We start from the raw sequence: 72,089 nt of genomic DNA, 5'->3' as shown, positions 1-72,089 counted from the left end.
TTATAAAATAAACTGTATATATATAATATAATAAATAATAATTAATTAGTATACGGTTCCGAGTCAATAACTTCTGAATTCGACAATAAATTGATTTCATGTCATTTAAATATGATGTTGTGGCTTGGCGTGGCACGTTGACTGCTACCAGTCGCAGAATGCGACTAGTAGCAAGTAACAATCACAGCTACTAACTCCCAGATGGGTGACCACCCGGGTTCATTGTGGTTAAAAACCTTGCCACATATACACGTGTTTGCTATCAACCGTAACAATCGTAAAAAACAACCTACCGTAACAAACTTACCCCTACCACAGTTCATAACCCCTACAACAACTAAAAAAAAAATATAATGTTAGATGCATTAAACGGAAACCAAAGTTCGCTTTTCATTCCGCTTTTAACTAAGCTATTTTATTTAAATGTGTAATACAAAAAAATTACGCATAAGGTATACACAAAAGGATTATATGCAGACCGCGGATTTGTCTAAAATACGATTGAACACGATTTCCTCTCAAAAAACACGTATACAGGCTTATACATACTTTTATACGTGTATTTATTTATATCCCGTCAAAAAATAATTCATAATTAATAATTGGTCACGTATAAGTGTACAACATGTCTTGTCGTATTTATACGTAGGTAGTTAATTGTATATTAAAACGAAATTAGATATTTTTTATAAATTAAAAATCGTACGTTTTGTACACCTGCTGATCGCAGCGTCAACTTTTTTTATTTGTATATCGTTATGTTGTTAATGGAATATTATAATATGACATTGGTTTTAAATTCAAAAGGTAAATAAACATAAGACATAGGTTTATAAAAAAGTTCTATTGGGAATTGTGTCGAAACTAAAACTCGATGGTATAAAACATACATATATTATATTTAATAAAAAATTGAATTATACTAGCAACTAGCTGTATTACCTGAATCTTTGCACCTGTAAAACAATAAAACATTTAAAATACGATGCTCAGTATATTTCGGTTTGAAAGTAGGTACTCGGTTCATATATTTTACAGGCAAGTTGACATCGGTGTACTTTGGCCTTGCTATCAAATCCGATCAAGATGGGCAATCCACTTACGTATAAATGATAATAAATTTAATATTCTTAAAGTTTTATACGTTATTATACTGTAATATTTAACAACACAACTGCCAAAAATATAATACATAAAAACTTTAAAAAAATGTTGATATTGTAGATTAAATAAATGATTTGGTTTTGACGTTTTGTATATATTACATTATTATAAGCAATTTTAAAAGTATGTGACTATAATAAGTATTATACAACTTTGTCTAAAATTTCAAAAATTTTCATGTTGAGTGGGTTAATTTTTGTATTTCTAGCATATTTAAAAGTTTGTGAATAAAATAATAAATTCTAAAAATTGTTTAGTTTTACGTTTAACAGAATATTAAATTTCAAATAAAATTGAGACGTCAAATCTACTTCTCTTTCTTTACCAAGAAAAGAAAAGAAAAACTCGCAGAGTCAACAATCATTATTCCTGCAGAGACAGATTTGTCTTTTTATAATTTGATTCATTTTCTAAAAATATTTAAAAAGGCAAAAAAAATATACAAGAAATAAAATTTCTTTAAGTTTAATATTATAATTTTTTTTTTTTTAATAATAATAATAATTATAAATTTATCTAAAGATAATAATACTAAGCTATGTATGAAACGGCTGTACATCATTTGCGCATCAGTGTTAATTACCGTTTGCGTATCGTCCGTTTTACCTGTACCAAATTATCACACATCAAGTGCACATCAACATACTGAACAATAAAATTGCATAAACAATAATTTTTGATAGAACATTAATTATTGATTTTCATAAATAATATGTAATTAGTAGATATAAATAATTAAAAATAAATTTAATTTTAGTCGTAATTATGTAAATAATGCACATATATTTAAACTAACATTTTTGTTAGTGCATTACAGTCATAGTTAAAATACAAATATACATCTTTTTTTCGGACACATAAATATGATCTCACAAGTTTTCAGTGTTTTTATTTCTGTATAAAATACTCTTGGAAAATTATTCCAGCTTTTCCACAATTTAAATTTTTGAATTGACTCATTCTTACATGTACTCAAAGTTAAAATTACAGTATAATAATAATATATAATGTCAACGTCTCGTATGTCTCGTAAAATCGTACGTCTCGACAGTGTCTCACGCGTTTCACTATCCAGTAATCTACTATCTCGTTTGATAGGTATACTTACTTCAGCGATAAAAATCGATTAGTCAACCGTACATCTTGTGTTATTGCCAACTGATTACCTACACAATGTTATCACCATCACTAAAAAAAATCTATGATGCCGATGGGTAGATTGATTGCCATACTCGCGCGCCCTTATACACCAACTCGATCGAAATGTAAAATAAAAATAAATTATTTTTTATTTGTTATTTACTAATAAATATGTTATTTCTAAAATCTAAATTAATTATTTCATGAGTAATTATAAAATAGTTGGATAAAGTAGTTATTATAGCTTATTACAGTAAAAAAAATTAAGTACCTACTATAATATAGTTTACTTAAATCTAAAATCTTAAAAATAACGATTTCAGTTATTTTGTTATCTTTTGAAAATGTTGTACGATGGAACTTCAATGAATATTATATAATTATATTTTGCTATACACAATTACATTTAAAAAAAAAAATTAGATTTTAGCGTAATTTTAAACTATTGCCTGTTTATACCACGAATCCGTCCTATACGGTAAGTCAATATTAACTCAAAAATTAATGACAGTATAATGCTATTATATCATGATGAATAATAAAATAAATTCAATACATCATATAACTAATAACAGTTAAATTAATTAATATAATAGTAATATAAATATATCATAAAATTTAATAAATTAGTAATATTGGCTGACCATTGACAGATGGGCTATGTGCTCAAAATTTATTTTCGCATGCAATTATTTATCATTAAATTCAAATTTAACATATATTATCCATTTTAATGATATACTGACTACTCAATGAATATGTGCATTTGACACCCAATACATAGTAAATCGTTATCTGTAATTTTCCTGCTTTTTTATTTTTTTCATGAAATTTTTTTTGAATGAATGTATTAAAAATATTTTGTAGTAATAGTGGCTAGGCTCCTGGGGGCTAACAGGGTTTATATAATATATATTGTTGTCGTTAATGATTTTTAGTTCATATTTTTCCATGACTTTTGTTTATTTATTTGTTTTAATTTGTTTTAATTTGTACTAGTTGTATTGTTTATTTAGAATTTTTTAATTAAAATTTAAAGGTGATTAAAAATTACATTTCTCGTACAGGTAAAAAAATAATACATAATCTAAATAATTTTGAATAAATTATTTATTGATAATATAAAGTTATAATTTACGACATGAAATGGAATTCATATAGTTCACAATAAAATAGTTATTTACGAACAAACTCAGTACAGCGAACGGTCTTGGTATAGATTTAAATATTGTGTATAAAATCATAGCATTCCTTTTAATTGTATCAAATTTTATGTTAAATATTCAAGTCAGTTTGAAAATTTGACATATCTTATTTGGCAATTAAACAATATTGATTAACCACATTTGTATCCTCTGTCAAGTCTAAAAGATTTTGAAAGAAAAATGTTTTTATTTAATTTGAAATATTTTTAAAATGTATAGGCAACACGAGTTTAATATTGTTTCATATCATAAAATATAGTTCGAAGTATCTGTCATAGTATTCCAAATGATTTTTTTAAGCATTTAAAGCTGACATAATCGTTTGGCCTTTAATAGTAAAAATTAGTATGTATATTAATATATATATATAATATATATATTATATTTAGATAAGTATAAAAATATAAATTCAATATATAAATATAAATGTAAGTATACGAATTCTCATTGGTCCGATTTTTGTTATCGTATTATCAAAACGTCAAATACTATTGAGTACGTCAATATTTGTCATAGGTAGTAGTAGCCAAAGACAGACAAAGTACCCGTGAATCATAAAGGCTACATATTTTCAAATATAAATTGAATAAATAATAATATGATGAATTATTATTTATTAGTTTCAGTTCTAAATTAACATAATAATAAAATCATGTATAATATGAAAATTTTCTTGGGTTAATCATCATATTTATTAATATTAAAACTGGATTTATAAAAGTGAATATATTTTTACTTACTGTTAGTATTCAATTATATTAAATTTTGAGTGGAGCGATGAATGTATTGGTTTTATATAGATGTTTTTGTTCTGTAGTTAGTACACAATAAGTTGTTGATAAAAAACTTTCATTTTCAAAAATGAGAATGGTTTAAGATACCAAATTTGATCTAGTTTCTACTATTAAAAAGGTCAAACTTAAAGATTCCTAGTACTTATTTTTATAATTGGGAAAAATAAATAAAAAATTAAGGGAAACGGACATTTTTAATTAAATCTAATTTTTAACAAAATCGATTTTGTTTTTTTTATGTAACTTAAAAACAAATAATTGTAGATACTTGGAATTTTCACCAAATTTTAATACAGTAGAATCTTGGTAATCCGGCCGTTCGATAATCTGATCCGTCCAGTAATCCGGCTGTATTAGCTTATATGTACTAGTATGTATTTATATATAAATTTACTATCGTAAACGATAAACCGTTAGATAAAACTAAGTAATAACAGATCTAATCCTAATAAACAAAAAGAAAACTGCTCTCAACCTAAAAGATTTTTAAATCATTTTTTAATATGAGTAAAAATGTAAAATTCAATAAGTAAAAATGCGTTTTTTTGTGAACTCCCCACTAATCCGGCGTTTTCGTTAATCTGACAGTAGCGTGATCTGATAGGTGCCCGGATTACCGAGATTCTACTGTATTATCTTTTATTATCTATTTTATGATAAAATGTTTTTTTTAAATTTTTTTTTACAATAAGGTACTTCTAGCTTTTGCTATCTATATTTAGAGATGAAGGATAAAGTACATTTTGACGTATTAAGTGCGATAATTAAATTACAATTTTATGTTAGATTGTAGTTGGAGATTTAAGTTAAATTGTAAATGATAAAATGTTTAAAATGGTTCGAATATTTAAAGGCAATTTTTTGTTACAAAAATTTTAAGTTCAAGTTTGGATGAAATTACTTATTAAACAATAAATAATGATGTTAATTATTTAATATTTTGTCATAATTTAATTATATTATTCGAGAGAATTTATAACTTTTAGGTACATTATATTTTTATACATTTTATCATACTCAATAATATTTTTCATTTCTATTGATATATTATTATCTATTTTTTATATAAATCTATTTTTACTGTTTTACGTTATTTATAGAAAGATTTTATTAAATTTTAAATTCTATAAATTGATATAATATCATAGGCGTGTATACGTAGACCTGAATTTCGGGATTATTAGGTCTATATACAATATTTTTGGGTTCTCTCAACAAGACATGCACATTTAATAAATTATAATGTACGAATAAAAATTGCTTACAATTTTCCTTTTTGTCGTTAATCAAAGCTAGAATATAATATATACAAATATTAATAATAATAATAATAATAATAATGTTAATTTGAAATTATGATTTATTTTTTATAATAGAAAATGATTAATTATAGACTTAGTACTTAGTAATGTTAAAAGTAAATTGCAATTACTAATTTCTCCTTGATCAGTTATTGTTTTAATAATTAAAATTTATATTTTTCATTTTAATTATCATTATGTTTATGTTTTTAATGTAAATTTTAAATTATATATTATTTTTATAGTTCAAATTATTTAGATTGTTTAACTCAATTTTCATTTCAATAATAATAAATAATGTATTGTAGTATTGAAAAATAATAATAAACATATTTTGGTTATTTTACATTTAGTATCTTTATGACTATATGTATACTTGAACATTACTATTACTATAATAGACTCATGATTTTTTTTCTGGGTAGAATACATTTTTAATAGAACCTCTGACTTTTTTCAATTCCAAATCGTTTTAACCTTACCTTTCCGTTTTTGAGAATTTCTTTTATGTGGTATGATTTTAATTTTAAAATAAGGTACTTAACATAACAACGTTGGCTCAGTGGACAATGGTCGTTGTAAAATGATTCGTGGTTAATATTTAGTAAAATTATAAACAGTCGCACCTTGGTACTATTTTTATAATTATAGAAAATAACAGATTTCATTTTGATGTTTTATTTTCCACTTCACAAAATATTAAATAATTCTATAACTCGTATAATGATGGTCTCTATTCGTATCACGGTATAATATCACATATTAATCAGTGGTATATAATTTATAGTATCAAGTTACATATTACCTTGGATCTAATATTTATTTCTAAAATAATGATTGCAATGTTTATTTATTGTTTGTACTTTCGTAGTCAATAACAACTAGCTGTTTTAATCATAAAAAGTTGTTTCTACGCAAATTTAAAGTATTTTACATATTATTATTTTTTTTATCCCGGAGCATAATTTATATTTTACCATATACTTTAGAAAAAGTTACATTTTTATTCTAGTGATTTCATTTAAAATATGGGCCCATATATATGCTATAGGGCTTAAATTTTAGGTTTCCGATTACATGTTAGGGGTGCAAATGTACACCCGGCACACTCCGTGCGCACTCCTATGTATAATATGGTATAAATATATATTACGTATATTATAATAATAAAATACTAATAATATAATAAATGTAATATTTTCGGAAAAAATGTTGTCGACTCACTATAATAATAAAAGTAAAATTAATTATTTAAATAGCTACATCAAAAAGCACATCACGAAATACACCCCCACTTGCTTACTTTTAAATTTATAAATATGCCTATAAATGTATACATACATATTATTTCATCAAATTTTTAGTATTATTTAATTGTATTATTTTATTTGTAATACTTATTAAAAGTGAGTTGGTTTAATGGCAAAAAATGCATAAGTGACAAAATCGTGCGAACATTTTTATTTTATTAATACCAATAATTATTAATAATTAATAACACATAATTTGATTTCATGTTCTCAGTCGGAGACTTCTAAAAATAAGTATAAGTACAGAATTCACAGTTCACACAATTTTCCGTATAAATATTTTTGCTATCATAAAAAACTACCTATTAGTTTTCAAAATTAAAACCTTGTTGTTCGTTCCATTAGTCCAATCGTCCACGGCGTCAATTCATGGCAGTTCTATAGGCAATAGCTTACAAGTTATAACTTATAAGTGTTATAAAACGCGCGTCATTATCTCGTGACTTACAGTATTTTATAATAATATAATACAATATTGGCACGCATATCGCGTACGTGGTCGATCGCACGCACGCATCGCACGCGTACAATATTTGTTGGGTTATTATGACTTTTGTACGTTTTTTTTTTTTTTTTGCCTCCGTTTACTCGCCCCACCGCCTCGGTAGCTATCGCGCGTATTCATAACACTAATTATGTACAGGTACACATCATTATGGTCTATTATTATTGAAATATCAGCACGCGTATCGCATTGAAGCATGGGCTAAATGGAATAAATTCGTTTACCAATGTGTCAAATAGTGTTTACTGCACAGGTCACACAATATCCTCGTGTACCTGTTTATTATGTTTATTTTAAAATCTATTTACAACGCTTTGACCTGTGGAATTCATGTTTAATATTTGTCTTGTACGCTAAATATTGTATGGCACAAACCCATCATAATATTGTTATCATCATTATTAGTGATAACACTGATAACAAACCTCCGAATAATAATAAAGTGTAGGTACGTTCAGCATCTTCACGAAAGTCGTTAAATACTTACGTCGATTGTTAAACTTATTGTAATTATTATTGAGTTTTGATAACTAGAATATACATCAAAACTTTGTTCGATATAACCACATACATTAGTACGATTATATTATTTTTTTTTTTTTTTTATACGTAGAAACTACCGACAGTTTCTAGTTTTTAAAAGAAAAATTTGTCTTAATATACATAAAAACTGATAATTCATAATTATGGGTAGGTTTTGTCGTACCGACAAATGCCGATCATGTCGATATAAATGTTATACCGCATAAACCACACGAAAAAGCACATAGCCATTTAAATAGCCTTCCAATAATTCTAAACACTAAACAGCTATCATTTATTCGAAATGTCTTCTAAACGAAATAGTTGACTCGCTTGACTCTCAGTATCCGTATTTATTTTGATAAATATCTAATACCATGGGTAGTTTGTGTATTATTTCAAATAAAATATTGATTTCATAATTGAAGATTAATTTGAACAAATGATTGTGAATATATAAACATGGAAACTATAAAGTAATACATTATAATTATTACTAAGATTTTAATGTACACATTTTATTAATTAGTATAACTATAGTATGAGCTGTTATTTATTTTAATGTAAATTACATTCTTTTTGTATGTATTAGAAATTAAATGAATAATTAGAATTTAGAACTCTCATTTTCGTACAGCCATTGGCTTAAAGGTGACCAACTCTCTATAATTATTGTAACAATGATTTTGTTTTATATAATATTATTGTAGTTAGAATTTTATTTAATAAATAAATAATATTATATTTTTTAACTACAATGAAAGCTAGATTATTAATTAGGCCAAACTAGTATCTTGGGCATGTCTATCATTGTGTTGATTTTAAAAATAATTAAAAATAATTAAATAATTAATAATATTTTAAAAATGTTTTTAAAAACCAAACATTAATCCGTTTTAAATTAAGTAAAATGTTTTCCTCAAAAATGTTGATTTTATATTTTTACAATAAGAAAATATCTTAATAATAACGATGCACAACTGTAACAAATTCTACTGTACTAATCTATTGTTCAATCAATGATAAATGATATTTATTTGTACAAAAATAAAATAACATTTTTCTAACGTATTATAAGAATTAATACAATTCTATTATATGATAAAATAAATCAATATATTAAATTATAATATCTGTATGATATTAGAGGAAATAATTCTAGACTCTATCCATACAGCATACTACTCAAATTGCTTCCAAAAATACCCAGAGACAATTGGAGTCAAAGAAAAAGGTCAAAAATTTAGATTTGGGAGGTAACTAGTGTGCGGTGTCCACTGATATTTATGGGTATCAGTTGTAGAATTAATGCAAATATTTATAATAAAGTGTGATGACTATGTTGTCAATAATACTGTACTGCAACATTTTATCTTAGTGAAGAATAATTACTTATTAAACATGTTATACAGGCTGTAAATTGTAATAAAGAATATGATTTTTAAAAGGGCTTTAATAAATACATAAAAAATGTTTTTTTTTTTTAGTATTTTAAATTTTATATAAGCAGTATAAATTTTAGCAGTTACAATTCAGTTTACAATTGAAAACATTTTTAAAAACAACAGTGATGTAATTTATAGTACTTAATACGTGTTATCAACGTTATCTATACAATTCTGTTTATTATATTAAACTATAATAATAGTTATTATTATCAGTATTGGTTATTTAACATTTAAATAATTTATTGTTTCTTGTAAATTGCAATAACTTAACCTCGGATAATTTATTTTAGCATTTTAAAATCATAATTATGAATTATAGATCATTTAGATTGATTTAAACTATTTTTTTTTTTTTTATGATCATTCAAAAAATATTATACTGAATATCAAAATTTTTGATATATAAAAAATCCAAATATTTAATAAATTTAAATTGTTTAACACACACAATATTCAAATGTAAATATTAAAATACTAATAACTGATAACTAAAAAGATCAGCACAATGAATGATGTATATAGCAGTAATAAACTATACTACCTATAATATAATTATGTAGCTAATTAATATTGTAATAATATATATATATTGCGTCGTAACAATATAAAAGTATGATGTTTATCGTTAAAAAAAAAAAAAAATAATAAGCTTAAACCACTGTCTAAAAACTGTGTCCTTATTAAAGTCTTCTCATTTCATTGTCAGGGATAAACTAAAAAAAATATTAAAAACCAAAATTCATAAATAAGCATAACTTTAAAAGAGAGGCATTTACAAAATGTTCGTACACAATACAGTTAATGAAACTCATTTTCAAAGTATACATTTGAAAATAGGTACCTCCAATAAAAAATCATTGAAAGTATGAAAAAATAATATTTACTTCAAAATATTTCCCTTTATGGCAAAATCATGTACTCTATGGTACATATATTTGGCTATAAGGCAAATTTATACATTCTATGGCAAATTTGTACTCTATGGCTAAATTGTACATTCTATGGCACGTATATCTGCATCTATGGCAAATATATCTGCATCTATGGCAAATGTATACACTCTATGGTAAATATATTTGCATCTATGGCAAAATTATATACTCTTTGGCTAATATATTTGCCATAGATGAAATAATTTAGCCATAGAGACAATTATATTAGCCATAGATGCAAATGTATTTACCATAGAGTGTATTACATTGCCATAGAGGCAAATATACGTGCCATAGAATGTACATATTAGCCATAGATGCAAATATATATGTCATAGATCAAAATATATTAGCCTTAGAGTGTATAATTTAGCCATAGATTAAAACATACATTATTAATTTTAGTAAATTGCTTCTATGGCTAATATTTGACTCAATGACAAATTTATAGACTTCACGGCAAATATATTTGGCTCTATGACAATTTTATACAATCTATGTCTAATATATAATTTATTACTCATAGAGGTTAATTTATTAGTCATGGATTCTATAAATTAGCTATAGTAGGAAATACATTAGTAGTAGAGTGTATAATAATTTAGACATAGATTGGAATATATTTGCCTAAAAAGTATTAATTATAGTTATTGTGTTTATATTATGTTTAGATTGGATTGAAATATTTATACTATAGTTTTTTAATGTTATTCATATGTTTTCATTGTTATAATTTTTTTTTATACCTAAATTCATTTATATAGGTATTAGAAGTACTTATTAACAACTAATTACCTAGAATTATAATCTATTTTGTAGATTTTATCAAGATTTCAATTTGATTGATAGCGATTTTTAATTAGAAGTAAATTCGTTGTTTTTACTATAACTAAAATCTAATTTTTTATCAAATATGTATTGATGCCTGATGGTATGACAGTCATTGATTAATTAATGTACTTTTTAGTTTTATAAATTTGAAAACAGTTTTTTACTCATAACTAATCTTAGAAACTGGATTGATTTTACTAAAAGTTTTTTAAGTAATTCTTCTTCAAAGAAGAAAAAAAAAATCTGACTCTCAAATCAGAGGTTATTTTAATTTTTTTTCTACTTTCATACGTCCTCATGACTTTTGAATTTTATGAATAGTTAGTTTTTCTTTATAAACCTTGAAATATATTACTTATTTTTTATTATTAATAAGAGAACGTGACTTATCTCTGTGTATAAATAGCTATTAAAAAGACTAATAATTTCATACTATATTTTTTAAACAGGTTTTTGTTGTTAAAGTGTATGCTTTGTAGGTAAAAATCTATATTACAAGAGGAGTAGTTGGACAGGCATTTATTAATTTTTTTTATTTTTAAATACCATGTATTTTGTGTATAATATTTAAGTATATTTTAAGTAAAATAATAAGTATGTTTTTTTTAAACCGAAATATGACATTATTATTTTACATAAATATATTTTAAATTTATATTATAGGTTAGGAAGATCCCGTGGTGTACGGGTCTGCGGTCTATGGATATTTATTTTCTATATAGACTTGTCTAAACAAATAACACTAATTACACGGATTTCGATTCACCATTACCTATATGTTATTTTTAGTTAGGTAAGTATAATTGACCTCGTTGCAGCAACAACCGTTACAAAAAAAAAAAAAAAACTATTTTACCTTTACCTATACACTTTTAAGTATTGTGTACTTACGTAGAGTACCTATATACCTACTTTATGTTTATTTACATACTGCTTAATTTTTCGGGGGTACGTTTACCATATTTCAACTTTTTTATTATGCAATTGTAACAGCGGACGTGTTTTTGTATGAATGTTTCGTTGTATTTAATTATGATGTGGTTATTCGCCATCAACCTGCACAAAGTTACAATATATCGTGTAAGCATTCTATGATTTTATTTATTTTTTTCAAATTCATTACAAAACATATTAAGACCAATATTTTGACTTTGTACAATGATATTTTTGACTTTTTCTTGAACACTCTAGTGTGGAAGGAAAACTCAAAAAATTACGTATAATAGCTTTCAAGTAAATTACGTAAGCACAAGTGGTCAAGGGGATTTCGTTTGTTAACAATTTCGTGTATGACGGTTGGGGAGTTAGTATCTTACTGTCATCAATAATTCTGATTTGCGACTGTTTTATATCTTCATTGGTAATTGTTTTTTTTAATTATCTTCAACTTGTTCGTTTGTTTCTGTTTATATAAATTACCTAGAGTACCTACAAGACATCTATAGTTCACGCCGTAAGTATGAATGGCCGTTTTGAGGTCTTCAATCACTAAAAAGTAAAAAGTACTGTTATGTTGTCTCCATGTTTTTATTATTAGAATATTTAACATACTTATTTAAACTTATTAAGATTTTTTTGATAAAATATATACATTATGTATAATAAATCTATAGACCGGCCACACACAAAAATAACAAAACTGCTTAAAGCTGACCAAGGCAGATTTATTATGACTAATTAAAAATAGAACACTTATAATTTAAGAAAAAACTGCACACTGATAAATCATACTAAAAATAAAAAATGTTTGCTCTTTAGTCAACTCTACTACTCTTGAGTCTAGGGACTTGACATAACTAATCGTGTCTCATTGAAATAGAACATGTTCTATTCCATCAGTCAATACAAAATTATTTTCAACAGTCCAAACTATTTGGAAAAGGAAGCATTTTTTTATTTTTAATATTTTTTATAATTTATATTTGTTTTATACATAGTTTGTAAACGTAAAAATGCAATACAAAAAATATGAATTATTTTTAATTTTTTTACACAGGCTAAATAAAATAATATGACCACCGAAAAATTTGATTTGAAAACTCTTATAACCCTCGTCCAACAAAAATCATCTATTTATGATTACAAAGATAAAAATCATAGTAATCGAGGTATTCGAGAAAAATTATGAATAGAATTCTCCAGTATACTGTAAACTCCAGGTATATTTTATTATAAAACTATTTATTTATTAACCTAATATTAAAAAAAAATAAAAATAATTTTTACTAAATTTATACACATGATCATTATTACATTTTATTTTTAAAGTTAAAACTAAAATCATTTTTTTTTTTAACACTAAATAATATATACCTTACCAAAAAACTGAGCCATTTTCTGGATTGAAAAAAATCAATAAACTTATATCGTTGTTCTATAGCTGCTATAGAAAATCTGTTATGATGAACAATGTTTGTTTCATTTATGCTTATTATTTGATCATGATTGCGTATTTTCTATTTCATTATGAATTTCTGCAAGGTTTACTTCCCTTGTCATAATTAAATTATGTAGAACAAAAATCGCCTAAGTTATTTTAGAAGCTTTTCGAGGTCAACTAACATCTTATTTTCTAATTCTAATACATTAAATCTCTTTACCATAATTCCAAATGCGTACTCTACTATTCATTTTGCACGGGATAATCGATAATTATAAATATTTTTTTAATTTATTAACTGTCTGCGAGGGAATGGTCTCATTAAGTTTGGTAAACGTGGGTAAGCCTTATCCCCGAAAAATACATAGGGAAGACTTTGTTAATGTTCTGGTTAATTTTTTTTTTTTTTTTTTTAGTACAGGCGTATCTAATTTACTGTAAATTAATTTCTTACCAAATAACAATTCTTTAAAAACCCCACTGTCATTAGAGCGACCATAATCACCAACATTTATTACAACAAACTTTGCATGAGCATCAACTACTGTTTGCATTACAATTAAATGAAAGTATTTTTAATTATGATATTCCAATCCAGCATTTGAAGGACAAACAATAGAAATAAGTTTACCATCTAAAGTACCAATGCAATTTGGAAAATTTCATATTTCATTAAAATCGTTAGCTATTTTCATCAAATCTTTTTTTCTTTTTTTTTATGGCAAATAAATAGGTGATAGCAATTTCCATATCACTGAGTATACGGACTCCATAATTATTCTAATAGTTATAGCTCCCAAATGAAAGTGGTAATGTAGTAAAGTAGTAATGTCACAGTAGGTACGCTAAATAACTGTAAAATATTAAATATTAATTAACTATAAAGTAAAAATAAAAATAAAAAATAAAGTGATTAATAATAAAAATTTTAAGAATCGTTAGTAAAGATTTTTTTTATACACGTTTTAAGTTTCAGAATATAAAACAAAATGACAACTTTAAATAATTCGTTTTCTAGACAACTTTACGTGAGCAAAAAAAATTTACGTCTGGACCAGGTGCGACGAAAAAAAGGAAATGGTACTTATACGACAACATGGCATTTTTAAAAGACTATATAATGTGATATAAAAATATGACAAGTAATCTTATTAAAAATTATTTAGATAACACAATCGTTACAAATGTAAAAAAATCTGATTCAAATATTTTAAACGTTAAGGAAGAATGTGATATAAAACATGAGTCGAACTCAGATGTAAATATGGGTGAAGTATTAGATAAAGAACACAGTTTAAGATTATTTAAGTTTAAAAAACCAAAAAAAAAAAAAAAAAATTAAAAAATCCTGATAAGTGAAATGATAGCAGAACCAATCATCAGTTATTTAAAATCAAAAACTACTCTAAAAGTTTATCCAGTAGAAGACTTGCCAGAGATTTTATTTTTAAAATGTTTAATACCAGATTTTATAAAACAAACAAATTGTGTTTTTTTATAAAAAAAAACACAATAATAAAAACCAGTGTAGATTTAAGAACGCAAATTTAAGTATACTAGATCAATTACTCGATGAAGAAAAAACCACATTTTCAACGTTATCAATATGCACAAATAACTTTACGCCATTAACTTCAAATAATGTTTTTTTGAAAATCCGGAAACATTATCTTCTTCAGAAAGTTTAAATTCATATCTAGAATACTTATAAATAATTTTAAAATATTAATAATATGAACAATTTTTCACTGCTTATATAAGCTTACAATTTATTTTTAAGTGACGTATAAAATAATTTAAAAATTTTAAAGTTGAAAGTATTTAATTTTAATTTTTATATTTAAATGTAATTTATTTTATCATATTAAATAAAAGTGATGCCTACACCCTATAAAAAATATGACTGTTATGGTATCATATTTCAGATTCTGAATGGAGCAATGAATGTAGAAGTTTTATAATGATGTGTTTTTTTTTTTTTTTTTGTGTGTGTGTCTGTCATCAGTCATCACTTTTTGAGGCAGTTAAAGTGCTTTGATTTTTTGTATATAATAATTTTTTATCATTGAATTCAAATTTCACAAATCCATTTAAGTGACTCCTGCTAGTAGACACCTAATGTACAGCAGACTGATTTCCACTTGCTCATTTTTTTCATTTTATAAATTAATTCATATTTATAAATAACAATATTTTTTTCACATAATTAAAATTTACCGTATTTCAATTTGCTACAATACTACATTAAATTAAATTTAGTTATCATAAAGTGAATAATAATTATTGATCCGGTTTAATATTCATTCTGAAGTTGGTATCAGGTTTTCTTCAAAAATCAAATATTTCAAAATAAACTAATTCATCTAAAATTTTTAAATTTTATCTCGTCACTAAGTAGTTTGCGTAAAAAACATTTAATCAAATTATTTATTGTACGTTTTTTATTTAGAGGATAGATCCACATTCTTAATGGTTTTTCATTCTCTTCAATATTTAACGACAGAAACCACAAAATAAGGACGATAACGTCTTCTTTATCGTTGGAAGACATGTTGGTGACTAAATATAACTTTATTTTTCTTGTTTTTATGATGTACTGCACAAATTGCTTTATTATGATTAAAACCGATTAGAGAAAAAATGACTCAAACCGTTCTAAGTAGTTTTGCTCTTTTAGTAGTTTAGTGTGAATCAGTATAAACTATTAACACTTAATAACTAATAAGATAATACTTGTCGGAAAATTAGATTCTAATAATAATTAGTATAGAGGTAAACTAAAGCACTATAATTACTCACTAATGAATCAAATTAGGTAGATAAATCAAATTAAATCTTTTTAATTTTTGTAAATCTATTTATTATGTAATCTGTATTTATTTTGGCTTCTAACTTTATGTTTACGTACCTCTCCGTTTTATTGTAGGTAATATAAAAATGCTAATTTTAGTCTTTTCATAAACATTTTTGTTTTCTTTTACAATTCAAATTTGACATATATATTATTATAATGTTATACAGAAATATACGAGTACACTATGACTACAGTCTATAGTAGAATCTCGTGATGTGTACATTTTATATTATTTTTAATCGGACGACGTATAAAAACATAGTAGGTACATAGACTATGTACAATATACCTAATGCAATTATTATTTTTTCCAGTGACATTATATATTATGTCTTTTTGCCCTTAAATAATGTAGAAAAGCAAGAGAAAAATAGCGGTTACATCATTCTTTTTACTCTTACAAATTTTCTATTTTTTTTAACAGCTTATCTTTTTTTCACGCCATAAAACCCCGTAAATTACGGTAAACAACTAAGAATTCTTTACAAATTAAGCCAAGTGAAAAATATTAGTTTAGGAAATAGGAATATATACAAGCAAAGACAATTTTATTATTCAATTTTTAAGAGAAAAAAACAAAGATTACGACGGCATATCCGGTTATTATATCATTTTATATTACTTTTTTATGTATAATATTTATATTGTAAAAATATAATGCGCTTTTAGTACACTCGTCGCTAGAATGATTTTCTGTTAAATGTATAAAACTAAATTTCTTCCGTTTGAAGAAAAATTTAAACTTTCAACGCTTATTTTTTCTAATCCTATTATTTAGTGACATATTTATAGAAATAATACATTATATATATAGGAGTGTATGTGTATGTATAATATTATATATTCAAGACTGTGTTAGTTATTTTATTTCTTAATTTCTAGTTTAAGTTGATAAAATAAAAGTTTAACATTCTTTACCTATGTATACGTGTATTATACACGCTCAGCACATGTAGTATTACGTGTTATGTACTATTATATTATTTCGTTTAGAATATTTATACTATAAAGTAAAAATTCTATTTCAGATAGATATTATGTAAGTATATTTATAATTTATTTTGGTATCAACAATTTTTAATCAGTGACGAAAGTTGATCAGATTAGAAAATTAAACTTTATTTGAATTTAATGTATTGATTAATGATCTACGAAAAATATATCTAATCATGTGATAAAATTAATTTGATTTTTGTAATTAAAATATGACAAGCTTTGTACACGGTACCTACGTGATATAAGTTAAATAAAATAAAATTATATTAATTATGTTATTAAATATTGTTAGAATTTAAACCAAATATATCATATAGATATTTTCAAAATTTTATAAAAAACAAAGTTACCTATTTTATTTATATACATTTGAAAAAATCGAGTGGACTCTAAACAATTCTACAAGTATCTATATTTTAATAATGTAATGTATACATTGTAATTTGTAGGTATGCCATATTACTTATGTAACTAAAATATTTCACTTGAATTTTTATATTAAATGATAGTACCTATAGTATATTTTATATTTATAACTAAAAGTCTGAGTATAATATTAAAATAATTGAAAAGTCTGAAAAGAAAAATTTTAGTTTTATTTCTAACTAAAATCAAATTATTTTTCTTAGTTAAACCCACTAATTTTCATCATATAAAAATATTTGTTACCTACAGCATAAAATTAATATTAATAATGATTATGATTTAATAATTATATGTGTATTTTTAATTGAATTGAATTATGTTGAATTAAAAGTAAAATATGTACAAACTAAAATGTAAACTAAAAAATTCTTTCTTATTTTGAAATAATATACCATATACATACGTATGTGAAGTTTGCAGAACTATTGAGATGTTTGTTTTTTGACAGCCAACGGATAACAATAGAATTTTGAAATTTTTAATTAAAATTATGACATGACGTATGAAGGAAGTAGGGACGTAGGGTTAGATAAAACGTTGACATAGTAAAATATACAATATGTGTTTGAAGTAAAATATAATTAAGTATAATATACACAAAACATCATAATAATATGTAAGAAATAACTAGATATATGTATTACATATATCAATATATAACAATATTCAATTAAATAAGATACAAATCTTTTAGTCGTTAAGTTAACAATGAACTATTGCATATATAATTTGAAAGTGATGTATAAAGACTAAAGAGTAAAATACGATATTAATATTCACTATTCAGTATTAAATTCTGAATAAACTCAATAAATAAACTAAATTCACTTAAAAAGTGAATAAAATCGTAGTTGATTAGATTAGGTACTAAACTTATAACTATAGTTAATAAATTATAATAAAACAATAAAATGTAAAATTACAATTTAAGTTTACTTATTGGATAATGTAATAAACATTTTCACGTTTTTATACCGTAAAAAAAAATAGGGGGATTGTAACCCCTCACACACACACACACACACACTGCACCTCCTACCACCACAATATCCAATCATGTGTACGTCACTTATTACGATAGATAATTAAATAAATTAATTATAAAACGAACACTTATGTAACCTTTTCAGGCGTTAGTTCAGAGCTTCATAACGCGATTTTCTGGTCCCGCGAACAACAATATTATAAATACAGATCGCGTTTGCATTTGTTATGCAATATATAGGTAACGTTTAATTTGTTATTAAGTACCTAACTAAACACTTTTCTTTTCATACCAATAAAAACATTATATACACACATATGTATATAATTAATTTATTGTTCAAGTCGATTAAACAATTTATACATATACACATACCTATATATATTATTAGATAAGAAGGTAACTACTAACTACTACCTAGTGTATGAATTACCTATACAGTATGTATAATATATTTTAATTTTAGCAATATTTGAACTCAAACACTAATATAAAACTATACACCAAATTGTTTAACTAATTCTAATATTAAATAATTTAATTAACACTACTATAGATTAAATACCTTGATTAAATTATGAACACTTCGTGGTATATCAGACTTTTGATAAATTTTAAATCGACTCCGGAACACACTATTACGTTATAGTTTTATAAATGTAAAATATAAATTATTTAACTGTAATGTTAACCATTTAAGCAGCATAATTTAAATTTAAAAAATATTTATTTTTGCATACATTTAAAGTATCGTTGAATAATTGCAGTCCACTTTAGTAAGCGTATTGTTGTCGGTATAAACGTAAGAAAGCATAGAATAAATTCCTACATTATAAACATAATATAATATTATTATTATGTGGACTTAATGTTGCGAATAGTACTCATTATGCATTTATGTACATGTGGCTATGAAGTTATACCTTCAAGTGCATATTACCGTATAAGTGTGCATATTACTGTTTAATTTCCACCTTCATAAATACTCATTACGAGTAGGTATATGATTTAGTTAAAATTAAATTTAAAAATATGATGACAAAATTAATTAATTAAAGGACGGTAAAAAAATTATCATGGTAATTACTATTTACCTAAAGCATTGATTAAATAATCACAAATGTAATCAATGCCTATCGACTGTAGTATAACCTATAGGTATATAATAAATATATATACTATGTATAAATATAAGTAAGTTGTAACTATAATAACAATACATTTTTATATTTTCTTACAGTCTTACACTTCTACACTATTGGTAAACTAATAAATAGATAATACGTTATATCGTAATGTATGAGACTAATATTTATGTATATATCATGTAAGTTGTATAAAATATTTAAAAAAAAAATGTTAAATTCGACATTTACGTGTTAATACTCTCTGTAGTATATAAATTTTTTATATTGATTTATTTTCATCATATTTATCAATTTTTTGTTCCTTACGGATATGTAAAAATATCACACACACATATAATATTCATTATTTTTAAAAATAAAACTGGATACGCCCCTGAGTCTGACGATTAAATTTTATCTATGAAAATTGTATTTACATTGATAATAGGTAGGTACTCGTCAACATAACCGAACGTTAGTATCTGTTCAAATTAGTATAATAATTTCTCTCTCTAATTTTTAGGTAAATATACCTATACCTACTTATATATTAATAATGAATATAATATAGTAAAATATATTATATTATAAACTATACTTTACTAAAAATTTCTTGTATGGCTGTATTGCTATGTATAAAATAAATCAATATATGGCTATATCAGTATATCTAAAAGTACCCTTTTATTTCTTAGAATCAAGTATCGACTACCCGTAAAAATGTTAGATTCTGAGTGAGATGAAAATATTGGTTTTACAATATTTTTTTTTTCTTTTGATAGTGTCTGTCATCAGACTTTTAGAGAAGTAAAAATGCATTCAACCTTCAATAAAAACGGTAGTTTCTGAAAGAAAATTTGATTTAGTTGATATACTTTATGATTCAAAAGTAAAATATACATATTCGCTAGGATCTTTTTCAAAATAGCTGGAGAAAAAAATAAAACGTTATGTAGTATAATGTGTATTATTATAAATTGTTCTTACTACATCTATACTATGTTTTATCATCATATTTAGACTTAGTTTAAGCTATTTATGCCATTATATACCACGATTGAAATGACCACGACGTTTTATTGACCACATCGTTCTGTATGACACGTTAGTATTAAATTAGTAGATAATAAATATCAATGATAATATCATAATTAGTATTATTATTTTGTATTGTATATGCAATATTTTTGGAAATAGTTTAAACTTGTCGAAAACCTACTGTATTACTAGGTAATAGAAAATATAATTACAAATAGACAATAGTCAAATAGTAATACAAATACGACGGGTCCGTCTCCGCTCTAAAACGCTTTTGCAATTCGTCATTGAAATATTGCACAAATAACACAAATTTAACTCATTCATTAAGCGGTAACTTTCTTAATGACGAAATACACTTGAAAATTGTAATCCAACTACACAGCAAAGCGAAATTTTTAATAGTTTTTTTTCCCATCTGGCACAAATATAGCCTGACTTTGTAACTCCGCGTTTCGTGACAAAAAAAAAAAAAAAAAATTGAATATTTAATTTTATACCAATTTTTGAAAAATAAATAACAATATCGAATTGAATTATTTTATACCATTATTATTTATTCGTCATTAGCGTTATTTAACATTAACCCGGTTTTTTTTTTTATCTCAAATATTATAAACATCCCATACTGAGTGTATTATTTTGTGTATTTAGGTGTACCTAAATTTAAAAACTATAACTCGTTTACTCGTTATGCCCATTATCACACGATTTAACGTTTCTATTGTTTCGTTTTAAATGTAGGTACCATATGCAGTAAATGCACGCAGACGCTTAAAAATTAAAATTGTGATTATGACATAAAATTCGTATATCCCTATAATGTATGGTATGGTATATACCTACATGACTACATTATATTATACCTATACGTTCACACATACAAAAAAACTGATTACGTGCTGTAAAAAATGGTAAATTTTTCACCATCAATTAAAAATAGGTAGTCAGTCACGTGAACTATCATAATAATGTAGAAATTATGCAGACATCACATAGTTATTAATTATTATACATCAGGCGCGTGTTTATTAGTTTCATGGTTTTAATTTCGTTATTTTATTTTATTTGTATAGGTTTTGTTTTACGAAATTTAAGCAGGTCATCTCAAAGTTAACTGACCACATTAAAAATATTGCATTATTTTAGAAACTACATTTTTTGTCGTATTAAAATATTATAAATTATAATAAATAATAATTTATCTTTAATGGCTTGAAAACAAGTAGATTTTTTTTTATTGTATTATGTAATTAAGTTTTTCCATTCGTCAAAAAAAAAAAAAAAAAAGAAGCTAATAAACAATAAAACCACTGGTCTTATAATCTATTAAAATAGTTGCTTTATTATATCCACTAAAAATAAAATACCAAAAAACTCGTACATTCTGATGCAGAACGTGATAAATTTGAAATGTGATTCTTTCGAAACACAATTTTGGTAGATCCGCCCTTATATATTATGTGAAACAAACGACCTCAATTGTACGATACGTTTTGAGACCCTTAGATTAGAATTTATGTCCAATTATACGGGTATTTAAAAAAATAATAATAAATAAAAACGTTATAACTACGCTACTGTAAACTGTAATAACTATTTTATTATACCAGATACTATAGCGATATTATTCAAAAGTCTCGAAATGCTGTTTAAATTAATTATAATCTAACCAGAGAGAATTAAGAACGATACATAAAAACGTTACTACGTAAAACCCGAAACGGTTGAGTATGCAAATAATAAGAAAAATAATTAAAGTTTTTTTGGATTTTATTATACTTTATTATGAATTGTGCTCTGTGTCGGCTTAACAAAAAAAATAAATAAATAGATATATTTTTGATATTGACAAAATAGTTTTTAGCCGATAGTCTAAATTATTTGTTACTCAAATGGTTTATACTATTTTTTTTTTTTTTTTTTTTTTATTAGACAAAACTGTACAAACGTTATAAAGTTGGCTACGATGTAAAATATACAGTTCTAAACTTTATACGTAAAATAATACATGGGCAAATGGTTACCATTTTATTTTATCAAATTCAAGGAATAAAAATGCATCTACATTTTTTATAAATATTCGGCATCTAATGAAAAAAAAGTCACTAATATTCATGGAATCTATTTTAAAAATTTATCTAAAATCGTAAAATCATTTTATATTTAGTTACATTGACTATATTGTATTAATATATTTGTAATTATTAATTATGTAACAGTAATAAAATACTAAATAGCCAAAATAAATCGAGTTGAATAAAATACTGAGACTATTTTAGACTACACTGCTACAGTACTGCCAATTATGTAATTTTCATTTATACATTTTTGATGAAAACCATAATTACACAGTTCATAGTTACACTTATTATACCTTTATATGCTCTAGTTTTCATTAGGTAAAATTAGTTTCAAATCATTTAAGTGTTGCTAGAAGTTCCATGAGATATTGGTGTGCAACCAACAACTCTTATTTTCGTAAATGATAAGATCTAGCAGTTCAGTAATGTTGAAAATCGAGAAGAATCATTCATCACATTAATATTATATAATAGTATGTACTTATTGCTTTTTCTTCTTGTTTATTAAGTTCTCTTACTATTAAATACGGTGCATAAATATAATTGATAATCAATAGTCAAAGAGATATTTATTATCTAACAAAACGAATAAAATTATTCATGCATTATAAATTATAACCGCAATTAAATTTATAACCGTGCTCAATGTTCTTTAACAAACCTATCGGACCGCCACTGATTAATGATTAGTGATTAATGATAATATGTGTGACTCGCAAACAAAATTAATTTCACTCCAATTATTCACTTGTACTATTTTTATTAGCCGAGAATTTTATTCGCAGGTTTTGTTCTCCTGTTTGGTTAGATGTGGTAAATGATTTAGACCTGAGAAAAACGCTGTAGTTCTCATTATTTTAGCAAACTATTTTGTAACAGACTTACGGTTTTATAAATATTAAATTCGTATAATAAAAAGCTGCAAAGACGCAGATAACTATCAAAAGAACGTGGCCAACACTTACTAGATTATTGGTTATAATCATAATAATTCATAATACCACATTCCTGGTAATTTTTTACATTACCTAGTTAATCAATTAAGAAAAAAATCTATTTTATTTGTTTCACAAAAAAATAAATAAAATATGTTTATATATTTATTATTTAAAAATAATTTATTCGTAGTATTAAAGTTAATTTTTATTTTAAAAATCAACATGTTGAACAAAAATCAAATATCATAAAAAAATAACGAGGAAAAAAAACAATTTCTTTATACCCCGATAGATTAATCTAACAATAAAATAATGAAACTTCAGGTGAAAATATTAATATTCATTTACAATGGTTCGTTTAAAGAATATTTAATGATGATAACAAGTTTTAATATCATGCATTATCATTTTAAAATATTTAATACACTCATTTTTATACAAAATATAAAATATGTATAATTTTCCTTTGTAAAATTATAATATATTAATAACTTTATTATTATTATTTATTAACTGTAGATACCAATTTAAATATAAATACTTTAAGTCATAATAATATTTAATGTTATAAATGATATATTATTATTGAAACGCGGTGATATACATAAATATTAAATTATAATGACCCCGAGATATAATCCATAATCCATATATCTTTAGTTTATGAAAAAAACCTATTAGTTTTAAAATGGTTCAAATTCGAAGAATAACAAAATGTTATTTTGTGAATTTAAATCTAGGCCTAAAAAATGAATCAAAACAACTATAAACCTTTCTAAAACATAAAAATTTAAAATATATTTATTCGTTTTAAAATACCTATTGAAGTAAAGTGTTCCAGTCATATATCATCCTCATTGGAAAATCATAATTGATTATAATTTATAATAGATCATTCAAATAATATTTAAATTAACATTCTTCTAAAATTGTTTAAGTATATATGTAATTTGGTTATTACAGCCTACAGAGTACCAATATTACAAGTATACAACTGTACAAAATTATTACCTATGGTAATTGGTTTATGGAATCCTGATCGAAATACATTCATATCGCGTAAATTAAATAATAAATTAAAATAATGATTACTATTCAACATAAATTAATGTGATTCATTTTGGTAAAAAGAAGTTTATTCCACAGTATTATAATTGATTTTATAATATATGATAAAATCAGCAATTTTACCAATACAAAAATAAAACTTCTAATTGCAATATATTATAAAGTATAGTAAAATATCCTCAGAAATATAGGCTGACAGATCTCGCTCAGAATAGTCTTATATCATACACCACGATCTATTATTGAATTTAAATTTAACACATCCATTCCGATTTCTGTGACCTACTCAATGACGAGGTACACTTGACACTTACTATACTAACTAGCTGAGTGACTTCTAAGTCGTAAAACTATTTAGTATTTACTAGTATCTATATAAAAATCATTTATTTAAGAATATTTTACATTTTAACCTAGTATAATAGTATAATATTATTTTAATTCATCAAAAAAAAAAAAAAAAAAATTGATTTCTGTTCTTCAAAATGTATAGATTAAGTCGTAATTTGTATTCGTTCAATTTGTAAAAAAAAAAAATGAATTCATAAACTGCATGAATGTGATATATTACGTATATTATTACAGTGAACCTTTAAATAGTTTAATCTCAAGAATGTGCTCAAAAAGACAATTTTTTGAATTTTTATTCTCAGAAGATATTTTATTCATGCTTTGATATTATATGACATATTATACTTAATTGTAAGTTACTCAGAGATCTTAATAAATATATTTATTAAATTAGTTGTAGATTAAAATGTATTTTTTACCGTAATCCACTTTTACTTTTTCGTACACATGCGTTTATTAAAGGTTCTCAGTTTCTCACTAAACTCTAAGGTTACTGATTATATTGAATTTTCTACTTAGATCGTACATGATTAAAAAATCTACTTTAATAGGATTTAAAGACAATTAAAAAATAAATAAATACTATAATACTTAAATAAAATACGTAAATACTAGAACCAGGGCTGTCGCAGCAATATAATATCACCATGACACCATCACAATATGTAGGCAGCCGACAGATTTCAGGGAATGTAACAAAAAAATAATTCTTTTGAATAAATTCGTTATTTGGATGACCCTATAATTCCAAAATTCGTATTCTAATTAAATTTTAGTTGAAATACGAATTTAGATATTTGAATATCTAGATAATTCAGATATTCAGAATTTGCAGTACAAATTGCCATAACATCATACATGTGAGATATATATATGAACTACTGACACCAAGTACATCCGTCATGCATTAAGATTTATCAAAATATACTACAGGTGATGCAAAAGTATAAGACTAATTTTACGTTTCAATCAAATTAGTTTTTACATTAAAATGAAAAATAAGGTGAATGAAATAAGAAGTTCCATAATAGTTGATTCGTATTATACGATGAATAACATATAAATCGTTCTTTTTTATGGGTGAAGAGAAAAAAATTGTTATGACGAAGTCATGTATAATATAGTGAGAATATAGTTGGTTTTTTATGTAAATCATTTTTACAATATTATGATAACCTTAGTGATTTGAAGTCAATTTAGAAAAATGTTGGACAATTCCAAAAGTCAGTGAAAATATTATTCATACCAAAAGGACAAATTTGGAATAAATTAGGTACTTGCAGTATATATAAAAACACGTTGAATGCCGTTATAATGAAATATATTTTTCAATTCTGTAGGTACAAACATTTCATACTTCTAAATTAAAAATGTATTATAACATTTTTCATAAAATAAATAATTCACTCGTAAGGTATGCAATTGTAATATTATATAAAAACATTTGTATTTTTAAATATTTTACCTCTGTATAATAAAAATATGTGAGTGATTTTCAAACCTTTTCAAATATCAAATAGTACTTGTAAATGTAATTAAAAAGACACATCACCTTATTTAAAAACTCATTAAGTAGGCCGTTTGATAAATATAGATTTTTTAAAGCTTTTTAAAACATTTTTTGGTGTATTAAAAAAAAATAATTCGTAATACTACGTTCGAAGTTAATATACGTACTACAGTCTTGTATCAGTCATTAGCTGCGTAATATTAATAACTATTGAGCGCACTTTAACTTTTAAATTATTCTAATTAGGCACTGATATTTTTTACATTGTGTATTCTTAATCAGACGTTTTTTGCTAAAAACGTTTTAGCAAAAAATCTATTATTGAGGTAAAAGAAAACAGTATTAAAATACGGGGTGTTAAAGAATAAATTGTAACGGACATCGCTCGCCACGCTACTCAAATTCATTAACAACTAGTCAAAAATTCAAATATAATCTGCAATAACAGGTTTGGTCTTTGTTGTTTAGAATATCGATAGTATATGTAATATTATTAAAGATACCTATTATAAGTTGCTATTGAGCAAAACAAAGGTACAAAACCTATACGAAGTCGAGAAAGGACGACGGAAGAATCATTTTTCTTCGCGAAGCTTGTGGTAGCGCAGCCAGCAGATACATGTGGCCGTATGCGTAGGCGCGACATAAATACACACATTATCTCGAACTTGAGTGCTGTAGTTTTTTTTTCCCCGCATTGAAAATCTCGGTTGTAAAAGCGACGGTCTTGAGCGTCGAAAAAGAGAGAAAAAAAAAAACAGAAAAATCGGCCTGCACGACAGATACCGCCGAGACAAAGGAATACAGACGTGTATAATAATACTGAAGTCGCTGTTCGGCCTGATCAGCTGTTGGTTACTCTCTCTCATATGTTTTCGACCAACAACGAGGCAACAGCTGTCCGCCGCCCGGCGAAAGTGGCGGCGACGGCGCGGCGTCCCGGCAGGTCGTTGTTGTCAGGCCACCGCCACCGGCGATCAGCAGTGTTAGGCCGACAGCGTTCCAGTACGGACTATCGTCATGTCCAGCAGCAGCCGTCGCCGCGAAGTCGTACGGTTGTCAGACGTTTTCAGAAAAATTGCCGGCATGTGGCACAGTCAAGACGCCTTGGTGGCACCCGCCGACAAGGAAGGGCCGTTGATCACTGCTGCAGGTCAGTTTTACCGTTATCGCCCCAAACATTTGGTGCAGCGTTCGATTTAAAAAAAAAAATAATAACCGCACGCAAGACACGACGATATTAATAAAATATTATTACGTTACGATTTCGGGACGGAGGGATAATCAAAATGTATTTATTTTTTTTGTACCGGCAAAGGTCATAAAATATTATAGGATATTATTATCACGTACGGTTGCTGCACACGACATACACAAACTTGTATGGTAATTTTAAACAAAAAAAATAACACGTTTAAATGCTAATATACAAAATAAAATTAGAGGCAGTTATAGAAACAAAAATAATTATTTCGATTCTTGGTGACATATAATAAATAATTCATAATTGTCTTAACAATCCTTTCTTCTTCTTGCTATACATATAAACTAAAATTAAATATATTCAATTTTTATTAAAATAACATAATTAGTTCAACATTTTTATCCCTAGAGATTTAGTTTAATATTAATTGTTTGTGATAGGTACCAAAAAATTAACTCAAAATAAAAAAATTGCAAATTCAGAAAATATATTCGCCAAATATACTTTTATATAGTGTATACCTTTGGGACTCTCTATAATATTGGAAATAATAATTTTCGTTAGTCTTACGTTTAAATATTATTTTTTTGGTTATCTATATTGTATTTCTTACAAAATTGTGATTTGTAATCGTTTTTTATTAGTCGGTAGTGCTTACTATTTCCCATTGTACAAAATGTGTTGCATTCGTTATTGAAACGTATCGCACAGATTTTAAGCTTTTAAAGTTATTAAACAATATTAAAGTTTACTCTTTCTACTTTTTCAAAATTGTTATACATTTTGCTTGGTTCGTTAAAAATTTTAATTTGAACTTATATTATAACTGAAAATGTATTATTAAACTTTTATAATAATATGCAGTTATATGTAGACATATTAAAATAATACAATTTAAAAAATTAAAGCCTCAATAACAATTGTTTGGAGTACAGTAATACTATTAAATATAAAATTTCCATTTAAATAACATCAGAATTATTTAAGTAGCTTTTATCCAAAACAGAAATATAAATTAAATCATTTCATTTTTGTTAAACCTTGAAGAAATAATGTCAAAAATGTCAATGAACTCGTATGGTAACAGTGATTTTATTAAACCTGAATATTTGTCTTTATTTTATTATCGCCGTTCAATCATGAATCATAAATGCATCTACAAATAAATTATCAAAGATTTAAACTTTTCCTTTTTTTCAAATATATTTTGGATATGGTGTTAAATTAATTACTTTTAATTAAAAATGCGCTAGACATGTATGGTAATTAGTAACCAGTAATCACTAATAAGTAAAAACTAATCTATATTTTATAAATTATTATACTAAAAACAATAAGCGCATATTCATTAAATAATGATAGGTCATTAATAAAACAAAATCTATAAAATATTTAATTGATTTAAAAAAGGTTATATTTCAACATCGTAAAGTTAAAATAAAATAAAAGTATTAAACCGTTTTGGTACTAAGAAATTACATATTTCTTTGATAAAATTCATATATTTTATTCATTTTTAAATCACTATATAGATACCTATGATGTATGTTTACACAGATGAAAAAAAAAATTAATAAGTTGGGGACATTTAGATAATAACAAATATTGGATGGGTGCATACAATTTTTATCTTTTATAAACAGTAGATGTACATTTATTTTTTTGCTGTAATGTTAGTCTATAGAAGATGATTATAGTTTTTTATATACTGTCAGAATATAATGCCATTAGTCAGTATAATATATAGGTGCAACTTAAAATTACATGTTTTCGTTGAAGATATTACACTACGTAGCTGTTCTAGCTAACACTACACTTCAGTACACATAGTTAATTACAATATTATGTTAATAAAATACAACTGACTTACGGTCTTAAAGCAAAAATTGACGAAATAAAATACAAATTATCGAAAATTTAAAAACATAATTACGAAAGAAAGTTTGAAGGCAATTTTATTGTACATGTTGAGAATTTTGATTTGTTTGGAGGACGCTACTCTCTCGTGTGTTGTCTCTGTCTTACAACGCAGCAAATTTACGTTCAGTATAACTAACTGTGTATTATTAGCTTTAATATTAAAGTGAATTAAAATTTTATCAAATTTAAAGGTTAGAAAATTATATTTGCTTAAATATTGGCTTTTTTCAATTTTTAATTTTTAATAGCATTCTTATTTTGTAATATTTACAATAATATAATAATATAATCTAGCTTAAAAATTAAAATATCAAAAAAAGTTAACACTCAAGAATAGATTATTCTTACCTTTAACTTTGATAATAATTCAATTTACTCTAATATCAAAGATAACAACACACAATTAATTCTACTGAACGCAAATTTGCTATGTTATAAAGTTGTTTGTAAGACAGTGACAACACATGGAGGGTAGCGTCCTCTTAAGGTTAAGATAAGTTAAGATAATAGGTTGCCATGGTTCACTATATTATATAGAATATATGAAACTAAGTAAATATAAGATATTATTTATTAATATTTTGAGGATATTTTAAGTGAATAAAGTGGTTTTAGCTTGAGAACATTTTTCTTATTTTATTTTTAACAGCTTATACAACTACTTACATTACCTACAGTTTTTATTATTATAATAATATGTGTATGCTCTTCTATTTTTCACTAAAACAGTATCATATTTTATATTGATAATGGAACATAAATACCATATACTTATATGGAACATTTATACTTAAATGACAACTAATATTTTTAATATGTTTTTGTATATTATGTATAATCTATATAGAAAGAAATTTATTTCAAAAATTTACTGATTTACTATGATGTAGTCTTACCTACTCGAAACTTGTTATAACATACTAATTACTAGATAAGAAAATCTTATAATTTCTAAAATCTTCTATCACAGAAAGATTATTAAAATTTTGGATAATGATCACTTTGACTATCAGTTCAAGGTAAATAATATTCTCATATACACTGAAAAAAAAAAAGAACGCTCAGAAATCGTCAAACAAAATCATAATAAGAGTGCTCTTCCACTCTAGATGAAATTATTGTAAGATGGTGTTCTTTTTAATTAAATCATAATTCATATTACAATTATTGTATATATAAATTAAGAATTGAGTATTTTTCCATGCTATGTGTTTTTACAAGTATACCATAGAAGGTGTGTCAAATTTGAAGTTCTTTCTAATTATCACATTTGTGATATTATCATTATTATCCGAGATTTACTATTATGTCCTTGTTCGAAATTTCTATATGTACCTATAATGTATACGTAAACAAACAATCACATTATATAGGTACGCTGGATAAGCACAGCCATATTATACATACCTATTCTATATATGATTACTGATTAGGATACAATGAGTATTATAATTATCATATATCCCATTATCCTAAACAATCACATATATAATATATATTATATATATAATTGCAGTATTTCATGATGTTAAATTTAGGTTTTTTGTATTCCGTACACGTTCCGTATTAGATTTGAACATTGTGTATAGGGAGTAGAATTTAAATTGCATATCGCACACAATCAACAATTTTTAACCATTCCGATGGTTTATTCAAATTTGGTTTTCCAAAACACTAATAATGTTTACTCAGCTGGAAATTAATGACTGAAAATAGTGTGTTCAGTGTTGTTTTTTACTAATTTATCATTTGTTTCTTTATACACGACTAGTAGTCATGGAATGATGGACAGTTGACCCATTATGTCCAGAACCGATCTTTATCGTCCGCACGATTTATCCGTAACGATTCAACCTTGAATGAATGACTAGTACAGCGGAACCTATAATCTATACAAGTACAAAACAGTGGGTTGGTGCTAATAATAATTGATGGGTAAAATCTTAATGCTGTATAAAATCAGAAAAACAAACCATTGTATTATCGATGTACTTATGAGATAGCATAATACGTTTTGCCCAAATTTCTTAGTCTGTTCTTTAATCATTTTATATTTATTTTTATCTTTATACATATATAATGTATATAATACAACTTAGGTTGTCTCTAGTCTCCCTCGAACGTGGACTATTGAATGTTATATCTAATGACTACGTATATTGCTGTTAATTTTTATAGTATATTATAAGTATAAAATGTATTTTTTCGAGGCTTTTTGATATATTTTTTCATTTGAGAATTTTAACTATAATTTTAAACAGAATATTAAAATTTATACCTTAACCTAATTTGACGTCTATATAACATATGATATACTTAGTCCTTCAGAAAATAAATTAAATTCATTAAATTCAATATACTTTACTCAAAAATGTAACGATAGAATAAAATATATAAATTGTAAAAAAAAAGTTAAAATGGGTGCAATTTTGATTTAACCAATCGTTGAAGTACATTTTTTTTCATAACAAATTTCTATAGCCATTGACAGAAATAAAAGTGGTACTAGATTTTTGATAAGATATCGAGTACAAATGCATAACAGACAATCATTTTTATTTTATATTTATGCATTCGAAAAAATAAGATGACGCAACAATGTATATCTAGTATTATAAAGTATCTTAAGTATTTGTAAATATTATATTGTATATATATAAAACAAATACATTCCACTGAATATATTCGCATGAACGTATCATCAGAGACTTGCAATGCATAGACAAGTGCAATGTCGGTACGGACATACGAACCAAATTTCTTAAACTTAAGATTTTATTATTAGGTACTATATAAATTATAATTATAATATTACATTCTGTATGATATATTGTATTATGGAATACTTAAATCTCCCCTTCATAACATAATTTTCTATTAGACCTTTAAAATGTCATTCTCACAGTTGGCTATTCTGAATTTCAATGTATATATGTATATTATACTCATTCACGATCGCGACGTACACGCCAGTCGTCAATTACATAATAATATTGTACTAAAATACTATAATATTACTTTATTAAATATATTATCTATAATTAATTTAATATTAAAACAATTGTATAAGACAGTATAGCCCAAGGGTGGCCATCTTGCGGCTTGCTAGCTGCATGCGACTACGATTCTCATCTTAGTCAAATACGACTCACGTTTTGTTTATAAAATCAAAATTTATTTATTGTTACTATGAATTTTAATTTTTTTTAGTATACTTTATATTATATTATAAAATGTATTTATAAACATTTTGGCTCTTGGTATTATTATATTGATCCACGTATTTTACGAACATATATTCATGTTGGCCATCCTTCGTATAGCACATAGGTAAAGGAATGGCTTTGCTATCATGCTACCGCAAAAAGAAGAAATAAGTACAGTTAAATTTGCCAAAAACTGCCTATACAACTGTATTAAAACTTTAATTTTCCAATTCCTTTTTCTTGAAAAAATCTTAAATACACCATTGTATTGTTCGAGTAATAATAATTCGTAATTATAAGTTATAACTTATTCGTTCAATACTATAATATTATGATGTCGCTAATTTCAGTATTCGAGTACTCATATTTATGAATAAGATTATTACTCTGTGTGTTTGTAGTAAGCCCGTATACAGAGAGAGTTTAGGGGCTCAATTCCCCCACCCCAAATGTTTAAAGTAGGTGTATACTTATAATATAACAATTAATATTAACTACAAACTTTATATGTATAGTTGTACTACCTAGCCATTGAGTTGAACTTACAAACTGCTTGTTACGGTTTAATGAACTATATTTACCAATAACAAATACATTAAGGGGACTTGAGCATCGTATAATTTAAAAACATCGCAACTTGCATTTCAGCTTTCAAAAACTAATACTTTAATTTCGTTTGTAACTTCATTATAGGTAACAGAAAAACTATTTTCTATAACATAGTCTTTATGTAAATCTCTACAGAAACTTAATGTAGATTTATCCGAATGTTGTGAATATAACCGTGAGAAAGTTATTACCTAATTCAATTCATGAAAATAGTGAGGAAGAATTTCACAAATTATTTTTAGAAGTAGAAAACGTATTAAGCTTAATAAATGAAACGGTTAGAATACCACAATTAATTAAATAAATATCTAATCTATTCATCGTAATAATTTTCCAGCAAATTTATCAGAACAGTACTATAAGATATTATTTTTTTTACAATTTTTAGACTAATAAAATTGAACGATTTATAAAACGCAATTACATTATTTTTGGTTTGCAAAACTTATTCCAAATTTTTTAATTAAATTATTATAAATCCAAACAGCAATGGCTTTTTACTAACTTATGACACTTTTAAATTAGAATTAAAAGTGTGGATAGAAAAATGAAAATCGGTCCACGATTAGGAATTTCCAAAATCTGCAATCGATACTATAGTCGTTAAGTCACCTTTATCCAAATATTTGATGTTAAATATCCATACTTGCAACACTCTCTGTGTCGACTTCTTCAACGGAAAATTATTTTTAAACTTTAAGGCAATTAAAAACCTATAAGAAGAATAACTGCGATGAAGATTTTCGAACATGTTTATCTTTATTGTCAGTCCACCGAAGTAATCCCAATAAATATTGAAAAAGTAGTCAATATATTTTACATTTCATGCATTAAAAATATTTTAATCCTCTCTCCCTGAAAATTGATCTTGAATACGTGCTTGGTTTGTAGTACTATATAATATGATATCGTGCAGTAATCTAACTCTACCTATATCGGTAGGTGAGCCCAGTAATTACCAATTACCAGTATAGAAAATACTGGAGATATAGAGATCGCCGCGGTGGATCTCTCTTGCACCTCGATCGATGCGAACAAAAACAATTCGTGAAAACCACTGCTAAAAACACTTGACCCGTATCGAAAACAGCTCGTCTGAAATTAATTTAATGTATATTATTTTGTTATTATTATTATTATTATTATAAATACCTATGCGGTTTGTGTTATTATATATAATACATGATTATTATTTTTTAGCACACTTGTATCTATCTGCCGGTTGTTTTGCTTTTATCCCGGTCTAGTTTGACCCACATAATTGGTACTGCTACAGCTAGTTATTTAATTTTTTTTTTTTTTAATTCACGTGTTCGCTTGTGTTGTTGTTGTTGTTGTTGTTGATGTTGTATGCAATATTAATAGCTAAATGCTAATTCAAATTATTCAAATAACGATACAATAATGCGCGCGCGTATTTCATGCGAAAACAACGCGTAATGAAATAGATGTCTACCTGTTTTCGACAATTATTAATATTATTATTAACGGCCGCCACTAGCGCCGATCCGTGACGCAGCGTGCTTCAACGCATTTCGTTTCCTCTCCGACCCAGTGCAAGTGATCAAAATACATAATAATGCATATTAATATTACAATGATTTCACGTGATCATAACGAAGCTAGGGGATCGATTAAAAGCAAAAGAAAAACATTTTTAATAAAAAAAAAAAAAAAAAAAAAACGATATAGCGATATCATTAATAACTCGTAAACGGTCTGATCACAATATTATGATGCTTATAGTTAATATTCAATGTTATAACGCGTGCGCGTGTACCTATATAAACATTTATATGTCGTTTATCGTGAGTGTACGACGCTCTTAGGTATACCTACACGGAGGATCGTACGGAAAAGATTTGTACAAACAGTAAAAACATACACAATTTAATAGGCCGTAAGCATATTAAAATAATATATTACTATTATAATAAGTAATAACTAGTAACAATAATATAGATACGCGAGAAGACTAATACGCTATTCCTTTTGAGCCCGCGATCGCACGCGTGCCGGCTATTATAAATATTATTGCACTGCACATAATATCTGCTGTGTGTGTGCTTGTGGGTGAATGTGTATTTGTGAGTGTTTAACTGCGATCGTGCAATGTTATCGGTGCGCACAATCTTCGCAGGCGGCGAATGATTTGTGGTGCACTCGTGTAAGTCGTATATTGCACGACGTGTACACAGTAAGTATATATATATATATTATAATTTAGTACCTATATAATACGTATATGATATTATGATAATATAGAGCAGTAGCAGTATCATAGTACCTATTTATTATGTATATTATATAGGTAATTGGTATAATATCAAGTGACTATAATAGTATAATGCATAATAATATAATGTATAAATGTATAGTGGCTGAATAGCCTATATTCGGCGGTAACGTCCATGAATCGCGCTTCTCCCGCTTTGTATACAGCGTGTTCCGTTTAAAGTATGTAACGCGGAATTGTTTTTGCGGAAAACCTTAAATTCCTGTTGATCATATTTTGATAAAGATAAATGAACCGTTTCGGGAAAATGATTGTTATGTGCATACAATTCACAAAGTACGACCAAATAACGCCATAGCCCGGAATTCAAATTTATCAAAGGCGAACAAGTCGAAATCCAAGTCAATGGATCTTACAATGATATTTTGTTCTCGGTACAAAATCTCTAAGGTTTTAAGGAATGCATACACCGCATAATATATTTTAATGATGAATACGCTGATGTAGTACACAATTTGTACACTTAAATAGATTTTTTTTTCTTACTTCGATTAATTTTCTAATTTTAAACTAAAGAAACTTTATGAAATTAAATCGTCATTAGATTTTATTATTTATCAATTAAATAATCATTAAAACGTCTGAGTTATAAAACGTTCACAAAATGTATATTACCTGCCAGCGCCACATTTATCTTTACCAAAATATTCGATTCAAATTCAAGGTCTTCTGTAAGAATAATTTCGTGTTACTTAAAAAGTGGAACATACTGTATACAATGAGGCGATGATAACATTATGTACGTAAAAAGATATAGTAGAGAGGCGTGTGTGCTACCGAAGGACATTCGGGGCGAAAGGCATACACCTAATATTAATGTATACATTATTATTGTTACCAGCTTCGTGCAGCAGCAGTAGCAGTAGCAGTACATATACGAATATTATATAATAAAATATAGATATATTCCAACTTTGTGGTTAAAAATAAATAATTTATAGACTACATTTCCCACCGATGGTTCAATGTGTGTCGACTACAGTAATATTCGACTTGTCGCGTCACGTCTTCTCAACTCTTAAGTCGATCTATATACACCGAGTTCAATCATATTTTTAATAATCATAAAATACGTTTTGATACCAATTTCGGTTGAGATATTTTAATGAGATTAATTTATGCGAAACTTTCATTTAAGACAATCAGGCTGTTATAGATCAATTCCGAAAATGGATCCACGAGTATATCATATTCGCGAAATCAAAAGTGAAATATTTACACCGATTTCGAAGAAAAATCGTACGTGAAGTGCGTGCGAGCTGCATGTCGAATTGGCCCACTCATATATTTTGTGTACATGCAATTTAGTGGAGATAACTGATAAGTGACTCGAAAGTTATTCTGGAAATTTTGGTACTGGTCTGCAAGTGATCAATGTTGCTATATATTAGTGTGGTTAGCAATAATTACACGTGATGTATAGATATAAATGCCATTTATATTGCTACTGCAGCAATACATTGCATGCGCATAATATAATTGTGTGCGATAAGTGCAATTGATTGCATGTCAGGTAATTTTCAATTAACGCACGTTTTCGCAAGCATAGCACAGTTACTAGTAAATATTTTAATAGTATATTGAAAATTTATACAACATACCTTGGACGACCTTTCGCCAAAATTCGTGGGGTTGGACGGACCATATAATACTGATATACCGGAGAGGCAATAAGTGTATCTATATAATATGTATTTATATACGATTTTTCAATGTTTGGGAAGTCGTTTCGGTTGTATCTAGGGTAGTTTTATTTCGTGTAAGACTTAGTCTACTGTCCTCTCCCAGTCTCTCCCCCATGATTCAGTCCATGCTTCGAGGTCACGTATATATCGTATATTTTTCTGTCTGGTAGGACACTTCAAACTGAACCACCTTCCGTGCGCACGAGGATCCTCTAAATCAACCCTAAATCTCCTACAATAAGTATAAGTTTATCCGTAAAAATAAAAATATCGCCGACATAACTGTGCGTATTTCCTAAATATATTATATACCTATTTTATACGTGCGTACAGTCGTTAACAGCCCTTCTATTTACTCTTTAATAGTATTACGATTTATTATTTTCATTGAATAATTTCATTGATACCCTTGTTTTATAATCAATATAACTATGTACGCACAACAATTTATAACATGTACGTTATAGATAAGTTTACAGTAAATCGGTGAGTTTTTGTCGCGCTATACACAAGTGAAAAAAATATATATGTACAAAACTCTTTAAGCTACCACAACTCTTTGCTCGCAAAGACTTGCAATGAAAAATCGTTCAACACGACGTACATTATATTTTTTGAAACTGCGCCAACAATAATCTCTATTCACATAGTATATACACATAAGCGATATAATTGATGACACGCCATCTACCCCTCTTCCCCACACTATTATTACCACCGGCAATTGTCGGTGGGTCGACTTTTAAATGAAAAATCCTTGAAACCGAAATACCGTTTGTTCATATCACTAATATATTTAAAACTAATATTATACATAGCGGGCAGCTATGTACATGTAGTTAGACTTTTTAATTAATCACCATTTTATATGGTACATTAAAACAACCTTTTCAGATATAATTATTAGACATTTAGAATTTAGATGTATTCTTCGGGTTCGAAAATAGCTATGTTTAATATATTGTTAGCAATGTTAGCATACGTTAACTTTAATCAATGTTTTTTACTAAAAAAAAATTTATAATATTTTTACAAATCGTTTAAAAAAAAAAGTATCGTGTTCGAGCGAGATAAAACACAGAGCTAAACGACATGGACCGAATGATTCGCTTATGGTAATATGTATTGTATTTTCTTTCGTTGAACGTGGCATATTTCATACCGAGCTTAATATATTATAGGTGTAGACTATAGGTGTATAGCCAGTTTAGGTATCTAGAAGGTTTCATGGAAAACAACGCCAAATGGTAACGGAGCGTGTTTAATGATACCTGCAAATGTTATGCTTATAAAACATCTGTAATAATTATGTTGTAAATATATCAAACTACATATTACGAATACTAAAAATGAATACGAAAATTAACATTTACATTAAATATTAATGCAGTACATAAAATATTAGCCTTGGATATTTTTCTCCGAAATTTTCACTGATCTTAGATCTAGGTACCTACATAGTTTTTATAACATAATATTATTTTAGTTGATCGTTTCCGTATTATTTGATTTTTTTTCTTTTATCGTATTTCGTTTTGTTTCCTTTTGTCAATGAAATATTGCCCTCATTTCATATCACAGTTATATAGTTACATTATAATAGCATGTCCTTAAAACACATATCATTCTGACGCATGCCCTTGAATCTCTGTAGTCAAGTATACATACTATCGTTATTATCAACAATTTTGATTTTTTTTTGAATCGCGTATACAACGGTGTAGACGCGTAGGTTATGTACAATATCACAACTGTTGTACAAGTGTTTACGTCTAAGGCAGGCAATATGTACTAAAAATATGTGTATGGAATTGGTATGGTTATAGTATTTCGATCCGTAGCTACTGATTATACCCGTCCTATTTTAAACGATTCTAAACGCGACCGTGTAAACCGGCAACTATGTAACCGGCAAATAATAGAAGATATTTTTTTAATAATTTTTTTATTCTTCTTTATTTTGCCTGCATACACGTTCGTTTTTTCGTTAAAGCTGCACGCGACGTATAATATTATTCTATAAACATCCTTATAAATGTGTGTGTATACGCTGTAGACATAATACATATATATGCACCTTATGCATAGATGCTTATGTAATATTTATATATTGTATAATTTATGTTCTTTATACCTAACTCGCACCTAACACTCGGAAAAGTAAATAGTTGCTAGCAAGGTTTTAAAATATTTGACTGAAATCCCTCGTGGGTCCTTCCTAAGTTTAAGCGTGGGTGCGGAGACGAAGAGTGTAAATACATCGGCCATAGTTTAACACGTTAGAGCAAATAGAAACCCATCGATAAGTATTGATTCGCCGTTGAACAACTTTTTTTTCTTACAAAAGTGGGTCGTAACATTTTCCAAGATTATATTATGTGACACGTTTATACACAATATCTATTTTTCTCATACAATGTACGAGTATATAGTGTAAACGTGCCCGGAGTACAACGAAATATTATATTATTTTCTTTCGTTTCCAAAAATAAGTATATTATTATATCTGACCAACAAATCCCACAGCTGCCATACTATTCGTATATAATATGTAATTGCGGTTGAATTATTTTTCGATTGTTTTATTTTTTCGAATGTTTGTTATTTTTACGTCTCTGGTGATTTAACAATTTATTTTTATAACATCGACAGTGTTTGTTAAAAACGGTTTGAATTTTTTTAGATTACACACATGTCGAGTTTACGACGAGATATTTTAAAATCGGGAAAAGATAGTTTCATATGTTATACAGTTCAAAATGATGCAACGTTTTATTATTCTGATTTTTAATTATTTAAAGTGTAAAAACTAAAAAGAAACAAAGAACAAATTAAATCATGAAAAATATCGTAGATTCTATTTACTTGGCATATCAAATCCTATCATAGCTTTTAATTATATGCTCAATAAGTTTATACTGTATGTCTATATATAATATATATAAATTATGAATTGGGTACACTGTATAATTTTATTTTTAAATCATATTTCCAAACGAATGCTTTGCAGTACAGTAGCGTAATTAGCAAAATATTATGGGTTATGTATGTTTTTGAAATATTTTTTAAAAATATCAAGACATTTTGTCTTTTCCCAGAACTAAAGAGAAATTCATAAAAAAAATGTCGTAAGTTTATGTATAAACAAAATACATCATAAATCAGTATTATCAATTATTTTTATTATGAAGTTGTAATACTGATCAATAATTATGAATCAACTATGTTTTATAATCAATATCAAACACACATCATGATAAAAGGTTATACCATATGGTAAAAACTCATTTATTATTAAAAATGCTGAGCACAAACATTGAATACTGTATAATACTATTACTATCGAGGACACTTGATAATTTTTCTAAATTTAATAAGTAATGACAATTCGAATTATTTGCTAAATAATGATTATTAATTTTTAAATATAATAAAAATAATGAATAGCAAAAGTTAGTAAATGCTTTTTGTTATCTTATAATCTAAACAATTGAATTGATGTCGATTACAAAAAAAAAAAAAAAAAAAAAATGGCAGAACACAAAGTCAAATATAAATATAGAATTACAAATATGCAAATAATTTTCAATTGATTAATTTTATTTATTATTTTATTTTAGAATATAAAGATTTGTCATATTTTAAATTATTTGATTTTATTCAATTTGTAATTTTATCATGTAAAACGTTCGCACTCCATGTTAAGTATAAAAGACTGTGCTACAAAGTCAAAGTAGTAGGTATATTATACATAAGCGGTAAATGGTAAATAATATAAGACATTATATTTTTTCGATACAATTGTTATCAATATAACACTCTAAACACAGGTCACAGTACACACGACAATTTATTGTTTGTGTAATTTTTATAGTTCTATTATAATATTGGTTCTCTATGATTCTAAAATGTATTTAAAATAAGTATAAAGAAATTCACAAAATGAGATAGTAAGATTGAATTGTAAGCGCATTATCGATGTACGTCGGTATACGAGATTGCCAACAGTGTGTAGATGATAAATTGATAACATATATAGAATCGCGTCCATACGATAATACGAGTGTATTGGCACAGTTATCTTCATAATAATTTATAAAAATGAATTTTTATTTGTTTATAATCTATTAGCTCAAAAAATACTGGACAGATTTTAATATAGGTTATATAAATAGATTTTTTGTGACTATATAGGAAGGTGTAATAATTTATTTTTTCAACCCCTATAGGTTAGGTAAAGTTTAAAACACATGAATTTCATTTTGGTTCACAAAAATCGACTATTTTTTTGTTTAGTATAATGGTCGCTATTGATTACAGATTATATTGTAATTATAATTAGTAGTACTTAACATAACACATAAAATTATATACTTACGAATATTTATAAAAAAAAAAAATCCTAAAATTGGACACTATACAATAAATTCTATTATAATTTGCAAACATGATTTTTTTCATAGTTCCATACATATTTTTAATGTAAAAACATAAAGATGAATACCAATCTTAACGATATAGAATTTACTTCAATTTTTTAATATTCGTTTAATCTATATAGCCTTCATTTTTTTTTTTTTTTTTGTATTCACATCAAAAATATGTCCAAAATTAAGAAATAGAAAATCAGAAAATTAATTATTGAACTGTATTTGCATTATTTATTTCAATTGAAGTCAAATGAAAAACAATAGAAAAATGGATAAATTTTATCCCGGGCTAAATCTGTATTATACATAGTAACTATTATAATAATCACGAATTAATACAATTAAATTTTTGATTTATTAATATCGACTCAAATATAGAATACATTTCATTGATAGAGGTACATAATTTAAAATTCATTTATATGTATACAGTATACTGTAGGTATTATCTATATACCAAATACCTATTAAGGTTTAAGAATCGATAATGGGAACTTTTTTTACTTCATACAAAGGTTCACGAGGATTGTAGGGCTGAGGGCTGCGATGAAAGCCAAAATGTTACTTAACCAGTTAAAATACCTGGCGATAATTCTATATATAAATTATAGAATTATACTTTCATTTGGACGCTTTTCCAGACAAAAGATTCGCTTATGGCTAGCATCCTCTTATAATGATGTGCGTATCTTATTATTATATAGGTGTACTCGTATTGCATGTGTGCTTATCATACCACAGGACCTATAATAATATCATTGAATATTGCGTTACAAACGAAATATATTGTTTTTCCTCGTTGAAAAATTCATTTTGAAAAATTCGCACATGCGTAACGTGGATTGTTTATCCGTAGGTATTAATACATCATATTGACTTTAATAATTTTTCGATTAAAAATCAGTCGCTCTTCCTACAAACGGTATTTTACATCGATTATGATATTATAATATTATTTATATTATAGGCGCGCGTGAATCAAAAGAAGGGTGGGAGGCTTCCCTGCGTGGTTTTTTTTTGGCAGCTACACAAATCCTCTATTTTTGACTCCAGTAAATTCGGATTTGACGGCTTTGGCGCGTGAAGCGATTTCATATTCGTTTATAAATACGATGAATTTATTTCACAGTGTAATGGATTAAAATATAGTTTACTTTACTATAATGGAAATCTATAGAAGTATAAAGGAATTGGAGATTCAGTAGAGTCTTCACGGGGACTGTTACCTACACGAAGTTGTATTGTGTTGTATCATGTATGTCACAAAAAAAAATATAAATGCACCGTTTTAATGGTCAGCTCTTCTTATTCTTCTCTGTAAAGTCCCATGCTGCCGCACCAGCCGAACACGATAGAAAGTTGGCTAGGGTCCCGCCTACAATGCCAAACGAAAGAGAAAAAAAAACACAAAGGATATAAAAGAAGACCCATACGCGACCGATTCCAATGTCAAATTCAAAACTATATATGTTTATTATATTATTATTATGTGTAATGCAAACACGCACACACACTGGCGTGCGAGTATCTATAGTGTACAGTGTGGGTCTCCTGTTGGCGCGTGTATAATATTTTTATAAGTCCGATATGTAGGTATATATATTTATATAAATATTTTATTTCTACGTCTGAAAATCTTTTTTTTTCTCGATTCTTAGAAAATCATTAAAATTCTATACTATTAAATTGTGATAATGTAGATACTAAATACTGATATATGATATTATATATATTATTGTAACTATTACCGTTCGACTCTCCGATAACAATCCTGTATACGAGTATTATTATTATACTTTATACGCCGAAAATCTACAGTGATCACCGCTAAAGTATATTACAATATTATGCTATACGTTATTCTGTAAAAAATAAGCATTCATCTCATTTTCTTTTCGATTATACAAATATACAATACACGTATATTTACTCATAAAATATATCGTTATGACCCATGACGACATGTTAAAAAATTGAAATTTTATCCTTCCGTTTTATTTTTTCATCTAAATTGCATTAGTCTTAAATATATTATTCAAACAAACTATGCGTATTTTAATAGTATATCTTATGTATTGATTTGCAGTCAAGGTTAGAGAAAGACCGATGATAATAATATGATAATATCGTTTATATTACCATCAAATTTTTCATTTTTAAATAAATATTAACTCCGACAAAGATGGTGTAAAATGATCAATGACAGCTGCAATCGTTTCAACTATCACTGAATCGCTTACCGGAATTATAGATGCTGCTATCACTAATATATACATTAAGCATTTTATAATACATAAAATACCTATCTGTTGAATTAACTGAACTAGCAGTATTCTATTCCTCGGTGGAAAAATCTCAAATACCTACTCAATTGTCACTTCGCGATTAACACTACAAAGTACAAAAACAAAATACAATTAATATTTTTAGGCAATATTAAACATTACTTAAATTGCATTTAAAAAGGAATGAAGTTACTTATTAGTTATTAAATCAAATAAAATTACTGTTAGAACTTGTTTACGTTAAATAAAAAAAAATGATGATTTTATTTTATTAAATATTCTTATTTTTATTATATTATCTGATATTAATATTTAAAAGTCTTATAAAGTACTTGGTAGTAATAATTTAAAGACTTCCTCAAAGTATTTGTATGCTTAAAATTAAATACTCTTTTCTTATTTTATATATTTAGCATATTCAGTTCAATGAGGTAAAAGAATTTAAAATATCTTAGTGGGTCATTTGTATTTGATAATAAGATATAAAAGTATAATTTATATTATATAATACAAAATTTTTATTTTTGTTTATATTTACATTTAATTAAATATAGTTTCAAATTTTTAGAGCAACCTAAAAATGTTAAAAATATATGATATTTTTAAATAAATATCGATAGACATTTAAAGTTTATTTTTTGAATCAATAATAGCGATTTTAGTTATCGTGTTATAATTCAAAAATTATTATTCGTTATAACTTGAAATATTTTGTGATTAAATTAATTAATTTCAAAACATTTTACATTTTTAAATTTTGTTGTATAGTAATATTTTATAATAATTATCATACACAATATTATAAATCATAGAATATAATACCGATGTGATTTTATTTGTTTAAAGTGAAAATTAATTTTATTTACTGTACTAAATTAATTAGAGAAAAATAAATTACTAATAAATAATAATCAATAGGAATAATATTAATATACAATAAAATTTCTTTGGAAACATTCTAACTGAGCGAATTGTTTTTCGTATTCAATGATTTGTTTTTGAATTCATGCCTATATATAAAAAAATATAGCCTATAAAAGGTGTATTATTATTATTATTATTATTATTGTGATTTCAAACGAATTGTATTTTAGTATAAAAAGCGAATTGCCAATCGTGGAGAACAATATCCCAACCACCGCCGCCGCCGCCGCCGAATCGGTGAAAAAAATAATTTACAAAAAAGTTTTAATTCGAATAATTAATCATCAAATCCCCGCCGTACGTTGCCTCCGGTCAACCGGCGTCCGCGACCCGTGTTTCTCCCTCCGGACTCCAGAGCTGCAGTACAGCACATACACACACACACACAATACCGATAGATGTCCAAGGACGCAAACACCAGACACGCACTTAATCATTGTCCAATAACGTACGTTTGATGGTAGGTACTTTGGTTGATAGGTAATAGGTACACAATGTAATGTAATACATACATATGTATAATATGTAAGTGTATAATATGTATTAGTATAACGTGTGCCTGTTGCCTACATAAAAGTGGTAATACGGTAGCGAACGTTATTAATACCGTTTCGACTGAACGACTCGGCGATGATAACGTAGGTTGTTGGTATATGAATAGAACATTGTAAAATATAAATATTATAAACGTGTACAATCCATGTAATAATAATAATAATAATAATATTATAGAATAATGGAACCGGTGAAGGTTAATAAAAATAACAAAACTAAAAATATTTCCAACCGTTTTCTTTTTCGTGTGTAGTGTATTGATCTGATTTTGTTTTATAACAATTTTCGTCGTCATATAGAGCAATAAAAAAATAAAGTAATTTAAGTGTATAGGTCATTTTTGTTTTTAGTGTTCAAAAGGCACTAAAAAGTTATTAGTTTTTATTTTGTGTTATTTACAAATAATGTTTAATAAAAAATAATTGTATAGAGCTGTAAAGCATAATATACATATGAAAAAAATTGGTATTCTAAGGCACTTTACAACATGAAAAATAAACCCCAAGAGCACAATAAAATAAAAATATCCATTTAATACATACGTATAGAAAATATACTAGTAAGTCTAATAATTTTTGTGTGCAACTAAATATGATTATAACGTCTTATAAGTGGATGTTGTATGTTAATACTTAATTATTTTAAACGATAAATTGTTGATATAATAGGTTAAAATAGGTTGATACTTTTCAAAACTTTTTTCGATTTTTAAAGCATACATTTTCTAAAAATCGTAGTTAATTTGTCGACTAAAAAAATTTAAAAATTCTCATTATAAAAGCGTATCTTTTATTTTCAATTTGTATCACGTTATTTTGTTGTTCTTTATCGCAGTTTTTTAAAAACCGTTTTAAGCTCAAAAATAGAACAGTTATGTTCGATTGTATGCCTGCCAAAATTGGAAGTTAAGACTCTTTAGTCTTTACTTAGCAACTACCACTATCTTTTACTTCCATTTTAAAATAATAAATAATACATGTTTAAATGAAATTCCATCCAATAATCAAACGACTAATTCAAGATACCATTATAGACTATATTTTATATTTCATTATACGGATATTAGTACTTCATAATATATATATATATATATATATACATTAATACTGAAATACCAAATAGGTACTGAATTCTTGCACGATGTTTAACACATCGACAATAAGTCACAAAATCAGCTTTGTTAGTGACTAAATTTTACATATTATATATATATATATATCAGCAACCAACAATAGTAGTCAATAGATACCTAAATGCTTTAGCTTCAGTGATCTTATTGGTGATCTCATTAACTATTATAATTAATAATTATTATTATAATAGAACTGAAAATTATTAATTATAACATCCCAAATGTATAATATGCGTACTATGGTATCAGCATTAAATTATTCAAACTGTAACTATACCGTATATAGTTGTTTATAAAATTTGTATAATAATATCAATATAAATATTAATGAGACAACGAAATCAAGTTACACAGCCTGTTTTTGATAAATCATGATTGGTAAAAATAGACATCGTAATAAGCAGTCATCAAAACCCACAATTAACGATACATTTAATCGCCATTAAAACTAATAATTTTATATCACGGACATCGTAGACAAAATGCAAACGCGTATTGAGTACCGCACCGCTGAAAACGAATATTGGGTACCAACTGGACAATATACCAATGTTTCTACCATCATCGTTGATTTTATTATAGTCTATTAGTCAATGATATTAAATTGTATTTACATCCACTAGTCACACACGATATACGCAAATTACGCGACAGTGACATAATATTACTATTGTCGACTGTACCTACTGTGTGTCTATCTATAATACATGTATGATACGTATTATTCACGTATAATGTATTATATAATTAAATTATCGATTTCATTTGACAGCGGGAAATGATATTATTAAATTCCACTAATTCAGAATGGTTTACAATTTTTATTATACCAGTACTAGGAATATGATTTAAGATGCATCAATAATAATTGATAGACCCACTTTCGTTAAATACAAATATCCACTTACCATAATTCATTGTCCGCCAAATTACCAAATGCTGCACACACGCTTTTTAATGAAACCAAACAATAACTATACGAGTATGAATTATATAACTAATATACTAAGTTGAAGGTTAAGTCCCGTGAAATAATCAACTTAAATTGTCTTTTTACCTGAAGTTAATTACTGCTATTACAAGTGATCTACAAAACTCAACAAAGACATAAAGCTCAAGGTATATTTTTTTATTTTTTTTTATTATTTAAGTACCAACGGCTGAATAAAATATCAATATGAAACTTTTTATTAATGATAATAAAAAAGTAAAAAAGTGAAATTAGCGAAAAGTAAAAAGGATAATATTAAAAAAACGAAAAATTACACATCACTTAAATGTATTAAAGTATTAAATTATCTAATTGACTGACGATTCTACAAAAATTGCATTAACGATTTCTATGATAATATTCAAATAAGTACTAATAAAAAAACCTATAAAAAAAAATATGAAATTTCTTAAGCGATATAATAATTTCATCGATAGTACGTAATACGTTTTACTAGTACAATAATTTGGAAATAAATTAGTCAACGAACGCAAATGATCTCTTTATAAATATTAAGCCATCGAGGTATAATAAATCACAATTATCTAACCTAAAGGTATCTGTAAAATTGTTAATAATGTTTTCTATATAAGTACATATACATAAAGGCGTGTGCGCCGAGGGATAGGGCAGCTGCTCTGCCTATTTTTCCAAATAAAATTTCAAAAAAATATTATAATGTAATAATTTTATATAATTAATAATAATATATTAACATTGTATGCGCGGTGCACGACGTTTTTGTGTTGTCTAACTTAGCGCATAACGCGATGATAACGAGTGTAGATACTTTGCTTATAGTTTATACCGTAGAGGTAATCCAGCTTAAATCGCGCCAATATATTTTATTATCAATTTTTAATTAAATTAATGATATATAAAATTAAAATACTTTACATCACTAATATTTATTGAATTAACTAATAAGTAATAACCAAAAAAATATTAAATTATAATATAATATAATCTATACATTCTGCTTCCCCTGTCAGCAAGGTCTGCGCACGCCTATGAGTATCGAGTACATATTATTTATGTTTTTTTCTAACTAAATGCATCATAGTAAGACAATCATTAATACTTAATACTTATTAATTTCTTTAAGTGCCACAGAAAAATGAAATCATACCTATTTATGAAATAATATTTGCTTATAAAAAACTAATGTTACAAAGGAACAGAGTACAATATTAAGAATTTATTATTATTATTATTATTGCTGGAGCTATAGATTTCAACTATAATACTGTTTTATAGATGTGTTTGTGACAATTCGTGGGATTAATTTTTGTTTTAAATTTCGTTATACAACGAATTCAATAACATGAAATGTATACGATCATACGAAGTGATCGTAACACCTGGATTATTTCTTCGGTATATATTTTTTAATCTATCATATTATGATTATAATATTATACGTCTCTTGTGATATTATAATAATACTATGTAATATTATGCGTTTTTCACCGCTCGAAGTAACCCTACTCTAGCACCTACGACTTATGAGCCGAATAACAAAATCCAGTCTCGATTGAAACCGAAACGCATTAATTACAGAAAATAGGATTCTTCGGTATAATACGAGTATGCCAACTGACCGTTTTAAAACAAAATCCTGTAAAACAATTCTGACGACGGCGATGCAATGGATTATGTATTGTACGCATTAAAAAGTAAACAGACACCTATAAATTATTATTACTTATTTTATACAAACGTACTGATTCGTCGCGTCCCGGATTGTTCGTATCGTTTTTAGCGAATGCGTCGACGATTATTGTCCCGTCGGATAGATTGAACGAAAAAAATATAATGACTTGATCTGATTTTTTTATGGAGGACGCGTGTAACGCGTGTTATGTTGTATATTTCACTATATCTATGATATATTATCGCATGTATAGATCGTTTACATCACAGGAAATGTTTTTTGTTCTTTTGCTAGCTATACAGTGTATTAAGTAATTAAAAAATTTTAGGTAGGTACATGTGCATTTTAGCTTTCATATTCATAAAAAACGTGAAGGTTTCGTACGCGAAGTATTAGTTTAGGACCAATTTGAATCTTTCACGGATGAGTCAACATCAAAAATGTAAATATATAAATATTAATTACTTTTCGCAAGCGTATGTGTATACTATATATAAGTCATGTAAATTATGCATATCAGAATGTAAAAACTAGGAAAAAAATTATTAAAAATTACGCTTCAAAAATATAAAAACGACAAAGTACTTTTATATAATTACCTTTAGATTTATATTAGATGTATCATAATAATATATGTATACATTATACCTACATTATATTCTTATTATTCGAAAAATTAGTGTTGGTTATAGTCTTTTTTACGTGTATTAATATATTATATTTATTCTTTTTATTCCATAAAATTATCAGGCCGAGTTAGGTTAGATATTATATCAGAGTAAAAAATGGTATACATTACGAAAAAAAAAGAAGACGCCTGGTTAGGTTAACCTAACCTTTGCGGCGGTGGCGTTTAACGTTTTTTATCAAGAAAATCTCGACAGTGGCGAGTACTCGACGGAAGAGAATGGAAAAAACCCGAACAAAGCCTATATTATATAGATACAAGTGAACAAGTCCGTTAGGTACATATTATACATGTATATTGACATAATGCATATAAATATATACTTTCGTGGAAAAATTGAGGATGAATTTTTTCTTTGTTGAGGTTGGCTTTTCCCCTCTTACCGACACCACCATACAATAAGAGTCTTCGCGCCAACTATCGTGTATATATCCAGTAGGTATTATTATATTACAACATTTAACCAAATCCTATATTATGTACACACATATATAAACGCACTCACATATGACGTGTAGATATATATTAAACATGTAGATATATAAAATATATATAACGTGTATATAGGTATATGCGCATCGGATTTCACCCCAAGCGCTGCAAGGGGGCGGGCGAGAGTCTAAAAAAATAATAAAAGGGAAAACTACGACCGCTGTAACGGAATGAGGAGAGGAACGAGAGTGAGAGGGGCGGCCTCCCCTACCCAGCGTTACCACTCGCACTTTGTTCTCCACCACCCGCCATCATTTATACGTATATATATTATATAGATGTCGAGCGTTAAAAATCAGCGGCGTCATTGTCCCCCTATGTACATAAGGGCACGCACCCCCCTCCCCCAACCCATGCCGTGCACTCAAAGTCACCCCTCGCCCCGCACAGCTGTGTAGATCAGGAGCGGTGGTAGTGGCGGCGGCGGCGGCGGACGGATGAATGAAGTGCACCAGGACAAAGAAACTGACAGTGCGCATGGCCGCGGCGGCCGGTAACGATTTTCCGGCGTTCACCGCCGCCACCGCCACTACCCTCCCCGTCCACGTACGCCAGCTGGTCGCTGACTGGCTGTGTGGCCTTTACCCGTGCGTGTGGCGTTCCACGGCGTCGCCTTTGTCAAGGTTGACTATTGATTTGCCGAGTCGATGCAACGCGTCCCTTTGTTCGCAGCCGAGCGCGCGCGTGTCCCTTTCGCTTCCGAACGTGGCAGCGATAGCGATATAGTGTTTTGTGCACGGCGGTCTTCGAATCGCTCGCTAATGTTTCACTAAAATGTGCATTTGATAATTTTAAAAAACGCGACTTTTGACGTTCAATGTAATTGCGTACAACACACGTCATCACATTATCATATTATATTATTATCGTCACCGCGTCTCCGCCTTTCCGCTTTTGACTCGCACCTTCTTGACCACGAAACCTGCGTGCGAAAAAAGGTTTTTCGTTTTTGGTTCGACGTGACCTGCAGTGGCCGCGGGTTGAACCGTACGAACCAAAATTAATATACGTTTAGGAAAATCACTCTGCCACAGTATACGTTTCCAGTGTTCTTTGTCATTGTGTAGGTATCGCTGTGTTAAATATATTAATGTGTTGAATTCGAGTTCAACGATAAATCATTGTATACACCCAGGAAAAATAATTCAGAGCAGGGACCACGTGTCGCCTTTATTTCTAATGATATATTTTACTTTGATCGTGTGACTTAAAAAAATCGTATCAACATAAATCAAAAAATACTAAAAAAATAGATTTTTGTTGCTTTTAGTATCGTAACGATTTACTTAGGAACAATGCAACAGAGAACAAAATAACAGGACCGTCAAGTTTTTATAACAAAACTTATGATCATCTAAACGCCCTAAACCATGACGATTACGTATAACACTACGATCATTGAAACTGTTCTGCAAAAACCGTGTTTCTGTAATTCCGAGCTGAAAGACTTCCCTTAAGATGTTTTCACTTATTATACGATTCATTTCCCGTTTAGTTTTGTTTAAAGACAGTGTCTCTTGTCCATAATAAATTAAACATATTTTCATTTTATACATTAACTATAGTTTATTTTTACATAATTTTATCGTATTTAGATCATTACATTAGTACACAGTTTATTTATTAATTATTTACCTCAAAAAATAAAAACTAATTTCTTGGATACTCTTTAAACCTATTATTACTTTAATTTTTATAACGCAAAATTCAAACTATTAGCATAAGTAAAATTGTCTATGTTTGAATAAATATAAATTGTACCATATTTAATTCTTAAATCGCTACGATTCTGTCAAGTATATATTGCAATGGTATATCATTTAACCATTACCTATAAATGGTCTTTAGTAAAACGGGCGAGTTCCGCGGCCCGGTACAACCAACTTGTGCACATTACGACTTTTATACGACGATTATTGCGTGATTAAAGTTATAAATGCATCCTTGACCTGAACGCGTAATGATGGAACATAAAAAATTGCACATTCAATGATCGAAAGAAAGGAAAAAGCTATACCTATTTTTACAGTTCGATGTTTGTGACGGTTTAATTCTCGTAGATTTGTCGGTTTTTATTATCTTTTAAATTCTGTAGTAGGTATACTAAGTAGTTAATGAATCGTTATTTGCAATTACCGACGACACGATCCGACTGAGCGATATAATATGCTGATTGCTGTTAACCAACTGAAATGATTCGATTTTTTGTTTTAGTTGTAACGTTATTGTATTCTGTCCTTGCAATATTACAGTTGCATCGAAAACCATATTACCGCAGCGACATATACGCTACACACGCTCGTTTCTTCCTTATTATAATATTTAATGAAAAATATTCAATTCGATTCTATTACATATTGGCGTAAAATTTGTATTTGAAAAATTAAAACCATAACTGAATTCAAGGACCGAGGAGAAGAATGACATTTTTCGTAGGTAAATAAAATATAATTATGATAGAAAATAATAATTCAAAAAATCTATTCAAGTATAAAATTTATTTTAATAATATATTATTCGATACGATACATAATTTCTATTTTTATATCGTGTAATTGTGTTTAACTATACGTGTATACATCGATGATGATAATGTTATAAATCAAAGACTGGATAACTAACAATTATTTATTTATTTCAGAAGTTTACAACCTTTTATCGATAAAAATAGAACATTTTTTCCATGTCACACGTATAAACGAGTCTTTAATGTTATTTATATCACAGTTCTATATTTGTTGTACTTTTCACATTTGTGATTTTGATAATATAAAAGGTTTTTACTGCCAATAGGCAAAATGCTGGTATAAGGATTACGTTAAATACGTATTATAAATACTAAATAGCTTATTTACAAGTCAATAACAACAATAACTGTACTATTATTGATGAAAACAAAATTTCACTAAAAAATAACATAAATTGTAATTTTTTATTATATTATAATATTAAAGTTATTATTTATTTATTTATTATTATACATAGGGATAGGTACATTTTAAGGCAATCATTTCCTATGATTCTTTAAATATTACATCGTAAATGCTATTTAAAATATTTTATTTACAGTGTTCACTGTTCAACATAGTAAAGGGTTTTTCGCAATCACGATAAAGAACAAGCCTTTAATAAGTTGCTCTAATATTATAATGTTTATACATTAATTCTTTACTTAAAATACGCTTACAAATATGGTACTTATTATGTTAACTCAGTCTAGTGGTTTTTTACTGTAAAATCTGTCAGCTAATGTTTCGGTGAAAATAAAAGAATCGGAACGTCGATATGTACAGAGTGTTGAACATTTTCCAAAGCCCATTGGAGCGATGCTGTGAAACTCCTGTTGTTTTTTATGGCGTAAATAAACCTGTATAAGGAATTGCACGCTTCGAAAACAATTAATTTGTTTCGCTGTCCGTTCACAAGTACCTACGTAACGTTGGTTGATCGACAAACGGCAGTTGTGTAAAGGTTAAATAATATTAAAAAAAAAAATAATAATAATAATAATAAACATAGATTTTCTCTCAGAGTTAATTTAGCGTACCCATCTATAGCCTATCTATATATCCATCTACACCAGAAATAAAACATAATGGTACCAACAAAAGGATCGAAAACCTTTTGTTACCTATAATATACGACGATATAGTCCCGCATAAATGTATAATATACAGTAAAACCAAAAATAATGGCTCAGGTTTCACAAAAGTTTAAATAATATATTATGCTATAATAGGTACATATACTAAAGAAAGAAATAACTTCGAGAAAAGGTCGACGCAAACACCCTCATATGTACAACGATTTTCTTATAGAAAATAAAATTAATGTCGTTCAATTTTACTTTAAGCATTAAAATTTAAAAGACCTAGAATTTACAGATGAAAAGCGTAGTACCTATCATTTATTTTGCCGTTTAAAATATGTTAACAAATATAATATTGTTATTATTAATATTATTCCTTTAAGAATGTCGAATAAATAAGTTTTCCATAAGCTAGAGAAATCGGTCCAAAATATGTATACTTACCCGATTTCTTTTATTCATTTATATACAATAAACACGCAACAGTGAGAATAAATATTATAAAGATCTCGAAACTCGACTGTTTGTAGTCATAGTAATAATGTACTATGTCTATAAGTAAATAATATAATGTATAATATATAATCATAATTTATTTTGTATAAATAATAATTATTTAGTCCTTATAAATAATATTTTTTTAACCATCATTATACAATGGGCACAGTGTTATTTGCCCTCAGACAATATTATAGATTTTATTCAAGGCGAAATTATTTTGTTATCGCGCTGACTAAACGAAGTTGGTTGTGACTTACTAGACATGCTGCTCCGATTCGATCTACAATGAATGTATTAAAATAAATAAATAAATCACTCACTGGGTGCATTTCAAAGTATGCCTGGCAAAAATAAGATGAATATCGAATGCATAGATCCTTAAAAATTAAACTCGAATAATTCTATCATAACAATAACGTTAAACGTTATTACGTGAGTTTTCTTAGCTGCATACAAAAATGCAATGAAACTTGTCATACGTTATATCATTAAACTGTAACTTAACCTAAATTCCTGACACTAACTCATCCTGATACAACTCAGTAGCTTAACATCTTAACTCGTTAATATCTAATGATAAATTTAAATATCATCTACATAGGTGCATATGTGCTGTGGAGTATATTCATTGTACAGTTGAAAATAACCAATAGGTACAGCCATTTACGGGGTATCTCATCTGTCTCACCGTGCGTCCTCGTATATGTATACGAAAACGTCTATCATAGTATATCTATTTGAATATTTGATGAAAATCTGTGATTACAATTTTACAAAATTTGCATAAAAATAGTTCTGCATAATTTATGCAAATTGACTAACTCTATAGATTTAGTAATTACAAAAACCGCAATATATTGCTTTTCCGAGTTTAAATAATCTAAAATTTCTACAAATTATTATTGAGGTATATTTGATTCACAATATTACCCAACACATGAGATTATGAACTTCTAAACCATTGCTGTGATTTTTTTAATACCTTGTTGCACAACCGTACGAATACATAATATACAATATATTATTATATTAATATTGTACAGTACTTAGGTAGGTATATTATTATTTTAACCATGTTCAAAGTAATGGAAAACGAAAAATTACCGATGTCGTAATCGTCTTCGTCTAGCTCCTGTACAACAAACGAACGATTATTATACGACCGGTTAACACCCACGACCATTGTCGTGAGGTTTTTTCACCCATGAAACCGGCCGGGAACAATCTTAGCCGGACCCCTCGCCCCGACCCTATTCCACTACCCCACACCTTCGCTACCACTACCACAACCATCACCCGAGCATCATTGTTGTTATAGTCGGTCATATTATCATTATGGTACGTAGGTAATAATTCTTTTACATCGTCGTTGCAGCTCGTACACAATAATATAATATTCTCATTGTCTGATCGAAACCAGATTTACGTCTTTCTACTATACACACGACCATGTACTATACCGTATTAATATACTTACTCACTATAATATGATATTGTCACTATCATTGTGTGCACAAACGGTGTATGGGTAATTTTTTATACTCTCGTTGTGCATTATAATTACACATAATATAATATTATGGGAGACACTAATCCGCGCTCAGAAATCCCTGTGAGAAGACCACACGCCGACGCGAATCGACCGGGGACAACCGCGCGCGCAATGGTCAGGAAAAACGCATCAACCCTTTTGGGTATTTTTTTCTTTATTATTTTACAAATGTCCTCAGCGCGAGGGGACCGTTACTATGACGGTGATGTAGGAGGGGGAGAGATCGACAAAGAGGACTATTCAACTCGTACAATTTGTGTATGTATATATGTTATAAATACGTACATGTATAGGTATACTTAACACAATGTCCCTCACTGCACGACTATGCATATTATTTAGGCATATATATCGATATCCTTAGCACGGCATACACGCGGGATCTATCGATCATTGGACGATGCCACCCCTCGTTGTTATTATTATTATTTTTTTACAATCCACACAACTGCCACGCTGTACATACATTATGTTTTTGGCGTCATTGTGTAGTCCTCGCGATTGCAACGGCGATTTTTCGCGTACAAACAATTCTATGCTGGCATACTATACATAGGTACCCTGAGTACTGGCGATGACAATAATATGTAAGTACACGTTTTTGTCGTGTGACATACTTAATAGGTAACCAGAAGTTCTATTATGAACCCTAATCTTTTTTTGTATTTTTTGAGTGTACCTACCTATTACTTATATACACAGCTCATAACGTGCAAAACTATCGTACCCGTGTCTTGTAAAATAATTAATAATATTAATACGTGATCATTAGCAATCTGAAATATTATGACATAAATAATAAATGTATAAATTAATATCATAGACCATTCGTTCGTTGTTGATTCTAATTATACTTGTTTTTATAAAAAACTAGACTAAACTGTAAGGCATAATATAATATAGTATTGAGTATATATAGATAAAAAGACGATGTCAAGTTACGGTTCAATTATAATAATAAAATGATAATAATATTGATTAACGTCCAACGGATAAAATATTAGCTATAAAAGTAATTTAAAGTTATTGGATTATATTACAGAATTATGTGGTATTATTTTTTGTCTCTGTCGTTCGCTGTATAAAGTTTACATACATTTGATATATTTACATTCGAAATCGGAATAATCAGATATCAGTGTGGTTTTATTTTTTAATATTAAAATACATTTCTTATTTTTAAACTTAAATACGATATCGCTCGCGCCGTTTTTTTTTTTTTTTTTTTTTGTGACATTTTATACTTTCAGTTATTACACAAAATATGAAATAATACTACAAAATAATTACAAACATTCATAAAGCACGTTGCAATTCGAATATTGGAAAAAAACTGACGAGAAAACATAGCTAATGTTCACGTTCTCGACGATTTACCATTTATATCGATATTAAAATAATTCAAGACGTATACCGCAAATGTGTAATATACCGTCTCCCGAACTCAACGTCGATTTATATTATTACTTATCTCTTTAACACAGTGACATATATTATTATACAATTCAAGTAAATTATAATGTAACAAAAACCACGTTCAATATGTTCATAATTTTATAACTAGTTAGTTTAAATTAGATAAACACAACTTGTTACAATACTGTAAATGCCTTGTGCGACGTGAAGGATATTTCAATATTTTTACTTTTAATACAGTTTAAATTGACTATAATTTAAAAACTGACATAGTGTTAATGTAATACATAATTTATTAAATTTAATAACAACTTTGTGGCACTAATGATGATTCATGCGTATATTATATGTACAATATGAGAAATACGATGTGTGATTTTGCTATATCGATAATATTAAGTACGCGTTCGTGATATATAGAGGTCATAAATAACAAATGTTAAAGAAATGTTGAAATCTGACGAAATTTCAATAAAAATGTTAATTTTTTCCAATATAACAGATTGTAATTTACAATGATTTTGAAAATATTAACAATCGAGACGAAGCCAATTATTGTTGCCTACACCGAACTCCTTGAAAACGTGTCGTCGAGTTCATCACTAAGAATATTATATTTTTATCTTTTCTCAACCAGCCGCGTACCATTTCCGTTGTTGAAGCACGTTGCGTTGCCTATCGTGATTGCAGGACAAGGCGTACAATTTTATTCTCCTATAATTATAATAATATGATCACTATCGAGTCTTGAATTTAAAAAAAAAAATGTAATTCACCGATGTGTTTTGTTTATGAAATCGCAGTTATTGAGTTTGTGTGATCTTGTTTTAAGTCTAGTCAATAATTACAATATTTTAATATTATTTATATATATTCTATCGTTCGTTGTCTTATTTAGGTTTTAGTTAATCCGTGTCGCATAATATTAACAGAATCAAAAAACTAATATTATTTATGAACGTCCATTTTCTGACACTGCTCAATATAATATCATTGAATGATTTGCATAAATTAAAAATTAATGACAATCGTGAAAAGTTTCTCAATTGCAATTATCATTATGAAATAGAATGTACTTCGTAATTTTTGTGCAATTTAGCGGTAACACTATACTGTAGATATTAAAAGGTTTAATTTTATAAAATATGTTTCATCCATAAATGTATGTAATAAAATATTACTATGATATTATATAAAAATATTATAATATTATATCAAATAATACAATAGGCATATAAGCTGCACGAGTGATGCAAGGTATAATTAATGGAATAAAGATAACATTATACAAATACATGCGTTAAAAATATATTCTGATAACTTTTTTCTTTTATATTCACGTATTTTTTAAAGAATAAATATTTGCACGGTATAATATTATATTAATTACTATTTTAGTATGATAAAAATAACCGAAACTTCTAGGACGAAATGGTTTAAATTTGTTAGCTCAGCATTTAATAACTATAGACTGTAAGACAGATAAGAAAAAATCAAACTATACATGAATATTTTTTATGGATATCAAACTCAAATAGTGCATGAAACTATAGGTACAAAGATTATTATTATTAATACAATGTGGACATGATTTTCCTTATCTCCAAAAACTATTTATTTAATCCTATACATAGAATTGGATAGAGTGCCTATTAATAATCATAAATTATGATAGACGGTGAACTAGCTGAGGAGTATACGGCTCATAGTTTGATCTTTACATTCCGTGTTTTTATTTGGTTGAAATTAGATTAAAAATGTTCGCTATTCTGATTTCTGACGTTTACGTGTAACCCAATACATGTGCTTTGCGTATTTACAGTATTGTCAATAAATTATAGTATATATTTTCGGAGAAAACATCCATTATTTATTTACTCTTCATTTTGAATTGAAGTTTCCTTATTATTTTATTGTTCCACTCACCGAACAATTTATTTGTTATATCGTAAGGTCAATGTAATTTATCTTCTTGTCCTGCACTGTAACGCAACTGACTACTGTGTGGACATATTATTTCGTATACAATCTAAACACCTTATTTTCCTTTACTTGACATAAACATTATATGTACATATATTTCTAAATATAATGTATGTACGTACTTAGCCACTTGGGCCAACTACGCAATAAAACTGTTTCTTCGATCGCTCGCACAGAAATAAAAACTTCCGAACAACAAAATTGGGGTTCACACATTTTAGTTAATGTAAATTATCCATGTAACTTAACTTGAAATTCATACATATTATTTCGATTATATTATTTCGATAGTATATTGAATTTGCCTATAGATTGATTATTACAAAAATCGAATTAAAAATTTATTTTGAAACATTATTAGTGTATATAAAATAACATTTTCGTAAGCCGTTGAGAACATTAAACACACGAAATCGTAGCTACTGGAAACGAACGAAGTTTTCGCAGTGAAAATTAATATCCATTAATCGGACGTCTAAAACTGATAATGGCCATTATTGAATAATTGAAATCATTATGTGGCTATTGTTCTAACACCTATATCATGTATTATGTGCCAACTACCAACTTTATAATATTATACTGCACTATGGCTATAGAGACGACGACGACAGATGGATCCTCGTTAGTACATGTGTTTACGATGTAGATAAATATTAATATTGATTCATAATATCTACATCGCGCTAATATGCGTGTCGCATGAGGACGTATACCCGCATGTGTAGTCTTCGTTTGTTTAACGCGCAGCTAGTACATTTTACGTTAGAAAAATTCGTTTTATTCGGTTATTTTTAATATTAGATATAATTTTATTGATGATCAAGATTTCCATTAAATTTTAAAATTTAAAACGCCTTCAACACTAAAATATCGAAAAAAACACCTTTCAGGACTCTCATAAATATTATTGCCTTTAAATTTTATGAATTCACCCTAATATCAAAAATAATAGGGTAAAAAGCCGAATTCATAAAATTTGCAATGTTATGCGTTTTTCAAGACAGAAATAACGTTGAACGGCTATAACATTTTATTGAATATTATAATAACGCTGTGCAGTTCTGTATCGTACACGAGATACAAGCGGTTGAATATAATATCATAATTTTCGACTGTGAATCAAATGGTGTATTGTAAGGGGCTCGCGTGTAGAAGCGTGACGACGATAATAACCCAACTCACGATATATTGCACCGTTAGGTTTCTCATACCCTGGAGGCGGGTGTTATTTTTTTTTTTTGGTGGGGCGGGCGTTGGTGATAAAAGGCTTGACAAAAGGGCTGATAGCCGTGTCCTATCTTCATTAAACTCGGATGCGGTAATCGGTTAGAGGAATGGTATCGTTGGCCGGAGGGATGGGTTAGTAATTTCCCCTGAGTAATAAGTACACCGAACAAAATATTATAGGACTATGTAGTGCACAGGTCAATATAAATAATATTATAAATTATTATTATACAGCGCGGTGTGTGCAGCAGCTGTATACCAAATTTCGAGTGATGTAACATTCGAGTAAATTTAAAACACTAACTATACGCGTATAATATTATATATTCTTATACAATATACGACAACGCGACGTTATATTATATCCGTATGGTTTCGTAATATTTATTAAATAAGGGATCAGACAAAAACTAATAAACTGAGTTGAATATAAGTTATAAAATATGAAATGCAATATTTAGGTCGGATATAATTCAGTTCCAGTAGATAAGTTTAGTCGTTTTATTGTCATAATATTAAAATGAAAGTTCTTTACATTTTTAGCCATTTGATCTTTGGTGACGTAGTGTAGATCGTTCAAAGTGCATTATACGCATCACACGTCATTGTTTGTATGGCTTCTCCGCGTTCACATCGTTCTAAATCTTAAATATTTCATTTTTTTTTTTTTAGTAGGTAATACTACACTTTTGACTGTGAGAGTGGTGCTATTCTTCACGAAGTTATAGTAATCATGACGACTATTAATTGAAAAAGAAAAGAACAAAATCGTTACGTATTTTATATTTTTCTCATAATCGTACAACGCACAACGCAATATTATAATATCCGAACTACCGCAGCCTAAAGCCTTTGTTCCATCTATCAGCAGTAGCAATATTATACGTGTATAATACTGTGGTCCGCAACCGCCGATCGGTTCGATCGAGTCGTTCGCTGTTCTCTCGCCGCAAATTTCATGAAGGTTTCGGAGTTTTAATTTTAATCGGTGTAATAATAACGTTCCAGTATTCCTACAACAGCAGCACAATTCAGTCGTTCAGGTTATGTTTAAAATCATTACCCTCCGTCGTTCTCCCCACCAAAAAAAAAAAAAAAAACCGTAAATAATACAACGATCTTTTGTCCGAGACCTATATTACCATTTATATAATACTTATTGTACGTTTATCCCATGTATGTTAAAGCATAATAATAATAATAATAATAATAATATATTACACTCTGTCGCGCGATTCACTCAGGACGGCTCCCGTTTACACGACTCTTGAATACCCGACGACCTTTCAACGTGCAATCCATCACGTATACACTCGTATCGCTGCGTTGCCGTTGGGTATTGACGTAACGTTGTCCGCTATTACAATATTATTTCGAGTGATTAACACGTACCAAGTGATTAACATTCGCGAAAACCGAACGAATACGCGACCGGATCCCTTCCACCTACCACACTGATCATTTTAACCGACTACCGGGTATAACGTATACGTCCTAATGGGCGGCAGCTGTCGTGTGACGGAGTTTCGGAGCTGGGGCGAAGAGGACTCGTTATAACTTATAACCGCGTTGTAGTAGCGGACAACGTATACGCGTATTTATAATATTATTTTGTCCGTACGAGATTTATTTTAAAAATCTGTTTCGTCACGACGCGTTTACGAGAGGAGTAGCGTCGAAGGCCGGCTGCCCGTGACCGCCGCGCCGAAAATTTCTGAATCCATTTTCGTCACGACGGTCGAAAGTTTTTTTTTTTCTCTCGTTTCCGCGGTAGGACATTACATGACTGTGCCGTAATGTCATCCAAAGGCCAAATCGACGATGAATTCCGTAAAATCGCCGCTTTCCTTTCTCCCCTCCCACTCATATGTGTACGGCGCACACGGATGGCGTACGTGCGGAACAAAGGCCAGCTCGGCGTTGGTTGTCCTATCTCTATCGGTCGGGTTTTTGGAACGGAATCGGATAACGACGACAACGACAACGACAACGACGAGGGAGAGAGAGAGAGTGTGAGTGTGAGTGGGAGAGAGCGAGAGAACGAGAGAGACGGCGCGCTGTGGAGAGATACACACTCACTCGCAGTTGGCGAGAGCCACACACAAAGAGTGTGTGAGAGAGAGAGAGTGAGAGGGAAAGCGCCGCCGTCGACAAAGAACGAAAGACCGAACAGATAGATGCAGCGATGGCCTGGTGGCGGGGCGCGGGGGACCGAGAACAAGCGTAATCGTCGGCGGGCGGGGAGAGCGGGATCGTGTGTATACGTGTGTAAGTGTGCGCGCGCGCGCGTGTGTGTGTGTGTGCGTGCGAGTGTATATTATTTAGGGCTCCGGGCCCCAACGCGCACGGAGTAGGATTTTCGGGGGTCGGGATGAGCGGCGGCGAGCGGGGGGTTATCCGAGGGGTCCCCCACTCGATTGCGATCGGCTGGTGCGACCGACCGCCGCCGGTGGGGATGCGACGGCAGTGGCGGGGCGCGGGGTTTCTTTGTTCGAACAGCTGATCCGCGTTAGCCGGCCGGCGGATGGGACTGCGACGACCGTCGACCGCCGCCACTCGCCAGCACAGCCGTCAGTCCGTACACCACAGCCGCACGTAACGTTTCGCAGTCGTTGTCGTTAGTCAGTCGATTAACTGCCGCGGTCAGATTCGGTTCACTCCTTAGCTGCTGTACGAACACCGACCGAGTATCACGCCAGTGTGTGTGTGACAGGCGGATCACTGTTATTATTGTTTTTCCGTTGTCGCGTTTCACGAGCGATTATTCGACGCCAGTCGTAATATCGTCGGTTTTGTTTTTTTTTTTTTATGAGAAGAATATTTAATCGCGACGATATAATATTTTCCTTTTAAACCGCCGCCACCGAAAATCAGTCAACATTTCTTTCACTACTTCATTCGTCATTACGATAGCTAGGCGCGAAAAAATTCCGAAAAAAATGGAAGTCGTACCTCCGTACTATATACAACCGTCGTACCCGGTCCATTCCACTCTCGGTACTTGCCTTTTTATTTTATTTTATTATTATTATTATTTTTTTTTTTTATTAAAAATTATTTTATTTTTTATTTTTACATCTCAATATTGATAATTTTTATTTTTTATTTTTATTCCAATAAATATAAATTAAAATTTGAAATTTTATTTTTCTAATAAATAATTAGAATATAATGTTAAACATTTTATGTTAATATTTCATTTTCTTATTTAAATCATTTATTTTTTATTTTTACATCCTTCTAAAGATCTGTGTTATTTTATATGTACACAGGAATCTTGAAATTGGAGGACATCGAGTCGGAGACCAGTGCGTTTATGGCCTTACACCAACGACTTGAAGAAGAACTTAAGGCCGCTAAACGTGCGCAATTGTCGTGCGGCGAAGTCTTATTGCCGCCTGACTTACTCCACCGAATAGCTCATGATGTTCTCAAAATGGCTGAAAGTGAACCCTGTGGTCTCAGGTGAGTTTAGTTTATTTTTCGATAACAATTTGTTTTCACTTCTCTCACTTATTTACTTGAGACCTCAGTACTTATTAGGATATTTTTTTTTCTATACTCGAGATTTTTTTTTTTTTAATCGATTAAAATAACTAATACATTTTTCTATCCTCACAGAGGATGCACTTTGTACCTGAATTTCGAAGGTGAACAAGAATGCCGGAAAATCGGTACGATCAAATGCGACACCAATACAGTGTCCACTTTTGAGTTGTTCCTTACTCTCAAACAAAACCCTAGAAATGCATGGTCACTCATTCCACTATTCATTAGGTAAGTTTGTCGAAACATGATTTAACTATAAATTTATTTACTCGCTCCGCCACATATCAAACGTTTGATGCAGCGCAGTGTTTTTTCTCGTAAATTTTCCGCCTTAACAAAATTCGTTTTTTTTTATTCTGGTGTAGGAATTTTACAAGCGGCGGCACTATAGTGATCGATCACGAATTCACAATAGAAAAACGGAAGCTGTATAGGTCTTTTTTAGAATAAAGAGCGCCGGATGTCCGGCGCTGCCGAACGCCAAATCCTCCACCTCCTTCTCATTATCAGTATCTCATCAAAACACCATCACCACTACAACTAAAAATCCAACCATAACTAGTACGACCGATAGTACTCGTACCACTAATAGCACCGCCGTCGCCGTGATTGAGAGAGAGCCAAGACTGATCCCCTCGGAACAGCCTGTGCGTTACAAGACGAAAAACACTCGTATCAACCAGTAGCGGTCTTTGTCGTCGTCGATATCATCAAGTAACAAAAAAAAAAAAAAAAAATCCCCAATTTATAATATTATAACATATACGTGTAATAATATATTGGTCTCGTGAGTGTTTGGAAGTGAATATTTATATATATATATATTAATTAAGTAAAACTAAACTTAAAAAAAAAAACTAGCATACGGCATGATATATTGTTTCATACGTTATAAACCGTGTGCGTAAGTTAAAAAAAAACCGATTGTGATCAGTTCTTTATGTTACGTTTAGTTTTTGTTCTCGTTATTATTTTTGTCGATACATTTATACATTGGATTATATTTATATTATATATATTATATATGTCGCCAGATTATAATATGATTATTATTAATATTTTTTTTCCTTTTTTATTTTTATTTTATTTTTTTACCCATATAAGTTGTTGTTCTTTATAGGATTTTTAATAAAAAATATAATATATATATATATTATATATATTATATATTCATAGAATGTAAACATTTAATATTAAATTATTATAGATTAGAGTTTTATAGAGTATAGTTAAAAAAAAAAACAAAAAAATATATTGTGTATTAGGTGCAAAATAATTTTTTATTAATGTACGTATTTTAAGTGAATGGTAGAGAGAGATATAAAATATATATAATATATAAAGTGAATATAATATTATCAATGAGGAATTATTAATCAAAACGAAAAAAAAATATGTTTATATTATCGAGTGTTTGATGTCGCGTGTGTCCTCCAGACAATGATAAAACTAAAGTAGAGTTTAGAATTTTAACAAATATTAACTTATTTAGGCTATAAATAATTCGCACCAAAAAAAAAAAAAAATATATATATATATATATATATAATATAATAACTTAAGCAAAAAAAAAAATCCCAACTCATCAGGCGTTTTTTAATTTGTTTTGCCAGATGTCTTTCATGTTCAAATATCTATATTGAAAAAAAGATATATTAATCTTAGCGTAAGTGTTCCTAACTGACATCACACATACAATTAATACAATATGCTATGCATTTATATATATTAATGTATATATATATATATATATATATGTTTAGTTATTAGTGATTTTAAATTATTTAAAAAAAAAATCCCTTTTATTAAGAGCTTTTATTATTTTGTGTGATTATCTCACAAATGTGATATAATTTAGTATATCTGTATATGTATATGTTTCTATAATATGTACATGTATTGACGAACAGAATGAGATTATTATTAATATGTTTAAAGAATTAATGTTGTAGGTCTGTCTACAATTCTTCTTATGCAAATAAGATAAAAAAAAATTTTAACACAAACACACCCATATATATATATATACGTATAAAAATGATTTTTATTTAAAATTGAGTCAAAAAAAAAAAAAATTAAGAATTGGCATTAAAACTAATCGTTTGTTTTTAAAATAATATTTTAATTTAAATAGGCTAGTGAAAAATACCTATGTATTGTGATAACGGATTTTGACTTTTTTCCTTAAATGTAAACTTTCAAATTTCGTAGGCTTTAAGCGCGAGTGTGATGTGAATTTTTTATATAACAGCCTGTTTTTCCTCCAAAAATTAATAATTTATAATTCTTTAAGAATAACTAAACCATTGTAATAAGATATATTTTTATTTTTTTATTTTTATTTTATTTTATTTTTTTTTTTTTTTTTTGGTTATTGTAATGTATTTCTGATCTCAGTGGCACTGCATAAAGTGTAATCTTAACAGTATTTTTATTTTTATTTTTTTTTTAAAGTTAAGCTTACCTTTGAATTGTGTTAAAAGCAAAATAATAAAATGCTGCGCTGATTTCGAGTAGTAGTACTGTACTACTCAACAAAGCGTTTAAAAGATTATATATTTTTGTTTGTATTTTATATATATGTATATATATATATATATATTATATTATTATACTTTTTTTTTTTCGTTTCGTTTATACGAAGAATCCCCTTTTATTGTGGCACAACCTCACCACCCCAGGCCAGTCTCATATCACTTCATAGCAATTGTCATTTTTTTTACTTTTGTTATGTAGTAGATAATGAACAAAAAAAATAATGCAAAATATAAAATTTTAAAATGAAAAATAAAAAAAAAATATTTTGACAAAAGAAAAACCGTGTTACAATTATTTTTTCCTTCTCCATCACCAGTATTTAAAATATAATTTATAATATTATTAGCAATAACAATTGCAATAATAATCGTTCGACAAAACTACGATATGTGTACTAGCTGTGTACTTGCCGCTGAAACACTGAAACGACGAACAGCCACTAACGCTACAACGGACCTCGCCGATAAGTTGTAAACGTACAATTTTAACATGAAATTGTTATTATTTTTAATTCAATTGTGTCCTTGGTTCACCGAACTACCGAAGTACTAATTGTTTCACACACCATAGCAGCATGTTGTTTTTGTTCAGTTTTTCGAAGTTAAAAAAAATAAAATAAAAATTGACCCCATTTCCACGGGGCCCGGGTCGTTGAACCACCTCCACGGGCACGCTAACCGGCAGAGGACGACATCGTGAATCGGTTGAAAGTATAATATCGCGTTGGATGACGATTATATTTATTATTATTCAGTGGCGACCGACAATAATGATAGTGATAATAATTGTTTCGCTCGTGTGCCAAGTGCGTGCGGCACACGAGAGACACGAGAGAATCGTGTGTGTGAAACTACACACACGAACTGCTTTGCCGTGCCGAGCATCGCGTGAGCGTTTATTCGCTTTCTATAAATCGAACTCGCCAACAATAAAATTCACGACCGCACGCCGCTGTAACTGGCTACCCGGTATTCGGTAACGAACTTTGGCGATGATATCAATCGATAACAGAACCGCAGTGGTGAAACGGTGACTACACTTCTGCCGCCGACCGTAGTTATGTTACAGGTCGGAAGTGGGAACAATAACATCGTAATATTCGTCGCCGGGTTCAGTGCTAGGCCACCACTTACATGTGTGTAAATTATGGCCTAAGCATGTATACTGAGCACGCCAAAAGATAATATAATTTAATATAATGTACCCCGTCGACACTCGGTGACTGGTGTATGGTGTATCCATTTTACGGTTTCGAAAAAAAAAGTGAAATAATATACATCCAATTCACCACATACACACTGCTCACGTGATAATAGGATAGTCGGACGACACACACACACACACACAGCGATCGACCCATAAAACCTTTCTGTATATTAACCGATTTCCCCACTTTACTAACCGCTGTCGTCACAATGTCCTTCAAACGTCTCCGATTACGACGGTAGGTACGAATAATGTGTGTTGCGTGTGTGTGTTCGCGCGCGCCTATGACCGGTCTGTTATAAATGTTGTGTTCGTCCAGAATCGAAAACACACTGTGCGCACAAGAGATGATTATTGTTATTATTATTATCGTGCTGCGCGTACACAGTCCCGCGGATCCCGTCGCAAAACCTTGTGGGCGGAAGTGGTGGTGTGCGTTGGGAAAAAAAATGAGCGAGGAATAAAGGAGACTCGGGACGAAATCATTATAATAATATATATTTATTTATACACGGCCGGTGCACGGTCACGAGATTTCGGTGCAAATGTAGAGGAGAAAGAGAGGTTTGAGATCTCGTTATCGAGTGTTCCTGTTAAGTTTTCTACCGCGTCTCCACGTCCGACTCGGAGATCGTTACCCGCTGCAGACCGCGATATGACATCAAAAATATTATAATGCTATAGAATGATTGCTGGAAACCAGTTCTCGGAGATCGCAGGCTCTCTGGTAATCGGTCGGCAGGAGGGCCGCCGAGACGTTGATGTGCACGAACATGTTACGACCGGTCGCCGGGCCGTTATTCATCCGGCGGCCGCTAAACCACCACCCGCTCCGCGCCAACAATAACAACGATTGACGACGACGACAATATCAGTCCTGGTCTGTTACAACAGGTTCGTGTTCCTCTCCCTCTCACCGCCCCCCTCCTCGACCATTAGTTATTGGAGTTCTTACGTTTTTTTTTCTTTTTTTTTTTTTTACTACCTTCTGATAGTCCAACGAAATGAACAACACACGTACACAAAATTTTATCACAGTGAAAACAAACATCCGAAATAACAATATTATTAATTTCGTGTTATTTATGTTCGACCAAGGACTGTTCTCTTATAGGCGCATTTTCAGTTTATTTTTGCGGGGGCTGAACAAAATGATGACAAAACATACCCGCAGGTCCTTGACAATTTTTTTGTGCATTTCATTACCGATACAATACGATTACATTATTTACATTCAACATTGTCATTATTATTCAGGCCTATCCCGTGAGCGGGTGTAGACTATACAGGTGTACACAAGTACACACCCTACACTATCATCAGCAACAAAATAATTTATAAAACCGAATAAGAAGCAATAAGGAAATAAGTGCTAGTTAAAATTAAAACGAAAATAACCAATTAATGTGTGATACCTATTACCTATCACGAATTAAGAGAACATGTCAAAGCACTATACAGTATATTTTGTCTTCTCTTTCTCACCTACGTTCAACACGGCACGGCGTCTTGCTGAACAGACGACAGCTAAACTAATCTTGTTTTGTGTTTCCTAGTATTATTTAATTAGGGGGACAAACGTTTTAATGAACTACAACACGGGGAAAAACTATTCGTGAGCTTATTTCTACTATTATCTCAATACAATAAAATTAATACCTTCCATGAATTAATATGTGTCATAATTGGTACAAACATCGTCTAAATTATTTGCTGATAAAATAATATGGATCCCTAAAATAAAAAAAGTATTTATTTTGAAGTCGTAATTTTAGAGTTGAATTACATGGAATTATAATATTATTATTGTAAATATCCGAACATAAATTTTATATATTTTATACAGATTGTACAAATAAAAATAAATCTGTGAAAAAAAATTTTTTTTTAATTTCTGTAATGTATGCTTAGATGTATACCTAGTACCTATGTATATATAACTACTCACATAATGATAATAAAATAAATACACATGAATATATGTATATAAATAAGTATGTCCGTCTTCCCATTCGTCAGATCAGAATAAACAATGAAAAAGTTCGCACTTAAATATATAATAATAATTATGTTCTATCACACATATCTATCACACGCTCAAAATTCACATTATATTGATTTTAATTATACACTCACGTGACTATATAACTATATAATTCAACTATTAAAAACTAATAAAATTATCATTTATAATTTTTTAGTTTTATTATATTTCTTCAACATTTTTGGCATATTTTTTTTACCAACAACCGGCCTGCTTTCAAACCGTGACAAGGGATAATGCGTATTTCGACACCCTCCCCGAATGACGCCAATTCCAGAGACCAGAAATGTAGAACGTTTCCTTCCCCATCTTTGAAAATTATTCGGGTATCCGTTTGAGTGCAAAAAATGTAAATTTCACTGTGGATCACATTATATGCCTATCGTCAGTTATTTTGGTAGTGTAGCAGTGGTAGTTCTATATTATAATCATTGGTGTCAGGAGCAATAGATGCATTTATAAATTATGTACTGATAACTTTCCGCGTACAGAAACACGATTAAACCAGGATTACAGAAATGAAAAATAACAACATTAAATAACCCACATTCCTAGGACGTAGAAATAAATAATAATAGGTTGGAGTAAAATTACATTTTAATATCATCATGTGATAACAGTGCACTGTTGTTGTTTAAACTCGTATCTATCCGACGATTAAAATCTAAAATTGGCTTTGTAGTTTGTGTACAAAAATAATGATAATAATTTATAACGCGCTGATTATTGCCGATGTGATTTTATGTGCAGAGAGTTCATAGTTTAATGAGCCCCTCCTAATCGTTTCAAGTTTTTAAATAGCTCCCCGGGTACCTCGGCCGACGAACAAAATAAAAAGTTGTATTTTGTCGACGAACCGTGCGCACTACGTGTACGACGATAAAAGATAAAACACTTGGTACACGACATCAGTGGTGGTCAGCAGCAAACGAGAGCGCTGGCGCCGTTTATTAGAGATTTACCGATTTTTTATTATTTACGGTCGGCGAACGACATTACCAACTCCGACGACGTTTTGGGCGGTGTTTGACATCTCTTTAACGGTATTGTCCGAAAATTCAGTTTTATTTTTTTACGTACATTATGTACGTTTAAAATTGACTCAATAAACACCTAGACGAGTGATTCGGAAATCGTTTTCGACGGACGACATCTGATAATGGCTTGATGAGCTTGACGAGATTACCTCGTCGTCCGTCGACTCCTTCACCGCCTCTCCTGGACGACGCCGCGTCAAAGGTCTCACGCCGGCTGTTCAAGTTTTGCGTTGTCCCACTAAGGTTTTCCTCGGTATTTTGCACACAGCGCTCTATTGCCATAAATAATAATATATTTTGTTTCGCACGCGCGCGCGTACGGTATTATTTATAAAACGTATTCGGTCATTCGGTGCTAATTTTCTTCTTGTTCGACCGCAAACGTCGCAACACCATTTAATACATTATAATATTACAATGTTATCATATAGATAAGACTGCGTCCCGCCCGGTCAGCGAGAACG

At 28.4% G+C, this 72,089-nt stretch overlaps 1 protein-coding gene across 2 annotated transcripts; it reads left to right on the top strand.

The window, feature by feature from the left end:
- Window positions 1–27,893: 27,893 nt before the first annotated feature.
- On the top strand, window positions 27,894–65,559 carry LOC112603538 (protein charybde-like). Of its 2 annotated transcripts, none has more exons than XM_025352155.1 (4): window positions 27,894–28,062; window positions 64,524–64,716; window positions 64,873–65,028; window positions 65,166–65,559. In XM_025352155.1, exons 1-4 carry the CDS (start codon window positions 27,930–27,932, stop codon window positions 65,248–65,250), a joined length of 567 nt encoding a protein of 188 aa, XP_025207940.1. In that variant the 5' UTR covers window positions 27,894–27,929; the 3' UTR covers window positions 65,251–65,559. The 2 variants fall into 2 exon arrangements, with proteins under 2 accessions (XP_025207940.1, XP_025207941.1); XM_025352156.1 differs by lacking the exon at window positions 27,894–28,062 and adding an exon at window positions 63,810–64,248.
- Window positions 65,560–72,089: the final 6,530 nt, after the last annotated feature.

The sequence above is a fragment of the Melanaphis sacchari genome, unplaced genomic scaffold (assembly GCF_002803265.2).
Source record: "Melanaphis sacchari strain LSU unplaced genomic scaffold, SCAv2.0 Contig10_pilon_pilon, whole genome shotgun sequence".
Taxonomy (NCBI): Eukaryota; Metazoa; Arthropoda; class Insecta; order Hemiptera; family Aphididae; genus Melanaphis; species Melanaphis sacchari.
This window is presented reverse-complemented; position numbering and strand designations above follow the sequence as displayed.

Excerpts from the sequence above, each read along its gene's own strand:
- LOC112603538 (XM_025352155.1), top strand. The coding sequence starts at position 27,930 with ATGTCCAGCAGCAGCCGTCGCCGCGAAGTCGTACGGTTGTCAGACGTT. Across the intron at positions 28,063-64,523 it reads GCCGTTGATCACTGCTGCAG|GAATCTTGAAATTGGAGGAC; the intron begins GTCAGTTTTACC and ends ATATGTACACAG. Across the intron at positions 64,717-64,872 it reads AGTGAACCCTGTGGTCTCAG|AGGATGCACTTTGTACCTGA; the intron begins GTGAGTTTAGTT and ends CTATCCTCACAG.